Source organism: Bubalus kerabau, chromosome 15 (assembly GCF_029407905.1).
Source record: "Bubalus kerabau isolate K-KA32 ecotype Philippines breed swamp buffalo chromosome 15, PCC_UOA_SB_1v2, whole genome shotgun sequence".
Taxonomy (NCBI): domain Eukaryota; kingdom Metazoa; phylum Chordata; class Mammalia; order Artiodactyla; family Bovidae; genus Bubalus; species Bubalus kerabau.
This window is the reverse complement of record NC_073638.1, coordinates 5,639,819-5,711,907: the sequence shown is the minus strand read 5'-3', so window position 1 is coordinate 5,711,907 and position 72,089 is coordinate 5,639,819. Positions and strand designations below refer to the sequence as shown.

The window sequence follows — 72,089 nt, the reverse complement described above, 5'->3', positions numbered from 1 at the left end:
GTGCTTCTCAAAATGTGATTCCCAGACCAGCAACACCAGCCTCACCTGACAATCTGTTAAAATATTAATTCACCAGTGGCCCTAGATCAAAGGCTTCAGAAACTAGGAGGACAGGGCCAACAATCTGTGTTTCAATAAATTATCCAGGCTCTTCTGATGCAGATTAAAGCTTGAATCCCACTGATGCAAAACATTTCTTCCAGTTTCCTATCCAGTCTCTTTCTTTCTAAATGAAATTTCCTACAGAAAAGAAGCTATAACATCCCTTCCATCTCCTGGGTACTTTTCTCTTTCTCTCTCCCTCCTTCTTACCTTATCAGTTCCTGCTCAGTTCTTTTACTAGAAATGACATGTCAGATCCTCCAGCTTTAGGATCTCTTCAGCTGAAGAATTTCCAAGATAAAGAAAACTTTCTCCTGCTAATTTTGATTTTACCTCAAGAAAGATCTGATATAATACCATACTATAAAACAAACAAAAAATCTGCCTTCTCAAAAGAAGACTGAATAAAAAGGAAATCAGTCCCATTGCCACCGTTTCTAGTTCAGTAGCCCTAAGTCACATGTTTGCTTTTGTAATGTAGAAGTATCAGTCTCAGGTCTTGTTAGAAAAGCAGCAGAAAAGCAATCTGAAGCTTTATTTGTGCAAAATTTGAGTTGAATTAGGCTTTCCAGAACTGACTGAGAAGCCTAACAGTAAGCCTTCTGCTAGGCTTGTGTCAAAGGAAGCAAGAAGAGGACTCCTAGGTTGATTTCAAAACCATACTCCTTAGGAATTACTTAACCTTTACCAGGTAATTTTCAGTCAAGTGTGCATCACTCAGGAGCAATGGCTCAACATTTTTTTTTTTTTTCATAAAACCTCTTAGACTTATGGTGAAGGAAAAGCTTCAGTGATACCTGTAATGTTTTCTTTCTATGTATATATGTGCTCAGTCGCTTAGTCATGTCCGACTCTTTGCAGCCCCGTGATTATAGCCTGCCAGACTCCTCCATCCTTGGAATTTTCTAGACAAGAATACTTCAGTGGGTTGCCACTTCCTATTCTAGGGGATCTTCCTGATCCATGAATCGAACCCATGTCTCTTGCATCTCCTGCATTGACAGATGGGTTCTTTACCATCAATGCCATCTGGGGAATAAATAAAATTATTACAAAAATAGTAAATATGACAACTTATTATTGGAGAAGGAAATGGCAACCCACTCCAGTACTCTTGCTTGGAAAATCCCATGGATGGCGGATCCTGGTAGGCTATGGTCCATGGGGTCGCAAAGAGTCTGATATATTACATGTATATTTGATAGTATATGATATATAAGTATATACAATAAATTATTGCTAATAAAAATAAAATAATAACATCTTGAAGCAAATATAATAAGCCTAGAGATTTAATAACCTAGAATTTGTAGGATATCAGCTGGAACTTGCCTTTTATAATAGTAGATTACAGATGACAGGGGAGGGTGGGAGAGGTCCCATGACTAGGCAGTAATGGAGGTTGTAAGGAGAACTAAGATAAAAAAGTGAAGAGGACAGAGCCAGAGGCTGGAGCCAGGAATGACTTTCAAGATGTTAGAAGCAGAGAAATAAGAGGAAACTACCACCAGACAGTTAGTGTCAGAATTGTGGAGGGAGAAACAAATTGATTAAGAAATGAATAGATGAGATCTCTCCACCAATGTTCTATGTGGTTCTTGTGGACTCAGTTGGCCAAGAACAGAGCTTTGAGACCAAGAAAAGCCATGGCCAAAAATATGTGATTAAAGAATACAAAATTCATTGATGATCGGTTATTTCAGGCACTACTAGGTTCAATCAACCACTAAAAATGAAGATGAATAATGTAATTAGATTTGGGGTGGGGAGAATAAGGTTTCAAAGAAACAGTCTAACTGACAATTTAAGTTTCTTGAAAGTTGATAGAATTGACACAAACTATCAGTTATCAGTCATTTAATATTATTGAGTAGGAAAGAACTGATGAGAAATTTTTTGGGGGGGAACTACAGCTGGACAAGGCAAAGCTGTCATTTGTTAAGCTCTTTCTAAGCTCATTTCACATGCGATACAAGTGTTATTATTATCATGTTTTGCATGTGGCAGTTATGAGCCTCAGACTAAGAAGACCATATATCTGGCAAAGTCAAGATCCAAAAACAGAAACAGGATCTAACTATAAAGCCTAGTTTTTTTTGTTTTTTTTTTTTTTTTAAATCTATGGAGAATAACAATCAGAAGAAAATTTGACCATTATTCTCTTTTGAATTTTTTACCTTAAAAAAAAAAATGTCTTCTTAGTTGGAGGATAATTGCTTTTCAACATTGTGTTGGTTTCTGCCAGGTGATGACATGAATCAGCCATAGGTATACACATGTGCCCTCCCTCCGGAGCCTCCCTCCCACCTCCCACCCCATCACACCTCTCTAGGTTGTCACAGAGCAGTGGACTGAGCTCCCTGCTCATACAGCAAATTCCCACTGGTTATCTATTTTATCCACGGTAAAGGGTGCTGATGAACCAACTCACAGGGCAGAGACACAGACACAGAAGACAGACTTGTGCACACAGTGAGGGGAGGAGAAGGAGAGGCCGGGACCAACTGAGAGGGAAGCGTCAGATGTGTAAGGCCTAGTTTTTGTTTCCAAATTGACCATGAACTTTTATTCATTTATTCAAAATATATTATTGAATGTCTATTCTATATCAGAATTTTTAGGCACTGAGAATTCAGTGAGGTAGGCAGGATGAAACTGCCTTTTTACTTAGAAGCTGTTGTTGTTGTTTAGTTGCTAAGCCATGTCTGACTCTTGGACTGCAGCACACCGGGCTTCCCTGTCCTTCACTAACTCCCAGAGTTTGCTCAAACTCATGTCTGTTGAATCAGTGATGCCATCCAACCATCCCATGTTCTGTCACCTCCTTCTCCTCCTGCCTTCAATCTTTCCCAGCATCAGAGTCAGCTCTTCACATCACGTGACCAAAATATTGGAGCTTCGGCAATCAGTCCTTCCAAAGAATATTTAGGGTGGATTTCCTTTAGGATTGACGGCTTTGATCTCCTTGCTGTCCAAAGGACTCCCAAGAGTCTTCCCCAGCACCACAATTTGACTCATCATTTCTTTGGCACTCAGCCTTCTTTATAGTCCAACTCCCTCATCCATTCAAGACTACTGAAAAAAAAAAAAAACTATAGCTTTGACTATAGGGACCTTCTTCAACAAAGTAATGTCTCTGCTTTTTAATATGCTGTCTAGGTTTGTCATAGCTTTTCTTCTAAGGAGCAAGCTTCTTTTAATTTCACGGCTGCTGTCACCACCTGCAGTGATTTTGGAGCCCAAGAAAATAAAATCTGTTACTGTTTCCACTTTTCCCCATCTATTTGCCATGAAGTGATAGGACCAGATGCCATGACCTTAGATTTTTGAATGTTGAGTTTTAAGCCAGTTTTTTCACTCTCCTTTTTCACTTTCATCAAGAGGCTCTTTAGTTCCTCTTCACTTTCAGCCATTAGAGTGATTTCATCTGCATATCTGAGGTTGTTGATATTTCTCCTAGCAATCTTGATTCCAGCTTGTGTTTCATTCAGCCCAGCATTTCTCATGATGTACTCTGCATATAAGTCAAACAAGCAGGGTGACAACATACAGCCTGGACATACTCCTTTCCCAATTTGGAATCAGTCAATTGTTCCATGTCAGGTTCTAACTGTTGCTTCTTGACTTGCACACAGATTTCTCAGGAGGCAGGTCAGGTGGTCTGGCAGTCCCATCTCTTGAAGAATTTTCCACAGTCTGTTGTGATCCACACAGTTGAAGGCTTTAGCGTAGTCAATAAAGCAGAAGTAGATGTTTTATTTAGAAGTGATGAGCCCTATTTGATGACTTATCCATCTCATTGAAAAATGTAGAAGAGTCAAGGTGAATCAGTCCTGAAAATAGAGACAAAGAAAAGATCAAATAGTAAAAGTAAGAGCAGACTAAATTTCAGAAAAATTTACCCACATAAGCCTATGTTCTAAATGGAATTTAATGGTGTATAAATTGCTGAGTATTGAAGTAAAATATCCAGAAATAGTTTAGGCCATAAACATTTTTAAAATTTATTATATTAATTTTTAAATTAATTTAATTTTAAAGTTATCTTTTTTGAGGGATAACATGTACATAATTATATTAAGGTATAATTTGCATAGCATATGGTGAAATGTATATTTTGGTGAATTTTGGCAAATGCATACAAACTACCCCCCACCCCCAATCAAAATGCAAACTATTCTGAAGAGTGATGTCAGCAAGACGGCAGAATAGGAGACCATAGTGTCTCCCTCCCCCTATGATGGCACCACCTCAACAATAATACGTAAACCAACTCTGTTTTTGAGAAATCCAGAAATCAGTTAGAAGGCTTCTATACCCCAGGTGACTGCAAATAGTCTTACCAAAGTCAGTAGCAAAATTTGTGGCGTTCACTTACCATAGTGCCTCCTTTTGGCTCGGTTGAGTGGATCGGGAGAATATTCCCAGCTCCATGGTTCTGCATAGAGAGGAAAAGGGAAGGCTGGACACTAAATCCAACATTCAGAATTTTCAGGGAACAGCCCAAGTAATGAGTTTCGGTCCTGGCTGAATCTAAGTGCTGACAGCAAAGGCCCTTAGGTTGGGGGCTGCTGAGAACAAGGGCAATGGTTGGGAGCACTCACTCACCTCACACCCTTCCACTGGCTCAGTGCAGAGCCAAGTGGGAGGAACGTTCCAGCTCCTGGCTTCTCTCTGGGAAGGGGAAGTGTTGGAGCATGTGTCCAGTCCTCTGGGCTTTCAGGCATCTGCCTAAAGGACTGGTTTCCACCTCTCTTGTTTTGGAGTGCTGATGGACCAAGCGACACAGAGAGGGAGCTCAGAGAACAAATGAGTGCTTAGCAGGATACTACTATCCCGAAGACCCACAGTAGAGCAGACAGAGACCAATACAGCTTGACAGTCTCTCTTTTGGGGGAAGAAAGAGAAGTGGACCATCAGTCTAACATTCTAATTTTTCAGGCACCTGCCCGACGGACTAGGCTCTGTCTCACCTGACTCACTGTTTGTGGAGTCTGACATGCTCTAGAAGCCTACATACATGGAAAACAAGAGACCTGGTGGATGACGTAGCTCCAGAGAACCTGTATCACTGCAGACATGCCTGAGGAGGCAAGGGGTAAATATTAATAGTTCTTGAAAAGAAGAAGGCAGCAAATCTATCTAATTGGGAATTTGCAAGTCCAAAAAGGCACATGTACAGGGAAGGTTTGAAAGGCTCACAGAATCTCTAACTGGTCTGATTGGTGAAGAATTTTCCCTGTATAAAGGCAGTCCATAAGTATGAGGAGAGATGGCTGTTTTTGTTTTTAATTTTATTTTTTCTGTCTCTCTCTCTCTTTTTTTTTTTAATCTCAAATAGCCTCATAAGGATACAGAACTCAATAGAATTTAGGTATTTATTACCGGAGACAGTGAATTCCAGGTTTCATTATGACAAAGTGACTTTTTTTCATGTAATGTAATTAACCATAATATGAGATACATGGAGAAAAAGAATAATGTGACAGAGTTTATTCTACTGGGACTCACACAGAATCCGAAGCTGCAGAAAGTCGTATTTGCTGTGTTTCTGGTCGTCTACGTTGCCTCTATGGTAGGGAATGTGCTCACCTTGGTCACCATCACCACCAGCTCGTTATTGGGGTCCCCCATGTACTTTCTCCTGGCTCATCTCTCTTTTATTGATGCCTGCTATTCCTTTACTCTTTGTCATTGAGGAAGTATATACATACATTTTAGTTTTCCTTAAAATCTTATTTAAAAAATAATTTAGATACCACAGTATAAATAACAATATGTGCAACAATTCTGTGTAAATCATATGCCAATATCTACTTAAAGAAAATCTGTCACCAATATTCTATTTGTTTTATCAACAGAGACGTGCATACATGCAGACATGATACAAGAAGGAGACTATATTTATCAGAAGTGTTTATTATACCTCATCCCATTTTCTTTTTTTTTTTTAATATGAAAGGCAATTTAAAATCAAAGAAATGCAAATGCGTGTGTTAAATTCTGTTGTTTTCACTTTTTTGTATCATTTTTCTTTGATTGGTCAAGGGATTCATCCCCTGGCACCAGGGCACTGCAGAGATTGGTAATGAGTACTAATATGTGGATTCTAATACAAAGATACAAGACATATGAAGAAACAAGGATATGTGGCTCAATCACAGGAACATGATACATCTTCAGAAACTGACTAAAAGAAACAGAGATATAGGAATTCTTTGACAGAGACTCAATTAACTCAGGAAAACAATTTATGAACAAAACGAGAATATCAACAGACATAGAAATATAGGAATCAAACAAATTTTGGGGATGAAGAATATAATAACTGAATTGAAAATTCCACTAGAGGTGTTCAACATAAGACTTAACTAAGCAGAAGAATCAGTGAGCTTAAATAAAGTCATTTGAAGTTATGCAGTTATTTCCCAGGACCAGGGTCTTTTCCAATGAGTCAGCTCTTCGCATCAGGTGGCCAAAATATTAGAGCTTCAGCTTCAGCATCAGTCCTTCCAATGAATATTCAAGACTGATTTCCTTTAGGATGGACTGGTTTGATCTCCATGCAGTCCATGGGACTCTCAAGAGTCTTCTCTAGCACCACTATTCGAAAACATCAATTCTTCAGTGTTCAACCTTCTTTGGGGCTTTCTGGGTGTTTCAGACAGTGAAGAATCTGCTTGCAATGCAAGAGAACCAGGTTCAATTCCTCATTTGGAAAGATCCCCTGGAGAAGGGAATGGCTACCCACTGCAGTATTCTTGCCTGGTGAATTCGTGGACTGAAGAGCCTGGCAGGCTGCAGTCCATGGGGTTGCACAGAGTTGGACACGACTGAGTGACTAACTTTCGCTTTACATCCTCACCAACTGCTATTTTGTCATTTTCGTTTGTTTGTTTTGTTCTTAATGGTCATCCTAATGGGTGTGATGTGATGTATCATTGTAGCTTTGATTTGCTTCACTAGTTATTGGTAATGCTGATTGCTCATTGATTACTAATGTCTCTTTTCACATATCTGTTGGTCATTTGTACATCTTCTTTGGAGAAATGTCTACTCAAGTCCTTTCCCATTTTTTAATTAGGTTATTACTCGTGTGCTTTCTTCCCACCATAGAATATTTTTGTCTTTGGAGATATTAATTGCCATAGCAATATTTTTTTTCTTTTCCCGTGAAATAGAACCTATCCATTCCACATAGAGTGTTGTACCCCTTATTCCTGGTATGAAATACAATCCAAATCCCAGTTTTGAAGCTACATGTGACAACCAAGCATCACTTCAAAAGTCTGGTTCATATTGTCTTCTAGTAAGCATAAAAAACACATAAACCATCTCTATTACCTCAAAATATTCCTTTTCTCTTTTGCATGAAACCCCTCTCCCACTCTCAGTCCCTGGAAACCATTGATCTGATTTCTATATCTGTGCTTTTGTTTTTTCTCTAGAATATTATAGAAATGAACAAAGTATGTAACCTTTTACCTTCTCTCACTTTTTAAGATTTATCTATTTTGTTACATGTATCAAAAGATGTATTGCTTTTTTAGTTGCTAAATAGTATTCCAACTTGTTTTGACTTTTTCAAGAATTTGGTTGCAATGCCTCATGAAATAATATACCAAGGATACTGACAATGAAGTGCCCAAATCAAATTTAACACCTGAGAGACAGAAGCCACATTGAATCACAAGCAGGTTCAAAGGGAAGTAAACATCCAAGGTCAGACTTTCTTGCTTATGATTTTGGTTAGATGATTTTCTCTTTACTTTAAGGCCCATGGTGAATTGAGGAGGTTACCATTGGAACTCAACTTTTCTCCTCCCAAATCTGGAATAACACCAACATGTGCAGTCTATCATTTGGTGAAATGAAGCTCTTGCTTAATGGTGGAGGAGGAAATAAAAATAAATTGCAACCCTCTCATTCAAATCACTGGTTTCAATCCTGCTTAATCATCAAAATTACTGTTAGAAATGTGTGTGTGTGTATGTTAGTTGCTCAGTCATGTTGCTCTTTGCAACCCCGTAGCCCACCAGGGTCCTCTGTCCATGGAATTCTTCAGGCAAGAATACTGGAGGGGGTTGCCATGCCCTCCTCCAGGGGATGTTCCCAACCCAGGGATCAAACCAGGGTCTTCTGCATTGCAGGCAGATTCTTTACCATCTGAGTCACCAGGGAAGCCCCATATTAGAAACGTGTACATATGCTAATCCCTACTCCTGACTTCAGTATTAGAATCTATAGGTTGGCAGCAGAGTGTGTCTTTTAAACATGGGGATTGGCTCCAGTGAATAAACAAAGTTGAGAATCCATGTTTGAAGCTCTCTTTCCTTCTGAGAACTTGAATTGTCTGGTGTAAGAGACAAGCTTCACCTGTGCTCGTCTATTTTCCTCCTCTTTTCCCAGTATGAGACAAAGACTTTGAGACAGGTCATCTGTGGAGAAGCTGGTGACACCCATATTCACATTTTGTAGGACTGGATGTGGGTGCCAGGAGCTAAACTTTAAAGGGTCCTGTGAGTGAAAGTGACGGTAACAGTCACTCAGTTGTGTCCCACTCTGTGTGACCCCATGGGCTGCAGCCCGCCAGGCTCCTCCGTCCATGGAATTCTCCAGGCAAGAATGCTGGGGTGGGTCACCGTTTCCTTCTCCAGAGAATCTTTCCCACCAGGGATCAAGCCCGGGTCCCCACTGCAGGCAGATCCTTAACCATCTGAGCCACCAGGGAAGCATCAGGAAGGGTCCTGTGGACACCCATCATCCCCCCAGCTCCATTTGTTGAAGACGCAAAGCCCCATTCATTGAAGACATGAAGCTCCATTCATTGAAGACGTGAAGCTCCATTCATTGAGAGGGGGGGCCAGTAAGGAGCCAACGTCAGGCATGCAGAGACCGAGGTCAACTTGTTGGTTTACTTTTAAGTGGAGCACAACATCCAGAGTGGTAGGAGCCACATATTATGAGGTTTGGTTAATTATGTGGCCAGAATACTAGACTGAAAAATGGCCAGCCTAATGTTTGAGCCAGCTTAATGGGTGGGTTATATAAAGTCTGTAAGTAAACACATATAAATTATGCAAAAATAGTCACTAAAATTGTCCAAACTATGGTGAAATGAAAAAGAATTGATTTGTTGTCTAAATAGAGATGAAGCTTCTTTTTTTCCTACAGACTTAATTTTGTGGTGATGATTACTGATCATTGTAGAGGAAATGAAACCATTCCTAGGCTGAAACCAAAGGAAATTTACAGTGAAATATCTGACCACATCTTTCTAAATAATCTGGAAAGCTCTAACTCATGCCTTGAAGTTTCTGAAGAGTTTTTAATTTTCCTTCCTCTTTTGCAGAAGCCAGAATGATTTAATTTAGACTCTCACACATGTTCATAGTTGGCACAGTTTAGGTGGAATGAAAATAAATACATAAGTGGCTTTTAAACATTAATTTAAAGGTAGCATTCAGTGGCCCGGGTAGCAGCACGGGAGATGGGAAAGAGCATGTCCTGGGCTAGGAGCTCTGAGTGTCTCCTCTGCTCACAGCTGCTTCAGAGCCAATGCCCAGATGGCTTCCTCACCCCCATCATCAGGCTTCTGTGGGCCACGTGACCTGTCACTGTGGGCCCAGATGGCTTCCTCACCCCCATCATCAGGCTTCTGTGTGTCACTGTGGGCACAGATTGCTTCCTCACCCCCATCATCAGGCTTCTGTGGGCCATGTGACCTGTCACTGTGGGCCCAGATGGCTTCCTCACCCCCATCATCAGGCTTCTGTGGGCCACGTGACCCGTCTCTGTGGGCCCCGATGGTTTCCTCACCCCCATCATCAGGCTTCTGTGGGCCACGTGACCTGTCACTGTGGGCACAGATGATTACCTCAGAGAGAAATGCTTCACCCAAAACATGCAGGGGCTGGCAGACGGTCTCTGGGACATGGCACTAAAAGGTCTGCTCAATAGAAGGGCTCCATACAAAGCAGTGATTGGCTAACCAATTGGGTCCTCTCTCAGGGAGAACTTGGTTAGTCAGTAGAGATGGAAGGAGGATCAATGCAAGCACACATTAAAAGTCGAGTCACTCCTTGAAGAGAAAGTTAAAGGAAGGAGTAAAGATGCTTGCTTCTAAGGAGTCAGTTAACACAAGGGCCTTCCTCACCCCTGAAGCAAGACTGTGTCACAGCAAGTCTACTCCAAATACTGGTGGGGGCCCAAGCGGGAAGGATATGTATACACATGTGGTATACATATATATGCATATACACACATGTATATATGTACACATATATATGCATATATGTGTGAATAAGCCTTTCATTTCCTGCCATACTCTGGGCTTAAAGTCTTAGTGGAGAATACAGGGGAAAAAAACAATTAATGCTATGATGTAAAAAGGAAGCTCATGCCCTTAACCCAGACCTGGGGTCAGGGGAAGCTTCATGAAATGACACAAAACTAGATCTGAAAGTTGCACGGGAAATAAACACAGACGCTAACGCCAAAGAGGAAAAAGAGTATGGTGTCTTCAGGGGATGGAAAGAATGATGGCTGGATCAGGGAGGGCAATGGAAGGGGGAGGGGCGGGAGGGAATGGAGGTCCCAGAAGGAGATGGGAGGCTGGAGGGTTGGGGGTGTGGGGTCATGTTGGTTGTCATCTGTAAGCCACACTGAGCACCTGGGATTGTCTCCTGAGGGCTAACTGGCACCACTGATGGCTTTTATGCAGGGAGTGACACATTGCTAAGCAAGGAGGAACTGACCGGATGCTTCTCTCTTCCAGGAACAAATGCCAATGACTACTACATGACTTTGGCCTCCAGCATATGTTTACACCAGACTAAGATAGACCTTATTTGAAATTTTGTTTTTCCATTAATTCTTAATAAACATAATGGAAAATAGCAAAAATAATAATAATAATAATATGGGGTCATATACCCCATAAAATAGAAAGGAGCAGTATTCTGACCTTGTCAGATAATATTCTAAGTAAAATTAACTGATTAAAGACACCTCTGAGAAAACAGATTTTAAAACTTCAAATTCTGGGTCTTTTCATTGTGTTTTGAATCATCTGTATAAATTCATACTATCTTATGCACTTCTTTCTTTATTGGTTCTTTCAACCTCGAAGATAATTCTTTCCCAAACTCGGCCCTGACATTCACATGTTAGGTGGGCATAAAGGAACAGTTTCTGTTAACTTTTGGTCGCTCGGCAATGTGTGTGCATATTGTAAACATACGAGGTATATACTTTCAGGAGGACTGGAGAAAGAAAATATGCAGCTCTTAATCTCAAAGATTATGATATAAGTAAGGCATGCACCAAATACAAGGAGGAAGTTCAACTCATTAAAGCAACTTTTAAGCAGGGTTGCAAAACAGTTGGACATAGCAACTGAACAACAACAACAAACAGATGAGAAGTAACACCTCAAGGCAACCAAGAATGGGAATTTGTGTCTTTCTATGTGGTCCATTGACACCTACTGAATCAGAATCTCCAAAGGCATTTTAAATGAAAAGTCCATTTAAGACACATGCTAAAATTTGAAAGCTGCTAATAAATGTTACAGGGAATGAGAAGAAAGGAATGATGTCATTTTCCTGTTGCTCAAAGAAGAACCTCAAGACACCATGGAAGTTTAGTGAGGATATGCACAGGGTGAATCAGAATGTGGAGAAAACCACTGACTGCCGTGGGACCAATGCTCCTCTCTTGGACTGCTACCTTTTCTAGACATGAGGAACCCTGCCATAAGAGATGCTCTCACTTCTCTTGCTTGATGGTTCACAGAAGGAAGTAATACCATGACTCTTTCTTTTAGTGGTCAGTGCACAGAACTTGGCCACTTAGATTCCCAAAAGTATTTGGATTCCATTCATTTCAGACCAGTTTTCCCCGTGATGTCTTCTTTCGGTCCCCACGCTGCATTCTAGGAACCTGAATGACTCATTTGAGATCTCCTTGCAGCAAACTTGTCCCTAAAGTGGATGTGTCCAGCAGTGACTTAAAAAGCCTCAAAGATTGGTTCCAGACCACTGCACTAAAGTGAGCCACACAAATTTTATAGTTTCCCAGTGCAGAGACATTACTTTGCCAACAAAATTCCACCTAGTCAAAGCTATGGTTTTTCCAGAAGTCATGTATGGATGTGAGAGTTGGACTATAAAGAAAGCCGAGTGCCGAAGAACTGATGCTTTTGAACTGTGGTGTTGGAGAAGACTCTTGAAAGTCCCTTGGACAGCAAGAAGATCCAACCAGTCTGTCCTAAAGGAAATCAGTCCTAAATATTCATTGAAAGGACTGATGCTGAAGCTGAAACTCCAATACTTTGGCCACCTGATGCAAAGAGATGACTCATTTGAAAAGACCCTGATGCTAGGAATGATTGAAGGTGAGAGAAGAAGGGGACAACAGAGGATGAGATGGTTGGATGGCATCACCGACTCAATGGACATGAGTTTGAGTAAACTCCAGGAGTTGGTGATGGACAGGGTGGCCTGGCTTGCTGCAGTCCATGGGGTCACAAAGAGCCGGACACAACTGAGCAACTGAACTGAACTGAACTGAAGTGCATATAAAAGTTATACTTACACTGCTGCTGCTGCTGCTAAGTCGCTTCAGTCATGTCCGACTCTGTGTGACCCCATAGACGGCAGCCCACCAGGCTCCCCCGTCCCTGGGATTCTCCAGGCAAGAACACTGGAGTGGGTTGCCATTTCCTTCTCCAATGCATGAAAGTGAAAAGTGAAAGTGAAGTCACTCAGTCGTGTCCGACTCTTCTCGACCCCATGGACTGCAGCCCACCAGGCTACACTAGTCTATTAAGTATGCAATAGCACTATGTCTCAAAAAAACAATGTACATATCTTAAATTAAAATATTTTGCTGTTAAAAAATGCTAACCATCATATGGACCTTCAGTGACTCATAGCAGTGAAACAAAATATCACTGATCGCAAATCACAGTAACAAATATGAAAATGATGAAAAAGATTGAAATATTGCAAGAATTACCCAAAAGAAACAAGAATGAGCAAATGCTGTTTGAAAAATGGTGCTGAAAGACTTGTTTAATGCAGGGCTGCCATAAATCTTCAATTTATGAAAAGCACAATATCTGTGAAGTGCAATAAAAGAAGATGTGCCTGCAGTTTCTCTTTGTAGAGTAGTCACACTGAAAATATGAGGATTGCCAAAGAGAGGCAAGTTGAAGTTCCCTCCAGCCCAGTTAGCAGCATCCAGGCATCCACCAACTTGAGCCTACAAGATGAGGGCAGCCACAGGATGCCTTGGCCTTTGTGTGAACTGTAAATTTATTTAAAACTTGTTGGTTTTACTTTTACATTCCCATATTTTCTATAGGTTAGAATAAAAGTGGAGCTTCCCAGGTGGTACTAGTGGTAAAGAATCTGTCCACCAGTGCAGGAGACATAAGAGACACGTGTTCAATCCCTGGGTCGGGAAGATCCCCTGGTGGAGGGCATGGCAACAGACTCCAGTGTTCTCGCCTGGAGAATCCCATGGACGGAGGAGACTGGCAGGCTCAGTCCACAGGATAGCAAAGAATCAGACACGACTGAAACAATTTAGCACACAGAGAAAAAATAACCAAATCTTCTCTATACACAGAACCTTCCAGTCTACAAAAAGTCCTCATAGAAAGTCTCATTTATTTTTCCCTACTTTGGCTGTTGCTTAGTATATTAAGCACTGGGCTTGGCCTGACAAGGTACTTTGGAGATTTTCACATGAGGATCATAATTTTTCTTAGGCTTTCCTTCACCAGACATTTCTCTGCTATCATTCTGCCTCTTGGTAGGTTTTCTCTAAGTCTCTTCCAGCTCTTTTAAGTCTTAGCTTGAGATGCTATATCAGGACTGCATCAACTGTCAAAAGATATTCTGTATAAGCATGGAAACTATTTTTATGAAGAATATGCATCAATCATGTCATATAATGTAGAGTGTCAAAGTGGTTAGGAGCCCGAGTTTAGGGGTCACACAGACCAAGCTTCAAACCCTGTTCTATTTCTTACTGGCTGTATTTTAGGAAGTGTCTTCGAGTTATGGTTTTCTTGTCTACAAAGTGAGCTTAATAAGACATCTACTGTAAACATCTGCTGAGGAAATCACATGTGATAATGGACATAAGACACTCAACATAGTGTCATTGTGTGTGCTCAATAAATATTAGATATTAATAATATTGTGATTATTGGATCAAGCAAAAGTAATAAAGGAACCCTGCCCTCGAGAGGAAAATGTATTACTTGCATTTAACTAGGAGACAAAGAAAACTCTGCAAATAATTGTGAAATGGAAGAGCGTGTGCTCTGCACATCTGGTTTTGTTTTGTGTGTTTGCCTGCACAACATCCTCTCCTCTTTCTTTTAGTAAAAAGCATCCTCCTTTACTTAGATTCTCTCTTCTTTCCCACATGAGCTGATTGTGCTGTGGAATTGTCTGTCCAGTCCAAGCCCACCGGACTCGCCCCTACCAAGGGGAGCCAGTGTCCCTAAACTGGGAGAAGGCGAATCTCTTCTGCTGGAGACCGGCTCTCTAGCGGACTGACATACAGTGGAAGCAGTTAAGGAGAATTACTTCAGTGACACTGCCTAGGGAAAGCCTGGATTCCTTCTCTTGAGATATCAGGGCTGGGCTAGAAGTTGACCTTTCTGATATCTAGGAGTTTAGCATTTCTTTCAGTTCTGTGAACTACTCAGACCCCTTAGGCAGAGTTGAGTTCTGTATTTCTCACACTCAAAGAGCCCCGAGAGAGACGCAAAGTGCAATAAAGGCCAAGCTAGACGGGCTAAGTGCTGGGTTTAGAAGGAGATGACTTTTGCCTGATGTGACCAGGTGTGCTACGCCCAGCACAGAGGGTGAGAAAGACCTGAAACTGGGGAGCGCGTAATGAAAAGACAGACACACGTAACCTGCCAAGCGGGGAATCAGGGGCCTCCTGCTCTCCGTGGCAGGAGGACAAAGGGCTCCTTTCAGCCCGCACTTTTATCGGCAGAAGTCACAGCAGATCGTTAAGAAACAGCTATCCTGAGGAGTTTGATCAGGGCACCACAAAGAGGGAGTCAAGTTAGGGCTCTGCTGTTGATCAGCACCATCTTGTTTTGTTTCCATAGAGATGGAGGCAGGGGCAGGCAGCAAGCGGAGCCGGTCCCGCTCCAAGAATGTCCTTTGCGCTTGCTTCCCAGGACCGTCAGGAGGGCGCAGTGCGCCGCACCTCTGGCCCTGGAGCAGGTTCTGGTCCCTGCTCCGCCAAGCTGCCGCAGAGGTGGAGGTGGTATATCCAACAGGGGTCCATCAGATCGTTCTATGGATCTGATGGACCCCACGATCTATCGGTCGTGTTCTATCTCCATGTCCTCTTCTACTCTTGCCGTCAAGGCCCTTTGGTCTCTGCCTGACGGTCTCATGACTTTTCCTGCCTCATGGCTTCTGTCCAATGCCTCTTCTCTGTGTTTCTCTTCACTCTTTTCCATCCTAATGTTGGAAATACTGTCAAATCTTGCATTTAAATTTCCAAAGAGAAAGCATCAGATTGGTCCAGTCAGCTGTCATCCAGTTTATAACACCTCTTAGACAAAGCTGTTTTGCCAGGGTGACTTTTTAGAGGTCTGGCCAGGTGCTTCAGCCAGGAGAGGGATCCCAGGTCTCAGAGAACAGAGATCCCTGTGTTGGAGAAGAGGGCTGTGGACAGGCAGACATGAATAGTGCCATGTGCAGGAAAGGCTCCAGGGCACGTCCTTTGGATTCATTTCATGGGCAATAAAAGGCCACTGAAGGTTTTCAAAAGACTAACCACTAGAATTCTATTTAGAAAAATCAGTTAGTAGTCTGTGGGGATAGGACTGTCAGTGCAGAATACAGGGAGAGCAGTGCAGAGGTCCAGGTAAAATGTGCGAGTTCCAAAGTAAGAAGTTATCAGATCCTAAGGCTTAGGCGTGGCCTTCTTCCCTGGGGAATGGAAATTAAAAAGAGAAAGGCATTCAGAATGATTACGCACCAAGTTGAGTAAAGGAGGAGAAGAAGAAGGAACCATCAAAAATAACTCTGAAGCTTTGAATTTGTGTGACAATACCAAATAGAGGAATAGGAAATTCAAACCGGCTTGTAGGAGGACAGGAAGGATGAATTCTACTTTGGACATAGTCATAATTCAAGACAGAAGTTGCCTCACAATGATCAGAGTTCAGTTCAGTTCAGTCGCTCCATCGTGTCTGACTCTTTGTGACCCCATGAATCACAGCACGCCAGGCCTCCCTGCCCTTATTACCAAATTCAAACTTAAATTGAAGAAAGTAGGGAAAACCACTAGACCATTCAGGTATGACCTAAATCAAATCCCTTATGATTATACAGTGGAAGCGAGAAATAGATTTAAGGGACTAGATCTGATAGAGTGCCTATCAGGACTATGGACCGAGGTTTGTGACATTGTACAGGAGATAGGGATCAAGACCATCCCCATGGAAAAGAAATGCAAAAAAGCAAAATGGTTGTCTGGGGAGGCCTTACAAATAGCTGTGAAAAGAAGAGAAGTGAAAAGCAAAGGATAAAAGGAAAGATACAAGCATCTGAATGCAGAGTTCCAAAGAATAGCAAGAAGAGATAAGAAAGCCTTTCTCAGTGATCAATGCAAAGAAATAGAGGAAAATAACAGAATGGGAAAGACTAGAGATCTCTTCAAGAAAATTAGAGATACCAAGGGAACATTTCATGCAAAGATGGGCTTGATAAAGGACATAAATGGTATGGACCTAACAGAAGCAGAAGATATTAAGAAGAGGTGGCAAGAATACACAGAAGAACTGTACAAAAAAGATCTTCACGACCCAGATAATCATGATGGTGTGTACACTGACCTAGAGCCAGACATCCTGGAATGTGAAGTCAAGTGGGCCTTAGGAAGCATCACTACAAACAAAGCTAGTGGAGGTGATGGAATTCCAGGTGAGCTATTTCACATCCTGAAAGATGATGCTGTGAAAGTGCTGTACTCAATATGCCAGCAAATTTGGAACACTCAGCAGTGGCCACAGGACTGGAAAAGGTCAGTTTTCATTCCAATCCCAAAGAAAGGCAATGCCAAAGCATGCTCAAACTACTGCACAATTGCACTCAACTCACATGCTAGTAAAGTAATGCTCAAAATTCTCCAAGCCAGGCTTCAGCAATACGTGAACCGTGAACTTCCTGATGTTCAAGCTGGTTTTAGAAAAGGCAGAGGAATCAGAGATCAAATTGCCAACATCCGCTGGATCATAGAAAAAGCAAGAGAATTCCAGAAAAACATCTATTTCTGCTTTATTGACTATGCCAGAGCCTTTGACTGTGTAAATGATCAGAGTTAGTAATTTTTAAAGTTTATATTTTTAATTTTAATGCATAAAACTTTGTTCGGATGAAATTTTAAGTGGAAGATCAATATGTCAAGCAAAATAAAAGTGAAGCTATTCTTCTTGGTGGGCTTGGGTAGGAGGGTCCCAGAACTTCCCCTACTTGCCCTGCTCTTATTACTTCCCCACTTCTAACACATATCTAAGTGGGCATCTTAATGATGCATGGAGAGATGTTGGGGAAAGTGCTCCATCTTTTATAGATGGAAAAAACTGCTGTCCAAGGAGGAAAATGAACAGCCCAAGGGCCTACAGCTGGTCAATAAAAGGTCTAGGACAAAACCCCAGGTTTCCTAATGCACAGTTTACTAACAGATGTCTAATGTGTGCCTGACCGTGAGCTAAGGCTACAGTGTGACAGAGAGTCTGCCTTCACAGAATCTATATTCTAAACAAACATGTGATACATTCATAATGGTGATCCTCTGGAGAAAACAGAACAGACTGCTGTGGGAGAGGGAAGCAGGCTGGGCTGGTAGGGAATAAGAAGGAGTCAGTTCTATGACGAGCCAGGGGAAGTGGGCTCCAAGAAGGAAGATCAATTGGAAATACCCAGAGGCAGAAATGAGCTGGAAGTATTTGAAGAAAAGAAAGGCATCCGCATATCTGAAAGGCAGTAAATAAATGAGGGGATAAATGGTAAAAGGTGAATGACATCCAAGGAGCAAACTGGGGCCAATAATGCATGCTCTTGCTTGGTGAAGTTTGGTGTGCCAATAAGACTTCTCTTAGTATTTTATTTATTTAATTACTTTTAGTTTTGGTTGCACTGGATCTCGGTTGCTGGCACGGGCTTTCTCTAGTTGCAGAAAGCAGGGGCTGCTCTCTAGCTGTGATGCGCAAGCTTCTCATTGCAGTGCCTCCTCCTGCTGCAGAGCGTGGGCTCTGAGCACACAGGCTTCAGCTGTCGCAGCACATGGGCTCAGCAGTTGCAGCTTGTGGGCTCCAGCGCACAGGCTCAGGAGTTGGGGTGCATGCACTTAGTTGCTCTGCAGCATGTGGGATCATCCCATATCAGGGATTGAACCCAAGTCCCCTGCATGGGCACGTGGACTCTGTACCACCAGGAAAGTCCCCAGCAGGACGTTTGAATGGAGAGGGCCAGCAGGAACTGGGAAGTTGGATGGAGATCAGGGTAGAGATACATATTTACAAGACTGTATCTTTTCAGGGAAGAGTCATTTGAAACTCTAGAAGTGCATCAGGCAGCCGAAGTTTGCAAGACTACTAGGAGAAATGGAAAAGAGCTGATAAAAGAAACTTGAGGAACATTAACAAAAGAAGGGGGAAAGTATCACCGAAAGAAAGGAAAAAAAAATCGCAGAACTAACAGCTAAGAGAAGTGCCAGCTACCTGCACCCTCACAGAAATCCCGGGTCCCATGACCTTCAAAACTGGGGGGGGGGGTGTCAACATTGTCAAGTGCTGCCATCCCCCCAAAGTTCAAAGACCCGAGGGATAAAGTCTCTGAGCCGGGAAACTAGGGAAACAGCTGTCCAGGGGGCCTGAACGCGTGGTCTCCACAGGATGCCCATGCTTTCGGTTGAAATCACATAGCAAGCATTTGAGGTATGAATTACTTCAACCGGAAGTGCAACTCGGTGCAGTCACGACTCCTGTGCTGTGCATTCACACAGGCTGTAGCAGCCTTGGCACTGGAGATAGAGATAAAGGATCATCGATGAAAAGGGGTAAGGAAACACGCCCCCAACCCTCAAGAATTTCCTAGCGGAAGAGGTAAGTAGCCCAGGACAGTGTGACCATATATGGGAATCAAGTGTCTTCACTGTTGGCCCCCCAGAAGTTTGATGTTAAGCATGTCAGTGAAGACACTGCTCAGGACAGGATTTCTGTTACAGCACTCACTCCTTCAGGAACACTGGCACAATCCTTGTGTTATAGGACCTGTGTGTGATGTGAAGGCCCCTAGTACTGTATCAGGGTCAGCCTTCAGTTCAATTTGACCAACATTTAATCAGAACCTTCTGTACAAAAGGCATCGCTTAGCACAACACACAATCCCAAGCCTCAGCACTTGTGCAGGTAGTAAGAGAGAGAAATACTGCAAGGAAAGTAATGTGCTTTGCGAGTTCAGAAGAGGGAGGGTTCAAGTCTAGCTGAACTCTAGCTGAATTCATCGAGCAGTGACATTCCAGCTGCTTTTAAGGGTTGGGTAGGGCTTCGCCAAGCCCTCATGTTCAGTCATTAAAAGCCGATAGAGCATACTTTTCTAATTACTCATGAGCTGCGGGGTCCCATCTGTCTCACTTATTCACCTAGGCTTAAGGATGAAGTGGGGGACACTTAATGAACGCCCACTAAAAACAGGAGCAGCGTCAGAGTTACACTAGACAGGGGATTATATGCCTCGGCATCATCTTCCTCTGAATCCTTAGGACAATGTTAGTTACTGGAACTGAAGCTTGATGACAAAACTTCTTCCAGGGCGGTGAATAATGAAACATGCTACCGCAAGAAATGCTGCAAGCAGAGCAAGGTCTGGGCTGCTAATTAACCATGTGTTTGTTTTAAAGCTCTTCTTTATAATAATATTTATTTATAATATAATTAGTTTCTCTTCTTCCCCAAATCGGTCATATGAAAAACTACAAATGAAATACAAGATCCATTTGTCAAAGGGTTATGTTTCCTCTATGAAGTGTGTACTGGCTTCAGTTCAGTTCAGTTCAGTCGCTCAGTTGTGTCCGACTCTGTGACCCCATGAATTGCAGCATGCCAGGCCTCCCTGTCCATCACCAACTCCCAGAGTTCACTCAGACTCACGTCCATCGAGTCAGTGATGCCATCCAGCCATCTCATCCTCTGTCGTCCCCTTCTCCTCCTGCCCCCAATTCCTCCCAGCATCAGAGTCTTTTCCAATGAGTCAACTCTTTGCATGAGGCGGCCAAAGTAGTGGAGTTTCAGCTTTAGCATCATTCCTTCCAAAGAAATCCCAGGGCTGATCTCCTTTAGAATGGACTGGTTGGATCTCCTTGCAGTCCAAGGAACTCTCAAGAGTCTTCTCCAATGCCACAGTTCAAAAGCATCAATTCTTCGGCACTCAGCTTTCTTCACAGTCCAACTCTCACATCCATACATGACCACTGGAAAAACCATAGCCTTGACTAGACAGACCTTTGTTGGCAAAGTAATGTCTCTGCTTTTCAGTATGCTACTGGCTTAGCTATCATGTAATAACAGAACTCTTCTAAAGTTATCAGTACAGTAAAGTCAACAGGCGGTAAAGAAATAGATTTTAAAGGACTGCTGCTGCTAAGTCGCTTCAGTCATGTCCGACTCTGTGCGACCCCAGAGACGGCAGCCCACCAGGCTCCCCCGTCCCTGGGATTATTGAAAACTAAAGCAAAGGACAAAGTATATCTCAGTATGAAAGATATGAAAAATGCTTTTCTATGCAATAAATCAGCCCCAAATGGCAATATGTGAATGTGCCATGCCTCCACTCTTCCTGTGTGTGTTGTGCTTAGTCGCTCAGTCATGTCTGACTCTTTGTGACCCCATGGACTGTAGCTCACCAGGCTCCTCTGTCCATGGGATTCTCCAGGCAAGAATACTGGAGTGAGTAGCCTATCCCTTCTCCAGGAGATCTTCTCAACCCAAGAATCAAACCGGGGTCTCCTGCACTGCTGGTGGATTCTTTATCAGCTGAGCTACCAGGAACCCCCATTCTTCCTACCGATTTGTTACTTGATGATTCCTTGGGTCATTCAGAGTGAGATAATCTGACCAGTAATCCCCAGTGATGGAAGCTGAACCCCGCTCTGCACAGAGCTTAGCCCTAGAGATAGGAAAAGATTGGAAGGATATTTACAGTCTTCCTGTGGCCCAAGCTGAAGGTGAATAGACTAGATATTCGCAGCACTGCCCCTGCTGGGAACACACACCCCAGACAACATATTACATATCTATACTGTTTAACTTGTGCTCTATTTTGGGCAGATGCATTTCCCAAGCGTCCTTTCTGTGCAGCAATTATGGCAGGGTAACTAGCGATAAAGGACATACGGTTTCTATTTCCAAAAGCCCCTCCTCTCCTCTCATTTCCCCTTCCATTTCTCCTTGCCCTTTGTAACTCCCTGCTCCTACTTGGCAAGCCCTCCTCTAGGCCAGTGAGTAAAATATCATGTACAAAGTTGTTTCTGAGTCAGAATAAGACCATAGCCTGGGGAGTTTGTAATCAACTAAAGCAGAATGCCAAATTCATTCAAGACTGAACAATTGGCCCTGGCTCCAAAGTGATGCCATCCAGCCACCTCCTCACATGGCCAGGGCCATGAGAACCACCCCTTGTGGGGACCATCAGCAATGGGAGGAAACACTGAAGCCCCTGTCCTTTTTTGCAGGTGAAGACAGAAATCACTCAGTGCCGCAAACAGAGGATGAGTGCTTGTCTTTCTCTCCTTAATTCAGTGCATGGGGATTACAGTGGTGTTATACCACCCTAGAGAGGAGCTGTGTAGGGGAAATCATTGGAACTTTTTGTCCTTTCTTTGAGAGTGAGAAGAGAAACCCTATCGATTTCAAAGACATGCTCTTTCCCAACCTACTCTCCCTCTCCCACCAGTTGTGTTCCCAGTGATCAAAAACCTGTTCTGCCATGCGTGCATACTAATTTGCTTCAGTTGTGTCTGACTCTTTGTGACCCCATGGACTAGGACCCACCAGGCTCCTCTGTCTATGGGAGTCCCCAGGCAAGAATCCTGGAGTGGGCTGCCAGGCTGTCCTCCAGGGGAACTCGCTGACCCAGGATCAAACTCCTGTCTCCTGTGTCTACTGCATTGGCAGGCACCACCCTTCTGCCATGGAAGTTGTTTAATTTCCTAATCGTAAAATTATATAGATCAAATCACCTGATGTTTTTTAATTGTAACCTACAGATCAATTTGCATGATTGACTAAATGTGTCTGTTGCCAAGCAAGGGGCCTGTGCCCATAGTGTAGAGAGTCAAATTCTGACAGCAGCTATTTGCAGCAAAGCAAGAGTTCATTTGCAGGGTGCCAGACAAGGAGAATGGGAAGCTTGTGCTCAAAAACCCAAACTCCTTAGATGGCTTTTAGCAAGGGTTTTCAGAGAGTGTTAGAGGAGAGGGTCATAGGATGCTTGATCAGCCTGTGGCGCTTCCTCTGATTGGTTAGTGGTGAAGTAGCAGGGTGATATTTTGGGAATCTCAATCATCAGTCTTCTAGTTCCATCTGGGGTCTTGTGTCCAACATGTAGTCAGCATGTTCCACTGGGTGGGAGCCAGTTTCTGCAGAACAATTCAAAGACATGTATCAGATTGTTACCTGTATCCCTTCCAGGGGACCCAGGAGTCCTGTGACTCTTCTTTTCTAATTATTAACTGCTTGAGTCTGCTCTCTGTAACTCAGGGAAGGCCTAGGAGAGCAAAACCTTTTAATACAAACAAGAAATGTGGAACATGGAGGGGCTTTTGTACCCAAGAAGGCCCTTCAGGGTGCCTCTTGATTTCAATTCCCATTTTCCTTTGATACTCCTCAATCCTGAGGGTAACAGAGGTCAGACAAGAAAGGGAATACTTAAGTTTTAGACAAAGAGATTAATCATAAACTTGCAGGAAAACTTGGTTTTATGTGGGCTCAGTTTCATGTCCTGGCACTTATTAGTGAAACTTCTTGCCTAGGTACCTTGGCATAGTTTTACACCTAAATCTAACTTGATTTCCTTCCCGAGAAATATAACCACAACCTCAGTAAGCAAAATTAGGCTGCAAAATATGTGAAATTACTTTGTTTAATTAAAGAGGAAGTAATGAAATAAATGGAGAAGGAAATGGCAACCCACTCCAGTATTCTTGCCTGGAAAACCCCATGGACAGAGGAACCTGGCGGGCTACAGTCCCTGGGGTTGCAAAGAGTCAGACATGACTGAGCACGCATGCATGCACCCTAAGAGTTAAATCTTAGTCTAAAAAATTGGGAAGACAATCTTATCAGTGGTGAGCTCGCCAATCTTTGAGAGCTTCGGCTGTGAGAATTCTACTGGAAGGCATAATCCAAGAGGCTTTGTCAAGCTTGACTCAACTCTGATTATCATGATTTCATGTTCAGTAACAGCATTCAGCTGGTATGAAACCATGTTTTTACAGGGCGTGTTTTGCCCCCCAGGTCAAAAGTCTTAATTCATCTTCACTAAGTAAAGAACCATCAATGACTATATCAGCAAAAGGAACACCTCCATGCATCTTCTTTCTTTTTTCCAAGGAGGAGGGATTGGGAGTTGATATCCTCACCTGTCAGCTGGGGTTGGAGGGGGCAGAAATAGGTCAGCATATCCTCCAGGGAGTGTGAGCCTCACCTGTAATGCTGCCACCTGAGGGTGTGGCCATGTCCATGTGCTGTCTATGAGATGACTACATCCACTCCATGTGGCTGTAAAACAATGGGTGAAGGCAAGAGGATTTGGCTTGTTCAGCTACAGTGTGAATGCTCAGACTTGACTCAAATACGGATGCAGAAATCAAGTCAGGCACATGCTAGGAAAAATTAGCTGCCTTGTGCCTTGGCAGACCAGGCATATGATGGTTAAGTTGTATAAGCACGGGAAGAAATAGGTTTAGGAAAGGGCTGGGTGTCAACAGTTTCTGCTCAAGCCCACCCTGAGGATCCAGCAGGATTTCATTATCAGATGGGCTGTACCCCAGAGTGCCGTGCCTCTGCCATCCCCGCCAGACCTCCCTTTCCATGGGAGAAATCCTTGATGACTGGCTACTCTTTCGTGCAACTTAGAAGCCTCTGAGTCTTCCCTCCAGGCTTTGTGCATACTAAGGAAATATGGATACATTTTAATATATCTAGTAAAGAAAATGTATTTTCTCCCATAAATCTTATTAAAATGTATTCCATTGACATGTAAATTGATAAAATTGCTATGGAGAAAAGTAAAGAGGTTCCTTAAAAAGCTAAAAGAGTATTACCATGTGACCCAGCAATCCAACTACAAGGCATATACCCAGAGAAAACCATAATTCTATAAGATACATGCCCTTCGATGTTCATTGCAGCCCTATTTACAGCCAGGACGTGGAAGCAACCTAAATGTGCATCAGCAGAGGAATGGATTAATCATAAGAAGAAATAAATTGTGCTATTTGCAGAGATGTGGATGGACCTAGATGCTTCATACAGAGTGCAATATCACAAAGAGAAAAGTATTATATATTTACACATATATGTGAAATTTAGAAAAATGGTATCAGTGATCTTATTTGCAAAGCACAAATAGAGACACAGATGTAGAGAGGAAACACATAGATACCAAGGTAGAAGTGGGAGGTGGGGTGAACTGGGAAATTGGGATTGATATATATATACTGTTGATACTATGTATAAAATAGATAAGTAATAAGAACCACTGTAGCACAGGCAACCATTGTCCATGTCTGTGGTGACCTAAACGGGAAGGAAATCCAGAAAAGAGGGGATATATATAAACAGATAGCTGTTTCACTTTTCTGTACAGCAGAAAGTAACACAACATGGTAAAGCAATGTCCAACTCTTTGCAACCTCATGGACTGTAGCCTGCCAGGCTCCTCTGTCCATGGGATTCTCCAGGCAGGAATACTGGAGTGGGCAGCTGTTCCCTTCTGCAAGGGATCTTCCCAGCCCAGGGACTGAACCCAGGTTTCCTGCATTGCAATCAGATTCTTTCCCCTATGAGCCACCAGGGAAGCCCAAGAATACTGGAGTGGGTAGTTTGTCTCTTCTCCAGGGGACCTTCCCAGCCCAGGGACTGAACCAGGGTCTCCTTCATTGCAGATGAGTTCTCAGTTCTCCCTTGTCTCTCTCATGTGTATATGTGATTAAGCTTTTGTTTTGCTTTCTTTTAATCTGTCTCACATCAACTTAATTCTTACACCAGCCGGAAGAACCTAGAAGGGTAGAGGAAAATGTCTCTGTCCGACAGACAGCTGTGGTTGGTTTTTGTGCTGAGATGTCCAGAGGGCTGATGGAGTGGGAACTCAGATGCTATGAAGGTGCATGTCTTTGTAGCTGAATCTATGTTTTTTCCTGAAGAAGGCCACTGGATAGCTGAGAGTGAGAGGGGGAAGAAAAATATAAAGCATTCAGGATGAATCAAACAAAATTGAGATGGTTGTATGCGTTTTTCCCAATATGTATGTCTTCACTGAAGGAAGAGGGCAGCCCTTCATCAGTAAGTAGTGGGGTCCAGACCCTGGGCTGAGGTAAGGACCGGAACTTGAACCAGCAAGGTCTGGAAAAAGGAAGACAGTATCCACTGGACACGGGGTATTAAGAAGCAGGGATTCTGGCACAGGGACCCAAGGAGGGGACAGTTTGTAACAATGGTAGGGACTCAACCTTGAGACAATCACAGAAACTGAGTTATCAGAACTGGATGCAAAACCAAAGCTGTCCTGGCAAAGAAAATTTTTTAGAGTCTCAGACAATTGAGCCAGAGCCCTAAGGTTAGTCAGGGTCAAGAGACCTGAGCTGTGCGGAGAGGATGACCACCAAAGGCTGAGAACCTGGTGGAGCCTGCCTGTTATCCGAGATGACACAAGCGCGTGGACTCAGCTCCCCTTGCACCATCAGATTAGTGCTACCCTTACAGTAGAGTGAAATGTATTTCATGACCCCTGATAAATACTGAATATCTAAACACACAGTGGACTGTGGAGGGTGGAGAGAAATTAAAGAGCTATAAGGAGGAAAGTGGGATGATTTTTATGGCCCAGGCTCCAACATTACTGTATGGTCTTAGAGGGGTCCTTTCCTTTCTCTTGGCCTCGGTTCTCATTTGCAAAAATAAAAAAGATGAATCAGATGGTCTAATTCCTCTAGTTATTTTCATCTTAAGTAAACACAGGATATACAATGTTGCCACATCTCCCCAGCCCACAGATTTACCACACTGAAATATTTTAGGGAATGTTTTGAACTTATATGTAAGTATTAAGAAGAATCATATTAGTTCTTCACTCATAATCCAGTTGATTCCACGTAATCCCTGGGTAGATCTGTTGCCCAAGTACTCTGCTTCCATCACCACTACCATAAAATACTGCCATTGTTTCACTCTCTCATTACCCTGGTCCCTTGGTCTTTATTTTATCTCTGTTATTCAAACCATAAATCAGTTGATTCATTCCCTGAGAAATTGGGAGGGTCTTCCCTGGTGGCTCAGTGGTAAAGAAGCCACCTGCCAAGGCAAGATTCATGGGTTCCAGTCCTGGGTTGGGAAGATGCCCTGGAGAAGAAAATGGCAGCCTACTCCAGTATTCTTGCCTAGAAAATTCTGTGGACAGAGGAGCCTGGTGGCTACAGTCTATGGGACTGCAAAGAGTCAGGCAAGACTTACAACTAAACAACAACGGCAACAATGAAATTGGGAATACAACTACTTAGTGAAATGGAGCAGGACCCCTGGTCCTGTTCTCACCCTGCCTTATGTCTGTGAAAAAACTTTAGCCAAAGAATAAGTTTAATCGGAGAAGTGAGAACATGCAGAAACAAGGGAAAACAGTATAAGGAAACCAAATAATAATAGTTTAGTCTTTAAGCAAATTCAGGGACCTTTAGTTCCTTCTCAAGGATTAAAGAGAATATTCTGGGCCATATCCTATGAGCTGTCTTACAGATACTGAAAATCCCACCAAGTGTGAGAAGTTAACTATCTCATGGACAGACTGTAGGTGTGACATAAGAGGCCACAATTCTAAGAATTGACCTCAAGGAAATGGAAACAAACCAGCCCTGGGACTGAAGATTAACTATGCTTCAAACATATGACTCAAACAACCACGCTGGTCAGGCCACCAATGACCAATTTCAAGATGACGGTCAGAGCTGACTGTGCTGTTTCTGCATGTAGCCGCCCCCCTCCCCCATCGTTAATAGAACTTTAAGAGCTCTTGTCCCCTGATTGCAGGGAGGAGGAGTTGGCCTTTGGACAGGAGTGTACCGTACCCCCTAACCCCCTCCCCTCCAGTTGCTGGCATCCAAAATAAAGCAAACTTTCCTTTCCACCAGTCTGGCCTTTTTACTGGTTTTTGAGAGGTGAGCAGCTGGACCTGGGTTCTGTAACATTAGGAAGTATATTATTTATCATGGGATAAATTCTAATAAGTGGATTCAGAAAAGTGGGCCTGGCTGGAGGCGCAGCTGCTGTTTCTTAGCCTTCTGCTTAACTCAGAAGGATCCAGACCAGAATCTGCCAGAGACAGAGCCAGCATAAGCATACACACTGTGCCCACATGCTCCAAGTTACTTGGAACTCACAGAGTTCCTTTTCCCTTGTGTTGCTTTGGAAGCAAAGTCACAAGGCACTGGCACTCACTAAGCCAAGGTGTTGTCTGGCTAGAGGACACAGCCCAGAAAGGCCGCTCCTTCACCACAGACAGCAGCGTCCTCCTCGGGTGGACTGGAAGGCTCTGTGAGCTTGCACTCTGCTGCTTTCAATACCTAGCCTGCTAAAGGAAAGGGAAGGTTGTCAAGAAAAGGAAGGCTACTGGTCTATGTAAACCTTAACAAAGAAATAACCCAAAACACGCTTTAAGATACATCTTTTAAGTCTTTTTGCCACAGCAGGTGGGGCCACAGCTAAGGATGCTTGGGTGACGTCCTTTAATCCAACATGAAGCCATGAAGATGAAGCAGCAATACCTTCACTTGTGAGCAACTGCAAAGTCTAACGGGTGGATTTTCATTAATGTGAGTCGAATTCCGTTTCAACCAAGATTTGAGAGGCTCACAGACTCGCTGGATGTGAAGTACTTATGCTCATTTCTTGCTCAGTTGATGTGTAGGGAAATTATTAAATGATTATTTCTGGAGTGGGTAATAACAAACTTTAAATGTATGGGAGAGACATTTTCTTTCTCACATCATCTAAATTTAGGGCATAATTGTGACCATTTAAGGCAAACAAGATACCATGATGAACTCTTCCAGGAAAGGTCATGCTGTTGGTGTGATTGTAGCTCATCTCTGGTTCTCCAGAGGTCATTAACGGACTAGCTGTGGTCCCATTTAAGTGCCTGGTGAGCAGCGAAGGAGAACACAGCCAAGAAGCCCTAAACGAGCATTGGATGAACTCTAGACCATCAGGCAGGTATAAAATCCAAAAAAGTTAGAAAAGCTACACGTGAGACACCTTGGAACCTTAAGCATTCTCCTTCTCTGATCTTGACGTCGTCTCCAGTGAGAGGCCTAGTAACTTGGGGCTTTCTTCCCCCTCGCTGCCGGCTGGTCTAGTTTCTTGTCAGAGTGACTCCGTTCTCTGTGTGCGCGGGTGCATTTGGCGGCTTCCACTGGAGTCTGTCACCCAGAAGCCTGTGGTGACGTGCGAGGCCCGGCCGTGGTGGTTTGGCCTGACACCCCATCCGGCCTCTCCTCTCCGTGAAAAAAGCTTTCACAGTTGAGGAGATGAATGGCAGGGAGATTTCTGTGACTAAGAAAACTAGAGCAAGCTATTCTCGAATTCCCTAGGGAAATGAAATAAGAAAGCTTGTTAAACCCTATTTGAAAGTCAGTGGCATAAAGTCAGCAATTAAGCCATCAGCGATCTGGCCAGAATCCTCATCCCTGCATTAGAGAAGGAAGCGTTGGTTTCGCTCCTTAATTAAATCGTCTGATTCAACATTTTCAAGAGTGTGGCTGATGCCACCTACTGGAACTATTGTGAATCTCACAGCCTCACGATCAACCCTTAAATATCAAGGTGTTTTCTACTGCTGCTGCTGCTGCTAAGTCGCTTCAGTCGTGTCCGACTCTGTGCGACCCCATAGACGGCAGCCCGCCAGGCTCTGCCGTCCCTGGGATTCTCCAGGCAAGAACACTGGAGTGGGTTGCCATTGCCTTCTCCATCGTGTGAAAGTGAAAAGTGAAAAGGAAGTCGCTCAGTCGCGTCCGACTCGTAGCGACCCCATGGACTGCAGCCTACCAGGCTCCTCCATCCATGGGATTTTCTAGGCAAGAGTACTGGAGTGGGGTGCCATTGCCTTCTCCGGTGTTTTCTACAACTGGGACTAAATTTGGTGGCGAGGTATGGTGACTATCTCTCTGTGAGATCTGCTGTATATGTTTTGGTATGTTTATTCTGATATGAGGATACAGAGATGGAAGACACTATTTTTAATTTATTAAAAACATGAACGTTCTCCCAGGATCACTTCAAGGGCAAAATTTGTTACACCAGCACAGAATCTTGTCCGCCGCTGCTTTTTAAAAACCATGTGAACTTTTGGTTCACTTCACTTTTCAAACTTTTCACCCTCATTACGTGTGATGAAGAGGCCATTACTAGCTACAGTTCAACTTGAGTGCAGAGCATTGTTATTGTTGTTAGTTGCTAAGTCATGTCCAACTCTTTTGCGATCCCATGGACTGTAGCCTGCGTGGCATTAGCTCTGGGCAAATGCAAATTTGTGGACGCAGTGTTACCTTTCATAAAACATTCATCTGGTCTCCTCACATCACACACGAATATCTGTGTGAACAGGCTTTTTGTATTTTAACTGTAACATATTTCATAGCACAGCCTATTAGGATGAACTGCTCTACTTGTATTGAGATTTGTTTTGTTTTGTTTTAAATACTACCCTCATTCCCAAGGGGAAACTTTGATGTAATAGACGTTTGGTGTAATTTCAATTTGGTGTTCTGGCCACAGGGGAAAGACACTGATCCAGGTAACATCAGTCAGATTGGGAACTTGAAACCGAGACTGGAGCAGAGATGGGAGTTAGAAAATAATCCTGACCGTATATCTCTATTTATTGATCGATCTAGCCATCCATGAGCAAGGCCACACAAGCAAATAAGAAAGCAAATGAAATTTTTTCTGAAATCAAGTTAAACAGTTTTTAAAAAAATAGAGTAGCCTTTTCAAGAAGAAGGAAACCCCTGCCCTTCCCAAAGCTGAAGCCAAAGCAAAGGCTTCAAGGGCCAGGAAAATAGGGTTGAAAGGCGCCCACAGCCACAAAAACGGAGATCCGGATGTCACCCACCTTCCCGTGGCCCAAAACACTGTGGCTTGGGAGGCAGCCCAAATATCCTCAGAAGAGCGGCCCTAGGAGAAACAAACGAACAACCACTATGCCGTCACCAAATTCCGCCTCCCCGCAGAGTCACCAGGAAGAAAATAGGACACAACAGCTCACTCGTATTCACTGCGGGCGTCAAGGCCAGTAAAGCGCCGGATTAAACAGGCTGTGAAGAGGCTCTACGACAGTGACTGGGCTAAGCTCAGCCCCCTGGCCAGGCCTGATGGAGAGAAGGAGGCCGACATTCAGCTGGCTCCCGACTATGATGCTTTGGATGTTGCCAACAAGATTGATATCATCTAAACTGAGTCCAGCTGGCTAATTCCAAATATAAAAGTTTTCACTATTTAAAAAACAACAGTAAAAGAATGTAAATGAGTTTCATGTTCTGATATATTTGTAAAACCTTGTTCAACAGGCTAAATAGCTTCTTTGACACGGAACTGTTTGTAACCTTTGAAATACTAGCATATGCTATGAATCTTCTGGAAAGGGTTCCCCGAGATCATAGCAGGGAGTTGTGAACCCCAAGAACCCCGATGTCGTCTCTCTTGGGAGCCCTTGCGTGGCCTTTTCTGAGGGACTGTGTGCCGTGAGGGATCAGATTTGTTAACACACAGCTCCGTCATTTCCTGGCTTGGGGTGCCGCAGACTGGGCCTTTTTAGTAGCTCCCAGGTGCCATGATGCTGCTGGCGTTTGGAGCACACTGTGCGTGCTGTTCTAAAGCAGCTGCCCTTTGCAGACAGGAACCGGAATCCCTCCACTGGAGCTTCCCCGAGAGCCAAGCCATCCACCTGAGACGAGGTGGGGATGGTGAGCTGACCACAGCAGCACGAGGCACGATCCGCTGGGCCCCAGGCCAGGGGGGGCCTTACTGCAGAGGGGCTTCCCCCTGCTCTGAGGGAGGCGTGTCCCCACCTTGTTCCAGAATCATGTGGACCCCCATTATGCTCAGAGTTCATGTTTCCATCAGCTGACTCAATGACCAAGAACTACATACTCACATGTCAAACCCTAGAATGACCTAGCCATTTCTTAAAATTTTAACTAATAGGCTTTAAAAATGAAAAAGGTTTTCCTGGTTTATCATAGGGAGATTCTCTGGTCTGTGTTGGGCACCATGAAGGGTGGGAGGAACATGGTTGGATTGGGGGATTCCCTGGTGCAGTTCATCCATCCATACCTGACCAATGTCCTCATAAAACTCTCTGTAGGGGAATTCTCTGTGGGCCTAGTGGTTGGCATCCAGGATTCTGGGTTTCTGGGCCTTCACTGCTGTGGCTCAGGTTTCAGTCCCTGGTCAGGATTGAGATCCTGCAGGTTGCGCAGGGCAGCCAAACCCCCACCCCCTCTGTAATTCTCTGGGTTCCAACAGTTCCATTCTAGTCTGAAAGTGTGGCCTGGGGCCCTCCCCCCCACTCCCTGCACTGCCTGGTAGCCCTTAGTTTTCATGAAAGCTTGGGGAATCTCTCTTCCCTTGTGATGCCCTTCCCCAGTGACCCTCTTGTGCCCCTGCCCTCATATACACAGCAGGTAAAATTCCCCTTAGTAGAGGACCTCGGAGCACCAGGTTCCCTTTCCTTGTAGCATTTATCATCGTTTTAAGCTATACTCATTTGATTGATGTGTGTCTCCCCAACTACACTGTGAGCTCCAAGAAAGCAATGAGGTTTTCCTGTTCACCGCACTCCCAGCATCAACCTGAGTTCCTGACACAGGACAGGAATTAATATTTACTACATTTTATTTATTTATTGGATGGATGAGTAGATGGATGATATTCTACTCCAGTAGCAAAACTTAGAAATAAGGAATCCTATTACATTGTCCAGGAAAATGAAAAGTGCATGAATTGACACTGGGGCTCACTGGGAGGGAAGAAATGCGTCTTCTCTACACTCACAACAGGTGGCCACTGCTCCCTTGAAAAGACACTTAATCTACTCAATTCTAATTGCATTGTTTCCTTAGTAGGATAGAAACTCTTTAGAGATCGAGATCAAGTTTTTCTAGCATCTTAGGTGCCTGACATTGAACAGGTACTTATTAAATGTTTGGGAATGAACAGTGCTCAAGAAAACAGAAAAGACCAGTGTTTAAGCTCAGTGGACTTTCTTAGATGGAAACGAGGAAACAGTGGAGTTTCCTAGATGGTGTCCGTCTTCCTTATTAGAGTTCCCTGCATCCCCATGGTCCCCAAAGCGGCTAAGCCTCTCATCTCCCACATCAGGAAAGTAAAGCCCAAACAGCTCAAAGGAGCTGTCTGAAGTGATGCACAGAGTCAGCACCAGGACCCAGTCTTCCTAATTTAGACCTACTGCTCTCTCCTCCTTGTGACCAAGGCGCACTCTAGGCAAAGAGACTGAGGAACCTGTGGGCTCAGTCTAGGGCAGCTGGCTCAGAAGAGGGGGCTCATCAGCGCCAGGTTGACCAAACTCGACCAGAAATTGAGCTAACAAAATCTGGTACAATTAACACCCTAAATTTGGATTTAGGGTCTTTGTACAAAATAAAGAAACAAAAAACAAAAACAGTAATGAGCTACATTCACCAAGAAACATATGGTTAGAGAAAGGAATAGTTTAAATAGACATTCTTTGAAGAAAAATTATACCAAAAAATACATATTTATATAATTATATATAAAATTATACCAAAAGACAAAAATATACCATATACCAATGTCTGTTGAAAATATCTTTTTATTATAAACAACATGAACACTTCCTAATACACTTTGCATATACAGTACACTTTCTTTTCTTTGCCTGAATTTTTATGAATATGATCTCTCAACACAATGGTTCTTCCCTTCAAGGCCATTTATATATTCAACAAGTACCAAGTGAAAGGCACTGTCAAAAGTTATGAAGGATTAAAGGGGGAAAAAAGGAGAAAAAAGGAATAATTTTATTCTTCAAGAGGACCATGTTTTCTTTATTTTAGATATCTTTGTTTTTTTAACATACACATTTCCAATTTATAAGATGTAATTTAGACTATTTCTTTCAAAAACAGCTTATATATCCAAGGTAAACTGGACAATTAAAACACTTTTAGATAAAATAAAAGTAAAACATTACTTTTAGTTTTAAATAATCAAATGATTTATGAAAAAGTGATGCTATGGCCTTAGATCATTTTGTTAACAATTTTAGTTTACTCTGATGTTTTTGAAAGACCTGAAATATTTTAATACCTGAAATATTTTAATACTTTGTCTTCTATAAATATGAAAAGGAATAACTGTCTTCTTTGAGAGCAGTCTTTGAGTCACTGTCAAAAGTGAAAATTAAGCAGAATCCAACGGCCGAATCTTCTGTCCTCACCGCTAGTCTCTGTCTCCTATCATTAGTGACTGTGTCTGTATGAAGAGGGGCATGTAGATCCAAATATTTTTAGTGCAAAATCCAAATATTTCTTTGGAAAGTTGTCTCAAATGTATTTACTGCAGACATTTCCCTTTGGTTTATTTTTGTGTATGGATGTTAGTAAAGATAAATCATTAATTGGATAAATATATTTGCTTTTATGTCTTTGCAAAGTTTTCTTATAAATAATATGTTAAGTAACTCTCTTTGACACACCATATGCCTCATTTTTGATGGGAATGTTGTCAACTACTGCCTCTACATAGCACACGAGAATTAGGTGATTCATCGAGATAATGAATTTCATGACTTTGAAATACAATGTGGTCCCAGCCACGCATAGTTGTATAGATACTAAATAGTCAAAGATAACTTACTGAAGCTCGTTCACAGAACTAAGCTTTCCCCGATATCTCTCCTTCTCCTATAACCCACCCCCGAAATGTCTGGAAGTGTTGTTTATCTCAAATGCTTTCCAGGATTTAAATAACAATATTTTAAAAACACTTTTAACACCACAATAAGGAATTTGTTGTCATGACTCTAACAATACGGTTACTCCAGATGCTGTATTCAAACTGTATGGGTCCATTGAAAAAATAGATATAACCTATAAGAAAAAGACCAAAAAGATTTCAGAGTTTGAAAATAAAGTTTTACTCTAGCTACCATTAAAATCTCAATCTGTTAGATTCACTTTTTTAAACATTTCAATGCCTACATTATAAACACAACTAATGCTTTAACTTATTGCTTATAATTTAAAGAAGGGGAAATGTATAAAGGTTTCTAGCTCTCCTAAAATGTCACCTCAAATTAATTGCTGTGTTGGCGTGAGTTCCAGTTTTGAGGTTTGAATTTTTTTTTTCCTTTGGCCATGCCCAGCTATGAAAGCACAGTCTAGACCTCCAGGGAATGACCCCAAATGCTTGAGTTATTGATATTGGTTATTTGTTGCAAGTTAGAGATAATGTCCTTTTCCATAATTAAAGCAAAAAACATTTTATATTTATGATGTTATTTGTCTTCACATATAAAATACTCCCCATTCATCCCTGATTTTAATTATGATAATACTTTTTGCATCTTGTGTGCTGTGCTTAGTCACTCAGTTGCGTCCAACTCTTTGTGACCCCATTGACTGTAGCCAGCCAGGCACTTTGGTCCATGGGGATTCTCCAGGCAAGAATGCTGGAGTGGGTTGCCATGCCCTCCTCCAGGGGATCTTCCCAACCCAGGGATTGAACCCAGGTCTCCTGCATTGCAGGCGGATCCTTTACCATCTGGGCCACCAGGGAAGCCCTCAATATCTTTAAATTTAAAGTCGTGTTTAAGATTTGGCATCTTTTATTCATAAAACTAGCAGTCATTAAGTTAAGCTCTTATTTATTGTAAGCATATTAATTTTTGCTTGCTGGCTGTGTAAGTAGTCACAATAAGTATGTAAGCCTTAATTATGTAAGGTTTTCATTAGTGAATCTAAGTTCTAACTGAGGGGCTACAGAAGCTCTCCACTAAGATCAGTGAAATAGTTACCATTTTTCTGGTAGACAGCATCTACTTTATCACCAATTCCTGGGAAGACCTCTTCAATGAGTCTGGGGTAGTCCTTATCCATCACATGGTTGGTGTCATCATAGCTATATAATAAGAAAAAGAAGCTCTTAAGTGGGTTGTAGGTAAATTACTTTAGAAATAATACAGTGGATATAATGGCAACTTTCAAAATTGACAAGTTTCCAATTTTTAAGTCCATTCAAAACATCTGGTAGTTTTTTTTTAAATTAAGAACTATAATACTGAGTATATAGTAGATACCTGGTGACTATTTTGACTTGCCTAAAGGCTGTGTTTATAAAGATGGTTATAAACTCATTTCCACTTCAAAATTTGTACATCTATTATAAAACTATGTTATTAGGAAAGCATTTTTAGAGTCAAATACATATGTTTCTGGATGAACAATTGTCTATTGATCTCTCACTATGTGTAAGACAACTTGTTAAGGGCAGTCTTGGATACTAAACTATTTAAGGCTCAGTTTCTGCACAAGGAAGTTACAGAGGCAAATGGTAGTAATAAAGCAAGGGTGGGGAGCATAGATTTCTCCTCCCATAACTATATATTCCACACTCCTCTTCCCCAGCACAAACTCACACTCTAGCCAACCAAACACATTCTGAAATCAGCCTAGGAGAACAACCTCCCATGATGCACTCTTCCTACTGTTACTGATGAGAGTTTTTTATATTCTTGAGGTACAGTCCAATAAGTAAAAGCTAAGAATCATTGCACCATCAAGAAGGCTAAGACATATACAGATGGCATTGTAACACGAGACAATAGGGGCTAAACATCATGAGAGAATATACATGAGATGTCACAGGAATTACATGAGAAAGGAGATAGCCTTTGAATGCGGTGATCAAGAAAGACTGTGCATAAAACAGTATTTCAAATTAACTTTAAACATAGGATAGAATGTCAAGAGGATAAATGTAGGGAAAGACCTCTGGCAAAGAAAATTGTGTAAGGGAAGGTTATGCAGAGATAAAAGCACAAAGCTTTTGAGATATGGTAAGCAGTCCATCTTGACCAAACCACAGACCTCATATAGGATAAAGGGTCAGAAACACTAGACCAGGTAGAACCTAGATAGTAATATGTAATAGTATTGTATTTAATTGAATTGCATTTAAATTTGTGAGTGTCATTATCAGAAATAAGAAGTCAAACGGTAAAGATGATATATCCAGGAGTGTGTGTGTATACACATGCACGCATGAGTGTACGTGTGTGTGTGTGTATAGAAAAAGTAAAGCTACCATTTAAAAAATTCCAAGTTTTGGACACCTATGAGATAATCATCCCTGAATTGACTTGGGCTCACAAACATTGCCAATGTCAATGCCGCCTTAAGCTCTACACATGTTTCCGATAGTCCAGTCCTACTTGGTTTTCACAAGGGTCTGGCTTTACAGAGTGTAAACCTAGCAGCTTCCTGGCCAACCTCTGCACTGGTCCAACAGACTAGAAATTGTGGCCCTCTCGCACTCAGGCTCTCCCTGTACATATTCTTGTGTTCCCTCTGGCCCCAGAAGATGGAGTTGCATGGAAATTAGAAGAGGATGACAAGAAAGAGAATCCAGGAGAAAGATGAAATGAACATGTCAAAATAAGAGAGACAGCTTTGCCATGGCTTAAGTACAACAAATGATTAAGAAAGAAAAGTGTGGCCCAGAGCAAGTGAGAATTATACGTGAATTTTTCAAGAAGGCTTGAGACTTTCAAAAGCCTGTCTTAGGGGCTACTTGCAGGAGCTGTCACGGAACATAAATGAATGACTGGTTTAACATTTAAAGTAATGCATGAGATAATAATTTTAAGCAACAGGAGATGCTCGAAGCTCACTTTGCCCTCTGACACACGATGGGGGAGTAAACATGGCTGCCATACCTCCAGACTTGGTTTTCTGAGAAGAAGAGCGTCTTCCCTGAATCCTCAAAGTGAAGGGCTGCGCTGATCTTTTTAACGTGTTTTGGAAATCCAAGTTCAGATATTTTTTTTGGATAATCTTCCAGAATATCATAACCACTAAGTGCCCAAAATTTTCTGCCTAGAATAAGTGAAAGAATCTGTTTATTATTCAAGGGAATCCATTAAAACTCACATATGTAGACCTTTGCTTTAGCAAAGAGAAAATCATTTTACACCTTTATAAATAAATTAGTCAATGTTTGTGGTCACCGTGTTTAAGAAACACAAAAGTATGAGCGTTCTTCAAAATTTAAAATCCTAATTTCCTAAATGTAAGCATAGCCAGTGGAATATTATAATTAATTTGACCATTAACTCTGAATATTAAGATTGGAGCTGGGTTAAAAACACATTAAGATTTCTACAGAAATAAGCAACACAGTAGGAAGAGGAAATTAGATTGAAAACTCATGTTTTATACTGGTACAAAAGTTGTCTTCTTCTCTAAAAAGTAACTTTATTATAGCATTAATTATAATAGTCACACAATAGAAACAGCATTAGTAGGATCTATGTAGCTAATACAAATTATGATCATGCAGCTGGAATAGCAATTTGGGAACCTGTGTCAAGGGAACAAGTAAAATATTAAAATGCATACATACTATGAATGGAAATGTTTACTATATGTTTTACATATGATTAGGGACTAGACAATAAAGTGAGAAAATAAATTGACCTTTCAGAAGGAGGAATTATGAATAATTTTCTTGAATTGTTAAAAATGTACATTGTTATAACATTTTCTCAGCAAATAATTTTTAAGAGGAAATAAGAGAAACCAAGAGTGGATATGAGTAATAATGCAGACTTTTTACTTGTCAAATTGAGGACACTTGGTTTCAGAAAGGTTTCGGGTGCTTTCTGGCTTCCATTTTGTTATACTTGATTCTTAATTTAGACATATTTTTGACAATGATCATTTTATTAAATCTCTGGTAGTTAAAGTTCATCGCTGCCTGCTCCAGGCATATGCGAAGTTTCGCTGGTGGAAATCTTACCTCTAAAGATGAAGATAAGGTCATGGGAAGGGTGCTCATAGGCGGCATCAATACGGTTGGGAAGTTCTGGCCAAAACGATTTTGTTAAAAACAGCTCTGCTTCAACCTGCTGAGGATGCAGCCGCCAGAAGAATCTGACACAAAAGTAAAACACAGAGTTTGCATCATTTCTTTGAGTGCAGTGTTTCTATCCTGCTAGCCACTTGTCTCCACATCAGTACAGATAAGCCAGACAAAACCATTCCCTACCACCTGTGGAGGGGCAAGATTTCCACTTCCCTTTAAATACCAGTTAAACAAGCTGTTTCTGTCTTAACTCTAGCCTAAATGCTGAAGTTGAAAAGTCTCACAGAGCCTTTATGAAGGCTCCAGGCCCTTTGTGTGCTGGGATCATTTTTGTCAGTTTTGCGTATCTTGCAAGTGGCAAGCAAATATGCCAGGCACTGTGTCGGGCTCTGGAAAGAAAACATGACTGACACAAACTATGCTCCCAAGATCGCATGGCCTGGGGAATCTGATACAAGAGAAAATACTGGAGCAAAATGATTTGGAACTATAATAGAAGAGGAAGGAATGCTACTGGATCACAAATGAGAGAATAATACAGATAATTAACAGATAATTAAACAATGGATTAATGAGTAAGTGAACAAATAAGGATACTAAAACAGTATCAAAATTAAAAATTAGTATTTTGGTTTTTATCACCTATAAATTTAGGCTGTAACATGCTCATATGTTACCAGAACCAAAGCTTTTCCATACCAAAAGGAATTCATGTGAAATTATGAATAACAACTCATTAATATAGTAATTGATTTCAATTATTGTGTTTTGTTAAATAAATAAATTGTATTCCTATATGTATTTGGTTATTTTTATAAGAAAAACTACAACCAAAGATTTAAAGAAAGCTGTACAATGCCAAGATTATCCATTGAAAGGTAAAATGTTTATCCATCAGTTATTTTACTTCATCTGATATACGTAAATAAACTGTTCAAAGGTCTGTTATTTTTACTAACTTCACCTCCTTTAGAATTCTGACAAGATGTTTTGGCAATCTCAGACATGACTTCAGAAATGTTCGTCGCATGCAGGTTTCATAAAGTAATACCAAGAGTACCTGTCTTTAAAGATCAGTGTTTCTCCGCGGAGACTGGTAATGGCGTCAAGGGATAAGGAAGGGTCACATTTGTCCGGTGTTTTCGGATGTTTAGAGTAGGGGTCTTCATCTCCTGGACCTGCAGTCATGAAAATGAGTTAAGGAAGTGACTGAGGATGAGCTGCTCCTATCATTGGAGAGCAGGAAGAGCTTCATCCAGGGAGGGCAGTGGGTCCTGCCACCTCCTACATAATGCACCAAAGAACCCGTAATCCCTCCTCCTTCCTCCAGGGCTACCACTGTCTTGCCTGTGGGATTTCCCCTTCTGTTTTCAACTTCAAAAGCCCTTGAGAATCATCTCAGCTCCAAATTCAGCTTTCTTGAGGTTGGTGATAGAAACGGGCTGGGGGAGCAAGAGACTTTGGGGAAACTTTCCCCATCCTTTGCACAACCTATTCACAGACTGCTCCTGAGAAACACATTGCTCTCACAGACATTTCTGGAGGCACGTCATCTCTGTGGGAGCCCTCCTTTGGGCTCTTTCTCAAGCCTACTTGACCAGCTGCCAACATCAGCTCACCTTGCTTTAGAGTTTATCACTGCGTGTCTGCATCTCAGTGAAAAGCCGGCCTTCAACCACTCTGGTATGACTTGTAACGTGTTGGTAACTTTCCAACCAGCTCACATGAGTGCAAAAGGGTTGCAGGACATAAAATAATTCTAAACTTCTTTTTCACTACCTATGTCCTATTAGCTCTGTCATGAAGTCCCTCAGCCAAGATATAGTAGAAATAGTAAAAACTGCAAAATTCTTGCCTCTGCCTTCACCAGCTATTGTGGTAGATTTCAATCCAGAAGAGAAAATAGCTTGGGGCTGGCCTGACTGTTGTCTGAGCTCTGTGTTCCAGAAGTGTATACACTGATGCCTGTGTACTATGGCTGTACTTCTATTTATGGTAGGTATTTTTGCTTGTTTGGGTTGAGGTTTAAGTATTTTGTAAATATTATTGAAAATTTGGAAGGAAAATGAAGAAATTCTTACAAATGTTCACTGTAGATATTGGTTAAAAACTACCACGGGCTACTTGAATGGTTTCTACTGTGGTAAACAGGAGTAGTTGAAAGAATACCCACAATTTATAAAACCTGGTTGAAATCTCACTTTCTCACTGTGAAAGCTACCCCAAAAGCTGTGTTCCTATCTAGTGTGTTTCACCCAGCTGTTATAGACATACTATTTAAACTCTACAGCCTTAGTTTCTTCATTCATCAAATGAAGAATAAAATATTGCCATTTCTAATGTCAGAGGTATCGTCAGGATATCAGATGTACCTTGCGATGTATAAAATACAAGGAGTTACATTCTACAAAAACTTTGGGGAATGGAATATTTTCTACTTGAGCAGGTAGATTGATATTTAAAGAAAAAATGAGCATGATTCTCCAGATGTTAATAGCAAAACCAGGACAGTGATATTGGTAATGGTAAATTCATTAATAACTTAGAAAATAAATGTGTATATGTCTTCTGCTGTCAAGCTGATATATCAGTAGTTACCATAGAGAGACTGAATCCCTTGGACATCATCATCAGGAAGCATAAAGTGGCTTTTTCCAGTGTAGGTGTAGATGGGAAACATGAGTGCTCCTGGGTCCTTGGAGTGGTCCAGACCTAAGGAATGGCCAAACTCATGGGCAGCAACAAGAAACAAGTTGTAGCCTGTAATAAAAGAAAGGAACTGAGAAAACAAAGTCCTCCAGTGACCAATTCACAGAATAAACACTCTTTTCTTTGTTTATTTATTATGTCGTCATTTCTCCTTGTCTGTTTGACGCAGTTTTTAAAGTTAATATTCAGTTGCTTAAAGGAAGATTTAAAATGTTGATTTAATCATTGTAAATAATTTGGTAATCCTTTGATTATAGCTGCCTACACAGATTACCAACAGATTGATTAGCAATCAATAAGGTTTTACTGTGAAAACACTAGCAATCCTGATTTGCTCTTTGCTTTCTCATGTCAGTGAGGAAAGTAGAGAGTGATGACCTTAAATGGAAACTTATGGGGGAAAAACTTAGGGTGACACATATCTAGGATCTGCTTAGAAAATCATCTAAATAGGAGCCAGCAATCAAAGGTATGATGACCAAGCATAGAGAATGCATTAAATATGGTCTCCAGGAATCTACCTGAGAACAAATTCCTACCAAATGCTCCTTTCCAGTATATCTCTATACTCTAGAATTTAAAGAAGCAGAAACTCTAGACACGATTGGCCAACCTTCCTCTTAAGAAGGAAGGTTGACGACCACTGTGTCTCCATGTTTACATTATTTCCTTTAGTCATTCTTCCCACAAATTTTTGATGCTTCTGGTATTTTAAATAGGAAAACAATAAAATATTGAAATAAAAAGACACATGAAAGCTGGAGCCGGTGGTTACAGTTTGACCTTAAATACCCTTTGCTATCATAGCCTATACATGAAGAAAGTATGTAATCAACTTAGTGAACTGTGCAGACTGCAGCATGATCATTCATTAAACCCAGAATTTACGCAGGAACCAAAAACTGAGGCTTACTGTGACTACGCCTTAACAATACTAGGTGTTGCTCTTTCTTCCTAAAACCATTCTTATCTGTGATATATTCAGACTTTAAATATGCAAACTCCCACCTTTTCCTCCAAAGACAGATGGTCGCATAGGCATTAAGACATTGATTATTTAATGCCCAGTTTTACTTTTTGGAAAAATAATTCCTTTTTTTAAATGAATAATAAAGACTAGATGTTTTTGAGGACTACCCTCTAACTATCACAATTAAGAGTCCATATAGCTCCAAAATTAAGCCCTAGTTGGGATAATTTGGCTTTTCTACCTAAATTAGCATTCTCAATTCTTTTGAGCCTTTAAGATTCAACTACTGACTGAATTCTCTCAACAGTTTCATTTTGCTTTTGTAAATACATTTTAATCTGGCTTGTCTCAGACTTTCTGAAGTAAGAAACTATATTGATTTACTAGAGTGGTATTTGTAAAAATCAGTGGAATAGACAAGTCTAAAGAAGTAATCATATAACAGAGAATAGAAATACGACTGGCTTTGTGCCATTAATATTTCTACAAAGGAAAAAAACTATTTCAACTCACATCCAACTTATTTATAATCTACATATTTAGCACTAATAGTTTTTAGATTTATATTTATATAAACCGTACTTCTTCACATGTCAGAAGTAATCCACAATAATAACACCTTTGTTAACAGAAAGCATTTTGATCCTATTTCAGAGTTAGCTAGAATCCCTCAAGCCACTAGACTAAGTAGATTTTGCTCATTTTTAATGTTGCATATTGGCTTGTAGAAATGCCATTTGTAGAAACTAAGATTATTATACTTATTAAACTTTTTTGAAAAATATAATCAACAAATATAATTTACAGTATGCTTCTTAACTTCTTTTTAATGGGATCTGATAATCATGAATTATATCTTTATAAGAAATATTACCTTTGGAACTACTTGTCCAGGTTTCATCATCATCAAAGTGAGCATCTCCACCATAATTTGGTCCAGGAGGGAAAGCGTGAGCCAACAGACCAGAGGGTCCATCAAATGGGTAGAAGTCGCCATGCTCTACACACAAAAACAAGAGTTAAGAATTTAATTATACCCTGTAGTGCCTAGCCCAGGTGCTTGGTGAATTTTTGTTGGATTCTGTAAAAACTAATGAGTACCTGAAAGAAGGAATAAAAGAATGGAGCCAATAGTAGAATAGAAAAATGTTCAAAAATTATTCTGCATCATTACCTTTAGTTCCAAAAGAGATCATGATATCAGCAGTGCCATTGTGAATTCTGGTAAAATCCAGAGGTGTCACATCAGACCACACCTTAAAGGCTTTTCTGAAGGCCTTTTCCACTTCAGAATGAGTCAGATCAGGTGTATAATTCACAATTCTATTTAACAGAAAAAGCTTGAATCAAATTTTTGGAAAGTGAAAACTCTTTTAGAATATATTTTCTTGGAGTACTGCTTTTCAACTCAAAACGCAATGGCTTCTCTAAAAGTTCTACTAGAGGTCCACTGTTTCAAATAACTTCTTAATTATGATGTCATCAGTTCAGTTCAGTTCAGTTCATGTCCGACTCTGCGATCCCATGAATCGCAGCACGCCAGGCCTCCCTGTCCATCACCAACTCCCAGAGTTCAGTCAGACTCACGTCCATCGAGTCAGTGATGCCATCCAGCCATCTCATCAAAGAATATAATGCCATGAAGAATTTTATTAGATACTTGAGTATCTCCAAATATTTGACATCTTAAGTTTAAAGTGTTTAGATGTTTACTAAAACTTATATGGCTGCCATGCTAAAAGTTTTGTATCACTGTGGTTTAAACAAATGAAATAGCTCTGTAAAGTTCATAAGAGAGTGAAACTCTCCATTTTTAGCACTCATAATAAATATGATTGTTACATTTTCAAATTTTCTTGAAACTACTCTCTTATTTTGATTTTATATCTGAAAGAAATATATTTAGTTTTGCAAAAAAAATAATGCTGGCTTAATGCAACAGTAATATATAATAGATATTATAAGATATTCTCATCAACAGTATTAAAGTGTGTGCTCTGTGCTTAATTGCTAAGTTGGGTCTGACTCTTTGCAACCCCAAGACAGTAGCCTGCTAGGCACTTCTGTCCATGGAGATTCTTCAAGCAGGAATACTAGAGTGGGCTGCCATGCCCTCCTCCAGACGATCTTCCCAACCCAAGGATCTAACCCAGGTCCTCTGCATTGCAGGCAGATCCTTTACCATCTGAGCCACCAAGGAAGCCCAAAGTCACTCCTAGACCTACTTAATTTCCAGTTTAAAATCTAAGGCCTACTTAAAACAATGGGACCACACATGTTCTGTAATCTGTAGCTTGTGCTGAAAATTAGACAGTTGATATTACAGAAAGCAACAAATATTAAAGAAAGAATAGTCTATGATTTACCTGTAGGTTAAGTTCATTTTGGACCACTTGAGAGTTCTAGGAAAAACATTGTATTCACCCACATCAGGGACCCCACATCTTGGTTTTTTCATGATGTCTAAGGTGTTATCATCAAGTCTGCCAGTCACCTCTAAGCCAAAAAATGACTGCATTTCTCTAAGCCTGTCAATCACAGAGCTTGCTGCAGTTTTCTTCAGGATTCCAGCAGGATTCTGAGGATAGTAGTATGATTTCAGGTAGCTCTAAAAAAAGGAGAGCAAAATGACCCTCTTTTAAAGATAAGGGCATTTTGAGACTTATCACATCACTGGAATTGTTAAAATACTCTACCTCTGCAAACTGGAAGTCTTCCTCGGACAAGTCTTCAGAATCTCCATCACTGGGAAGGGGCAGGGACCAACAAGCCGTCCAGCTGAAGAAGAGCAAGCCAGCCAGGACCCTTGGGTGCATCTTGGATGATCGCGCCTGGAGGCAGCTGTCTTTTCCCAGACAAGTACCTTTACTTTTATAGGCCTACTGTGGTGAGTCATCAATTATGGACAAGTTTCAATTTCCTAGTTGGTTAAAGGTAAACATGCTTACATAGCGCCTTTTTTTTTTTTCCTCCCGAGAAGTGTGGTTTGTGGTAGAATTTGAGGGAAATATAATATGAGGGCTTCTCTCCTTTCAGCAGGGTCTCAAAAACCATCTTGCAAAATAACAGCCTCAGCATATTTATGGCTACTGTGGGAAAAACCAGAGAGTAAAATTTTCACTTCACTTGGCAAAAAAACTTTCCCCTTTGCAGGAGAGTAACTACTTTTTCTTTTTCTGATAAGACTATCAAGACAGTACACTTACTTCCATAAAGAGAAACCTAGTCTTGTTTCCAGAATGTTTATAACCTGGTGAGTTTTAAACTTCATTTTTTCCAGAGCACCTAAGAGGTAAATATTATGTATACCCAAAGGCCACAGAATTGGACCAGAACCAAGCTTAGAGACTCACCACCGGATTGAGTGCTGTGGTTGGAATTTAAAAGCACTGATGTGACCTCTCAACCAACATGGAGCCTTGCACAAATTCCCCTATAGGTCTAGGCAGAAATAGAAGGATGTGTTAGAATACAATATAATGGAATACAATATAATGGCTAACATATTGAGGGATTACTGCAGGCTAGACTTAAAAGGTGTTATCTCATCTAATCTTTATGACAGCCTTATGAAGTAGGTACTGTTGGAAGACTTGTTTTTCACTTTACGAATGAATAATCTGAGACACAGAGAAGTCAAATACTCATTTAAGGTGATATGGTTAATAAAACGCTTCTACTTGGCATTTGAATCCCGGCCAGTAGGTTGAAGACAGCATGTATTTAACTGCCATGGAATATGACCTCTACTCTCTCCATTCTCAGATATTTTCTCAAAGCTGCTTGGTTCCCAAAGCTCTGGGAGGGCTCAGGAAAACTAGGACTCTAAAGTGTCTTGATTTTCATTTTCAAGTTTGAACAATAGAAGTACCTTTGGTCCAATGACTCGAGAAAGCAGTCCTTTAGGGGCCTCTAGTCTATTATTCGGAGAAGGCAATGGCACTCCAGTACTCTTGCCTGGAAAAATCCCATGGACAGAGGAGCCTGGTGGGCTGCAGTCCATGGGGTCGCTAAGAGTCTGACACGACTGAGCAACTTCAGCTTCACTTTTCCCTTTCATGCATTGGAAAAGGAAATGGCAACCCACTCCAGTGTTCTTGCCTGGAGAATCCCAGGGACGGGGGAGCCTGGTGAGCTGCCGTCTATGGGGTCGCACAGAGTTGGACACGACTGAAGCGACTTAGCAGCAGCAGTCTATTATTCCCTTTAGAACTTCACACATTTAATACTATGAAATCAGAATGCTGTCTTTGATTCCTTGTAGATGTAAATGGATAGAGCAATATGGGCCATGATTTTCAGATTGATCAAATTGTTGAAAACGCAAGTTAATTTAAGTGACTAAGAGTCAGAGAGAAACTTAAGTCAGAAAACACACTAAGACAAACAGAAGGAGCATGAATACAGATTAGGGTGAGAAGGGAAGGGATATCCTTAAAATAAAATGCTATAATCTATATTAGCCAGTACCTCAGAGAAAACCAGAAAAACCTATCAAATGTAGCCAATCACTCAAGGGAAGTTTATTACGCTTTTATCCAAAACAGAGCCAAATAGATCCTCACAATAGATTATTTCCTGAGTTCAAGATTTGATTTAGGCTCAATCAGCAATGCAAAATAATAATTTGTTCTAAGCCTCTTCCCTGTACAACATTTTATTTTTAGAGTAAGTGAAAATCATCCAAAATTTTGATTCATCTATTAAACTTACAGGAAATCAGCTCAGTAGAAAGCATTTGTTTTTACCAATACATTTTTATAAAGTCACATTAGATAATAAAAAAGAAGTCCATGAACAAGAAGTTTAAAAACAAGTGATATTTTATTTAATGTTTGAAAGTGGGTGAAAAGAATAAAGTAGGCTAACTGTACTTATAGATCTTCACATTTATCTAGAAATGGCACCATTTTAAACTAGAATTTTTTAGTTATTAAATCAGTGAACACTGACTGAGCATCAACAATGCAGCATACGTCACTAGTCACTATGAAGATGAAGGGAAGGATAAGATAACAGCCTCTTTCTTGGGGTGATTACAACATTTTCTCCTCCACAAAGAAACATTTTTAATGAACAATAAAAATCAATGTCACCATTTTTCAACTTTAAAAATTATGCTTACTATCAAACACCTTCAATAGTTTATTAACTTCTTATTTCATTTCATTTATTTGCATTTTTCAGTGCAAAAGATAAAACACAGAAAGAACATGAGAACATGCTGATGCACATTTCATAATTTTCTCAGGGGAATAAATATAAGTTCCTCAGATTAAAGTAGAAATCAACTCCTTAGGAAAATCATCAAATCTCTTGCCTATAGGCATCATTCAGAGAGGGGTGGTTTCACACAGTGATCAGCATGTGTCACCACATGGAAATGTGCTGGCAAGCTTCTTGTCAACACAAGTCCTTATCTCAGGTTAATTGTTAAAATTCATTTTAACAGGCCTTCTGGTGAAGTCGTTTGTGGTTTCAAATGACACCTTTAACACAATGAGGCTGAACTAGTATGTGCAAATGGTTCTAACAAGCTGACGAATCACTGGGAAATCTGAAAACTTGTGGAATGAGCAAACACAACTGCAGAGGAAATTAGATATGTGTAGGTATATGTGTCTACTGCTGACTCAGACATAGGCAATATGGGACTTTTTAAAACATATGTCATCATCAGTTTCTAAGTTCAAAACATCACCCAGGAAAGACCCAAAAACATCGATGAATAACTCTTAAGTAAAGCAGAGGGGTGTTACCCAGCTTAGAAATAATAGAAACAATGAGCCATTTGAGTTAAAATTATAAAAATTCATAAAGCAAAGAACCTTCAAGTTAAAAGAATAGAAACAATGAGCCATTTGGGTTAAAATTATAAAAATTCATAAAGCAAAGAACCCTCAAGTTAAAATAATAGAAACAATGAGCCATTTGGGTTAAAATTATAAAAATTCATAAAGCAAAGAACCTTCAAGTCAAAATATTTTGCTTCAGTTTAGCATGATGTAAATTATTAGTGTTGACATGACACTTAGTAGTATCTTTATTTTTCTAAAAGGTAAATGATTTGATTCTAACTACATGAAGTAATGAGCTGACTCATTAGAAAAGAAACTGATGCTGGTAAAGATTGAAGGCAGGAGAAGGAGACGACAGAGGATGAGATAGTTGGATGGCTTCACCAACGCAGTGGAGCAGGCTCCAGGAGATGGTGAAGGACAGGGAAGCCTGGCACGCTGCAGTCCATGGGGGTCGCAAAAAGCTGGACATGCCTGAGTGACTGAACAACGACACCAACACAAAAATAATCATTTTTATAAACACTCACTGATGGTTGCTTTGCTCTAGTCTCTGATTTTCTTTCCTTCTGTCTTTTTGTTTGTTCGTTTGGTTGGCCCACAATCCCATGAAATGTGCTCACAAGTGCTCTATAAAAAAAAGAGAGAACTAAACTAGAATTTACATGCTGGGCTGGATGAAGCACAAGCTGGAATCAAGATGGCAGGGAGAAATATCAATAACCTCAGATATGCAGATGACACCACCCTTATGGCAGAAAGTGAAGAAGAACTAAAGAGCTTCTTGATGAAAGTAAAAGAGGAGAGTGAAAAAGTTGGCTTAAAGCTCAACATTCAGAAAACCAAGATCATGGCATCCGGTCCCATCACTCCATGGGAAATAGATGGGGAAACAGTGGAAACAGTGTCAGACTTTATTTTTGGGGGCTCCAAAATCACTGCAGATGGTGACTGCAGCCATGAAATTAAAAGATGCTTACTCCTTGGAAGGAAAGTTATGACCAACCTAGATAGCATATTCAAAAGCAGAGACATTACTTTGCCAACAAAGGTCCGGCTAGTCAAGGCTATGGTTTTTCCAGTGGTCATGTATGGATGTGAGAGTTGGACTGTGAAGAAAGCTGAGCGCCAAAGAATTGATGCTTTTGAACTGTGGTGTTGGAGAAGACTCTTGAGAGTCCCTTGGACTGCAAGGAGATCCAACCAGTCCATCCTAAAGGAGATCAGTCCTGAATATTCATCGGAAGGACTGATGTTTGCTGGGAGCCGGCACATTGCATATTGAGTGAGGATCTGGAATAGCTCAACTGGAATTCTATCACTTCCGGGAGCCAGCGTGAGGCACTCCGCCCATGACAAAGGTCATGAGGAAGGAGGCTCGGCATACGCAAAGGCGGGATCGAGCCTCAGGAGTCCCCCTGGAAATTCTCGAGCATCTACCCCCAAAACCAGAGTCTGCCTACTTTCTGCTTTGTGCTTTCACCTACACCTCTGACTTTACGGGGGGCTGTCCCCCACTACCTCTCTCTGAAAAAAGAGTTAGCTCACAGCTCCAGTTAATAATTCCTGGGTGTGACAGTGTTTAACCTACAAACTCCTTTGGAAATCCTCTAGCCTGCCTGAATGGGTTTTTCCGGCCACATGTGATTGTTCAGAGCCTCCCAACTGTGAGAGGCAGGAGATGTTCTAAACTGCCTAAACACAGATTCCTTTGAGTAGTTAAAAGATTGATTAGAAAATGTATTGGTGAAGGGTTTTTCACTTGTTGGGCCAATGTTTGCTGCTAAGTCTCCATACTCCTACTGTGTCCTTGGCAATGTATTGATTGATATAATGGGTGTATAGAAATGTAAAATGCAGCTTTGTTCAATGCTTTTTGGAAGGCTGGCGCCTGACTTTGGAATAATCACCTTTAGAGAAAGATAAGTTTCTTAAAATGTTAACAGGCCTCCGGGCCAGAAGATGATGTCTATCACCTGAACTTTTGCATATGATAAGTTTACAGGAAAAAAGCCTGGCTTGCTGCATGACTCTACCCCTTCCCCCATTATCCTCTATGCATAACTTAAGGTATAAAAACTACTTTGGAAAATAAAGTGCGGGCCTTGTTCACTGAAACTTGGTCTCCCCATGTCACTATCTCTCCCAAATTCCAGCTGAGCGTCCATCTGGAGCGCGGATGTCCTCTGCGACCATTTATTTGCCTGGGCTTCTAAGACCCACTCGAGAAGGTGTCTAAGGTGGGGCACCTTCCGCTATTCTAGAGGGCGCCTGCGGCCTCCGTGGTCAGAGCTAACCTGGTGTCACGGGTTATATTGATTTTCCGCGTAAACCAAGCCACTCAGCTTCTTTTCTCCACTGAATTTTCCTACTGAGCTATCCTTATTTCAGCCGCTTTTCTCCACTGAATTTCTTCACTGAGCTATCCTCATTCTATTACTCTTTGAATCTTTGATGAATAAATAAATATAAATAGGTCGCCGACGCCGTCCCCGCTTCGAATACCCTGGATCAGCCGGGGCTGGACCCCGGCAGATGTTGAAGCTGAAACTCCAATACTTTGGCCACCTGATGTGAAGAGCTGACTCATTTGAAAAGACCCTGATGCTGGGAAAGCTTGAAGGCGGGAGGAGAAGGGGACGACAGAGGATGAGATAGTTGGATGGCATCACTGACTCCACGGACGTGAGTTTGAATAAACTTTGGGAGTTGGTGATGGACAGGGAGGCCTGGCGTGCTGCAGTCCATGGGGTTGCAAAGAGTCGGACATGACTGAGAGACCGAAATGAACTGAACTGAAGCTAGAATTTAAATACTTAATCATACTTACACTTTAGATTAAGATGTAAGAGTGCCCCATCCAAATTACTTATGCACAATCATGACATAATCCACTATTGTAGATACTGAAGCTTCAAAATAGAAGGTCAGCAATTCAGGAGGTCATTTCCTTTTAACATCTGAACTGCATGATCTTCAGAGATCTTGCATTCATACTGGGTTGGCCCATGAAAGAAATAATTAGAATCTGTAAGAAAAAGTGAAATTCTTTTCAATTCTTACTTGAGTATGACATCTGAAATTCAAAACACAATTTCCTGGGCTTGTTCCTAATAAATTTTAATTTTTATTGTGTTTTTGTTAAAAAGAGTGGTTTCTGAATGTCCACCTCTGGCAGCTTTAACCAAATACTGCAGGAGAAAACAACCAGGAACAGAACACACATTCTAGCCTCCTCTTGCTCAACTGAAAAGTTTGTTTGGCAATAAATAATAGAGATGGAAACAAGCTAGAGAAATGGGACCTGAGTGGGTTTAACAACAAGCACTTTTAGTGTATTTTAAAATCCCTAATATTTAAACAATGAGGCAGAAACTCTATTTTTAAAACACCTTGTTACCTCGATTTCCTAATGGAGAAGTTGTTGCATAACTTTACCTTTTTTTCTCCTTCTGGCTGCACCACAGGACATGTGGGATTTCAGTTCCCCGAACAAGGATCAAAACTGTGCCCCTTGCCTTGGAGCATGAACTCTTAACCCCGGGACAGCCAGGGAAGTCCCAGGAAGTTGTTACATATTGTAAAAGACAAATTTTTTCATTCAAAAATTAATATACAAAAAAAACACATTGCATAATGACTGGAAAAAAGGGAGAAAATGAAAAGAAAAAAATTACTGTAATACCCCAAGATTTTTTAGATAGTCCCATATACATATAGTAGAAGGCAGTGGCACCCCACTCCAGTACTCTTGCCTGGAAAATCCCATGGACAGAGGAGCCTGGTAGGCTGCAGTCCATGGGGTCGCAGAGTCGGACACACCTGAGCGACTTCACTTTCACTTTTCACTTTCACGCATTGGAGAAGGAAATGGCAACCCACTCCAGTGTTCTTGCCTGGAGAATCCCAGGGACGGGGGAGCCTGGTGGGCTGTCATCTATGGGGTCGAAAAGAGTCGGACACGACTGAAGCGACTTAGCAGCAGCAGCAGCATATACATATAAATTTTAAGAATATCCTTTAAATTGATTTATTTAGATGACAGTCAATTTTGAAGGTTTTTAAAAACAGTACTTTCTATAATAGAAAACCTGCCAGGTTAGTCATATGTTGCATCTATTTTATTTTCAATTCTAGGAAAGTTACCTTTAATAAATTTGGAGTAGCCCTCTTCCATAGTTTGCTTTTCTTCTTTGAATGTATCATAAAATTGAGAATGAACTCAAAATTGTACAAAATATATCTTAATAACACTATACATGAAAGAGGTTAATATTTAAATTTTTCTGTATGTTCTAGTTAGTTAATTTCAGAAGATTAAAGACAGGAATTCACTACAACCATGAATGACCAACAAAGGCTTCCACCTCAGCCTGCCTGCTAGATGATTTCATCCCTTCAGTACCCGTCTGCAGTGAAAAAGGTGGTCATCTCAGTGTTAGGTTCCTGGGCAGTGGCATCAGCCTCTTGGGTTTCTCCTGGGAATCCAAGCTCACTAATTTCCTTGGAATTATTCATATAGCATGACGTGAAAGCCCTAAGGCTTTTTCCTGTTAATAATGAATCAAAGACCTTATTTTTGGTTGGAAAGTTATGACCAAGCTAGGGACACATCTAAGGCAAAGTACATAATTAATTGGCTAAATATAAGCTAAATTACAAAGAAATCCTCCAAAGTTATGGACTACAAAATATGTGTTTCTTTTACCTCTCCAGTGATCCGGTCCTGTACCAAGTCTGTGGGGCTCATGCAGAGATAGATAGCACAGAGTTTGGAATCAGCTCACTGCTGTTGTTTAGTCCCATCCAGCTCATTTGCAACCCCATGGACTGTGGTCCACCAGAGTCCTCTGTGCATGGGATTTCCCAGGCAAGAATACTGGAGTGGTTTGCCATTTCTTCTCTGGGGAATCTTCCCAACCCGGGGATCAAACCTGCATCTCCTGCACTTCAGGTGGGTTCTTTTACCACTGAGCCACTTGGGAAGCCTCTTGGAATCAGCTACACCAGCCGAAATCACATCTCTGTCATTTATTAGCTCCATAATCTTAGTGATACAACAGTGAACAAAACACATCAAAATCCTGGTCCTTGAGAGAAAAGGCGAAAAATAGAGCACGATAGGGAGTAGAGGGCTCGGGGAGGACTGCTGTAATTTATACACACAGCAGGGAAGGGCTTAGTGAGAAAGTGACATTTGAGTGAGGACCGGAGGGAGGGGAAGGCATGAGCTATGAAACCGTCTGGAGGAAGAACACTGTTGGCTGAGAGAACAGCAAAGGAGGCACCCCGAGGTACCAGTGTGCTGGTGGATTTGAGGAAAGCTGCAAGGAGGCCAGCGCTCTGCAGGGAGCAGAGTGAGGAGAAAAGTTACTTAATTTTAATTATGCAAATAGGATTATCACAGTACTTGTGTTATAGGTTATATGGGGACTATATGTGCCTGGCACATAGGAAGTGCCTGATACATATCATTGATTCACAGTAACCAATCTACGGTTCAGGAAGATCCCCTGGAATAGGAAATGACAATCCACACCAGTACTCTTGCCTGGAAAATTCCATGGACAGGGGAGCCTGGTGGGCTACCGTCCATGGGGTCGCAAAAAGTCAGATGCCACTGTGCAACTGAGCACAGCACAACTAACCTACACAGCACTCAGCAAAACCATTGTGCCAGGCACTCTTGTAGGCACACGGGATAGTGCATAACAATATGGACATGAACCCTTAGATATTAGAAGGAGGAGAAAGTAGGCATTGCAAGAAAAAAGAGGCAATTCTGACCAGAATGACCAGAGACAGGGCTCAGGTGGTAGACAATTTCTCTTGAATGTCAAGGAAGATCTATCAAAGGAGATACATTTAAAACTGAGACCAGAGGGATACATGTGAGTGAGGTGAGTCAGAAAGAGAAAGATGAATACCATATTCTAACACATACAAATGGAATCTAGAAAAATGGTACTGAAGAATTTATTTAGAAATAAATAATAGAGAAATAGAGAATAGACTTATGGACATGGGGAGAGGGGAGGAGAGGGTGAGGTGCGTGGAAAGAGTAACATGGAAACTTACATTCCTATATGTAAAATAGATAGTCAACAGGAATTTGCTGTATGGCTCAGGAAACTCAAACAGGGGCTCTGTATCAACCTAGAGGGGTGGGATGGGAGGGAGATGGGAGAGAGTTTCTAACGGGAGGGGATATGTGTATACCTATGGCTGATTCATGTTGAGGTTTGACAGAAAACAACAAAATTCTGTAAAGCAACTATCCTTCAATAAAAAATAAATTAATAATAATAATAATAAAAACCTGAGACCAGATGACAAGAGAGGTTTAGCCATGCAAACATCTAGGAGCAGAGGGTTAGTCTAGTCAAAAAGAACCACAACACAGAGGCACTAGGGGTGCAAGCAGGCTTCTATCCAGGGAGCAGGAAGAATTCTGTGCCAGAATACCACAAGCGAGCAGAGTGGTGGGGAAAGCTGAACTAGGGGATTTGCAGACTGCCAGCTTGGAGGGTTTCCCAGGCTATTCCACGGGTACTAGGCACAAATTTGAATATTTCCGTCCTTAGAGGTAAATTTTTCTCCTTGAACTGTGTCAGGGCATCAAATATGAAGTCTAGATCACATTTCTCTGGGGTTTGCCCATTGAATGATCTCTTTCTTGGACCTAAAAGTTAGAAAATAATGACCCAACATGAGCCATGGATTTGCTTCACACTGTCTCCAGATTCTTTTCAAAAGCAAAATAGCCATTAACATTCTAGTTTTGTGTCTGGGTTAAAATGATATAGGAAGACATCTTCAGATTGTATGTTTTGGCTTATTCCTAATTCTTACTCTCAAATACTGACCTATGGTTCCCTGTGTAAGGGGGCCACTTGTTAGCTTTAAGGTGAAATTAATGTTCTTAACTTCCTGTCCTCAACCCTTCTTCTGCTATTAATAACTATCAATAGCTTTTCCTGGGCCTTCTTGCCAAATGATTTCCAGGTAGGTTCAGCCAAAGGGAGGCACTGGAGAGCAGGAGAAAAGCCAGGATTTCTTACCCTGTTCTCTCTTCCTCAGGAGGTGTGGTGGCTCTCTCCAGTTATCTGCAGACGGTCCCTCCCTCTGTGGTCTAACTCCCCCCAGGCATCTCACCATGGATTCTAATTCCCCATCACTCAGGCTTCTGGACTGCTTATTTCATCTGTTTCCTGTGTTCCTCTAGTCCCAGGGGCTGGTAGGGGTTTTCAGTGTTGCTAATTTGTGGGTTAGCAACCCACATCCAAGGTAAGGAGCAGCGGCTGCACTTTGCTGGAATAGCCGTGAACAGACACCCCATGTCCAAGGTAGGAGAAACCCAAGTAAGATAGTAGGCGCTTGAGAGAGGGCAGAGACTGAAACCACAATAACAGAAAACTAGCCAATCTGATCACATGGAGCACAGCCTTGTCTCACTCAATGAAACTATTAGCCATGCCGTGTGGGGCCACCCAAGATGGACAGGTCATGGTGGAGAGGTCTGACAGAATGTGGTCCACTGTAGAAGGGAATGGCAAACCACTTCAGTATTCTTGCCTTGAGAACCCCATGAGCAGTATGAAAAGGCAAAGTGATAGGATACTGAAAGAGGAACTCCCCAGGTCAGTAGGGGCCCAATATCCTACTGGAGATCAGTGGGGAAATAACTCCAGAAACAATGAAGGGATGGAGCCAAAGCAAAAACAACATCCACTTGTGGTTGGGACTGGTGATAGAAGCAAGGTCCGATGCTGTAAAGAGCAATATTGCACAGGAACCTGGAATGTCAGGTCCATGAATCAAGGCAAATTGGTAGTGGTCAAACAGGAAATGGCAAGAGTGAACGTCGACATTTTAGGAATCAGTGAACTAAGATGGACTGGAATTGGTGAATTTAACTTAGATGACCATTGTATCTACTACTGTGGGCAGGAATCCCTTACAAGAAATGGAGTACCCACCATAGTCAACAAAAGATCCTGAAATGAAGTAGTTGGATGCAATCTCAAAAATGACAGAATGATCTCTGTTCGTTTCCAAGGCAAACCATTCAATATCATGGTGATCCAAGCCTATGCCCCAACCAGTAACACTGAAGAAGCTGAAGTTGAACAGTTCTATGACGATCTACAAGACCTTCTAGAACTCACACCCCAAAAAGATGTCCTTTTCATTACAGGGGACTGGAATGCAAAAGTAGGAAGTCAAGAAACACCTGGAGTAACAGGCAAATTTGGCCTTGGAATACGGAATGAAGCAGGGAAAAGTTAATAGAATTTTGCCAAGAGAACACACTGGTCATAGCAAACACCCTCTTCCAACAACACAAGAGAAGACTTTATACATGGACATCACAAGATGGCCAACATCAAAATCAGATTGATTATATTCTTTGCAGCCAAAGATGGAAAAGCTCTATACGGTCAGCAAAAAAAAGACCAGGAGCTGACTGTGGCTCAGATCATGAACTCCTTATTGCCAAATTCAGACTTAAATTGAGGAAAGTAGGGATAACCACTACACCATTCAGGTATGACCTAAATAAAATCCCTTATGACTATACAGTGGAAGTGAGAAATAGATTTAAGGGACTAGATCTGATAGAGTGCCTGATGAACTATGGACGGAGGTTCATGACATTGTACAAGAGACAGGGATCAAGACCATCCCCAAGAAAAAGAAATGCAAAAAAGTAAAATGGCTGTCCGAGGAGCCCTTACAAATAGCTGTGAAAAGAAGAGAAGCGAAAAGCAAAGGAGAAAAGGAAAGATATGCCAATTTGAGTGCAGAGTTCCAAAGAATAGCAAGGAGAGATAAGAAAGTCTTCCTCAGTGATCAGTGCAAAGACATACAGGAAAACAAAAGAATGGGAAAGACTAGAGATCTCTTCAAGAAAATTAGAGATACCAAGGGAAACATTTCATGCAAAGATGGGCACAATAAAGGACAGAAATGGCATGGACCGAACAGAAGCAGAAGATATTAAGAAGAGGTGGCAAGAATGCGCAGAAGAACTGTGCAAAAAATATCTTCACAACCCAGATAATCACGATGGTGTGATCACTGACCTAGAGCCAGACATCCTGGAATGTGAAGTCAAGTGGGCCTCAGAAAGCATCACTATGAACAAAGCTAGTGGAGGTGATGGAATCCCAGATGAGCTCTTTCAAATCCTAAAAGACGATGCTGTGAAAGTGCTGCACTCAATATGCCAGCAAACTTGGAAAACTCAGCAGTGGCCACAGGACTGGAAAAGGTCAGTTTTCATTCCAATCCCAAAGAAAGACAATGCCAAAGAATGCTCAAACTACTTCACAATTGCACTCATCTAAAATCAGAGACATTACTTTGCCAACAAAGGTCTATCTAGTCAAGGCTATGGTTTTTCCAGTGGTCATGTATGTTTGTGAGAGTTGGACTGTGAAGAAGGCTGAGCGCTGAAGAATTGATGCTTTTGAACTGTGGTATTGGAGAAGACTCTTGAGAGTCCCTTGGACTACAAGGAGATCCAACTAGTCCATTATAAAGGAGATCTGTCTTGGGAGTTCTTTGGAAGGAATGATGCTAAAGCTGAAACTCGAGTACTTTGGCCACCTCATGCGAAGAGTTGACTCATTGGAAAAGACTCTGATGCTGGGAGGGATTGAGGGGACAACAGAGCATGAGATGGCTGGATGGCATCACCAACTCGATGAACGTGAATTTGAGTGAACTCCGGGAGTTGGTGATGGACAGGGAGGCCTGGCGTGCTGCAGTCCATGGGGTCGGAAAGAGTTGGACACGACTGAGAGACTGAACTGAACTGAACTGAACATGCTAGTAAAGTAATGCTCAAAATTCTCCAAGCCAGGCTTCAGCAATACATGAACCATGAACTTCCAGATGTTTAAGCTGGATTTAGAAAAGGCAGAGGAACCAGAGATCAAATTGCCAACATCCAGTGAATTATCAAAAAAGCAAGAGAGTCCCAGAAAAACATCTATTTCTGCTTTATTGACTATGCCAAAGCCTTTGACCGTGTGAATCACAATAAACTGTGGAAAATTCAAGAGATGGGAATACCAAATCACCTGACCTGCCTCTTGAGAAACCTGTATGCAGGTTAGGAAGCAACAGTTAGAGCTGGACATGGAACAATAGACTGATTCCAAATAGGAAAAGGAGTACTTCAAGGCTGTATATTGTCACCCTGCTTACTTAACTTCTGTGCAGAGTACATCATGAGAAACGCTGGGCTGGAAGAAGCACAAACTGGAATCAAGATTGCTGGGAGGAATATCAATAACCTCAGATATGCAGATGATATCACCCTTATGGCAGAAAGTGAGGAAGAACTAAAGAGCCTCTTGATGAAAGTGAAAGAGGAGAGTGAAAATGTCAGCTTAAAGCTCAACATTCAGAAAACTAAGATCATGGCATCTGGTCCCATCACTTCATGTCAATTAGATGGGTTAACAGTGGAAACAGTGGCAGACTTTATTTTTTGGAGTTCCAAGATCACTGCAGATGGTGATTGCAGCCATGAAATTAAAAGACACTTATTCCTTGGAAGGAAAGTTATGATCAACCTAGACAGCATATTAAAAAGCAGAGACATTACTTTGCCAACAAAATTCCATTCAGTAAAGGCTATGGTTTTTCCAGTAGTCATGTATGGATGTGAGAGTTGCACTATAAGAAAGCTGAGCCCTGAAGAATTGATGCTTTTGAACTGTGGTGTTGGAGAAGACTCTTGCGAGTCCGTTGGACTGCAAGAAGATCCAACCAGTCCATCCTAAAGGACATCAGTCCTTGGTGTTCATTGGAAGGACTGATGTTGAATCTGAAACTCCAATACTTTGGCCACCTGACGTGAAGAGCTGACTCATTTGAAAAGACCCTGATGCTGGGAAAGATTGAAGGCAGGAGGAGCAGGGGATGTCAGAGGATGAGATGGTTGGATTGCACCACCGATTCAATGGACATGAGTTTGGGTGGACTCCAGGAGTTGGTGATGGACAGGGAGGCCTGGCATGCTGCAGTTCATGGGGTCACAAAGAGTTGGAGACAACTGAGCAACTGAACTGAACTGAACTGAACTTCTGGGTTGTTCTATGCTTCTGTGGAGAAGGTAATTGCACCTTACTCCAGTACTCTTGCCTGGAAAATCCCATGGATGGAGGAGACTGGTAGGTTGAAGTCCATGGGGTTGCTAAGAGTCAGACATGGGTGAGAGACTTCACTTTCACTTTTCACTTTCATGCATTGGAGAAGGAAATGGAAACCCATTCCAGTGTTCTTGCTGGAGAATCCCAGGGACGGGGGAGCCTGGTGGGCTGCTGTCTATGGGGTCACACAGAGTCGGACACGGCTTAGCGACTTAGCAGCAGCAGCAGCAGCAGCTATGCTTCTGTTTATCTTCTAATCCTGTTTTAATACCCAAAGGTATTAAATACGCAAATACCCAATCTGGTTCCTGATTGAATCCTAACTGATACAATTGACAGCATAAGGATTAAAATGAGAAAACTATAATACATTTTCAGCCCTGGATTACTGTTCCTTCTTGTGTAGTTTAATGTATATCTTCATGTATTAATTACATATTTATTTTCAGATACAATGATGATAGCTCTCTGTTTTCACATTTCACAGAGTGAGAAAATGAAATGAAATAAAAGTTTTATTTTGACAACAAATGTAATAATTATCTTACCCTGTCCCCAAGACCTATAGGTAAGGAACATTTACTCCTAGATCTGGCCAAAGACTGATGCCATGTTCTTCATTAATTACATTATATGTTACAAAAAGCTCATGCAGCTCAACGTAACAAAAAACAAATAACCCAATCAACAAATGGGTGAAAGATCTAAATGGATATTTCTCCAAAGAAGACATACAGATGGCCAAAAAGCACATGAAAAGATATTCAACATCACTAATAATTAGAGAATGCAAATCAAAACTACAGTGAAATATCACCTCACACCACTCAGAATGGCCATTATCAAAAAGTCTACAAACAACAAATACTGGAGACAGTGTAGAGGGGATCCTCTTGTACTGTTGGTGGGAATGTAAATAGATACTGCCACTATGGAGAACAATATGGAGGTTCCTTAAAAAACTAAAAATAGAACTGCCATATGACTCAGCAATCCCATTACTGGGCATAAATCTTAAGAAAACCATAATTCAGAGAGACACATATACCCCAATATTGCAGCACTATTTACATCAGCCAGAGCATGGAAGCACCCTAAATGTCCATCAACCGAAGAATGGATAAAGAAGATGTGGTATGTATATACAATGGAATACAAATTGGAATAAAAAAAGAACAAAATGATGTTATTTTCAGTAACAGAGATTGTCATACTGAGTGAAGTTAAGTTAGACATAGAAAAACAAATATCATATGATATTGCTTATATGCTGAATCTAAATATTTAAAAAAAAAGAGTACAAATGAACTTACAAAACAAGAGTAGAGTCAGGGATGTAGAAAACAAATTTATGATTACAAGGGGATTGCTGCTGCTGCTGCTAAGTCGCTTCAGTCGTGTCCGACTCTGTGCAACCCCATAGACAGCAGCCCAACAGGCTCACCTGTCCCTGGGATTCTTCAGGCAAGAACACTGGAGTGGGTTTCCATTTCCTTCTCCAATGCATGAAAGTGAAAAGTGAAAGTGAAGTCGTTCAGTCATGTCCGACTCTTAGCAACCCCATAGACTGCAGCCTACCAGGCTCTTCCATCGATGGGATTTTCCAGGCAAGAGTACTGGAGTGGGGTACCATTGCCTTCTACGACAAGGGGATTGGGTGAGGATAAATTGAGAGATTGGGACTGACCTATACACACTACTATATTTAAAATAGATTAACTAATAATAACTTGCTGTACCGCACAGGGAACTCAACTCAAACTCGGTAGTGGTCTATATGGAAAATAATCTTTAAAAAAAGAGTGGATATATGTATATGGATAACTGATTCATTTTGCTGTGCACTTGAAACTAACACAGTATTGCAAATCAGCTATACTCCAATATTATTCTTTAAATTAGATTATATGCTTGCTCCTGGGAAGAAAAGCTATGACAAACCTAGACAGCATATTAAAAAGCAGAGACATTACTTTGCCAATAAGATCTGTCTAGTCAAAGCTATGGTTTTTCCAGTGGTTATCCATGGATGTGAGAGTTGGACCATAAAGAAAGCTGAGCACCAAAGAATTGATGCTTTTGAACCGTGGTGTTGGAGAAGACTCTTGAAGTCCCCTGGACAGCAAGGAGATCCAACCAGTCTATCCTAAAGGATATTAGCCCTGAGTATTGGAAGGACTGATGCTGAAGCTGAAGCTCCAATACTTTGGCCACCTGATGTGAAGAACTGACTCCTTGGAAAAGACCCTGATGCTGGGAAGGATTGAAGACAGGAGGAGAAGAGGACGACAGAGGATGAGATGGTTTGATGTCACCACTGATTCAATGGACATGAGTTTGAGCAAGCTCCAGGAATTGGAGATGAACAGGGAAGCATGGTGTGCTGCAGTCCATGGGACTGCAAGGAGTCGGACATGAATGGGTAACTGAACTGAACCGATATGTTATTTTATATTAATTAGATTATATATTTCAATTAATAAAAATTTGCATGCATATGTGCATGCTAAGGTTCTCAGTCATGTCTAACTCTTCATGACCCCATGGACTGTAGCTCACCAGGCTCCTCTCTCTGTCCATAGAATTTTCCAGGCAAGAATACTGGTGTGGGGTTGCCATTTTCTACTCCAGGGGACCTTCCCAATACAGGGATCAAACCCACATCTCTTGCATCTTCTGCACTGGCAGGTGGGTTCTTTACCACTGTGTCACCCGAGAGGCCCAATTAATAAAGAGCCCACCATTAATACAAATTACCTTTTTGGGCCATGCCACTCGGCTTGCAGGATCTGAGTTCCCCAACCAAGGTTTGAACTTAGGCCATGGCAGTAAGAGCCTGGAATCATAACCACTATGCCATCAAGGAACTCTCAGAAATTTCTTTTCTCACACAAAATTTGAAATGAAGTTAATATAAATTATGTGACTTTTAACAGGATGGGTTTCATAAAATGGTATTCTGTAGTCTGTACTAGCCATGCATTTGCTACAGTGTAACATAAAATTATGAACTTCTCTTCTGAGATGGGAACAAGATCTGGAGAATCTTAAACCAGAGGTACACTGGTAAATTATTATAAAATATGCCTTTTGAAATATGATTAAAAGTTTGGATGAAAAATAAATGGAGACCAACCTGATAATCTTGATTCTCTCAGATCTAGACTTCCACAAACTCTCGGAGAAAAACACTCCTCACTATTGTGTCTTAGGACTGCATTTTTCAAAGGAGGTGCTATGAAACCCCACTACACAAGGTATCAGAGGTGTTCCACTAATATTAATGGTAAGAAGGAAGAAAGCTATTAAAGGAAGGAATGAGAAAAAGAGAGAAATGTCCATGGTCAAATAAACTAGGGAGATAGTGGGTTAAACAACTGTGAACTGGTTTCATGCCTGAACAACTTCTCAGAGCTTCATAACATCTTGAAAATTTAAGAAAAGGGCTAGAGGTTGGAGTGATTCCCTCAGGTATTTGAGCTTGGAACATTCTTTTCAGTTGCTTCTTACAGCATTACAGTTCCAGAGTAAACAGTTTGGGAAAGCTATTTTAGGAGATTAGCAAGGTGAATGAATACTTCTCAAATGTGAAGAAAACCAAACTTCAGCAAATAACAGAGCCTTGATACCTTTGCCAACATCCTTGGAGAAGTTCTTTCTCTGGCTAAAGTGGGTGTATATCAGACCCTTGGCATTACTGGAGCGATGGGGGCCCAAGGTGTGGCCAAATTCATGTGCAAAAACAGGAAAGAGGTTAATAAAGACACAGAATTGATGACCTAGGTAGAGGCACACAAAATCAGTTCTTTTAAAGGATTTGTGAGATGAATTTTTTGAGCTTTGTTAATTATGTCCCTTCCTTGTTGCATATTTAGTAAAGAAGAACAAAATCCAAAATCTGCCAAGATACCTCTATCAGTTGTTTGGGGCCAATGACCCTGACACAGCCGGTTCCCAGAGGGACGGGTTGGAGCTGCTGAGGTTCTATAATTGATTTCATTGTGCCCCTTGACCCCTTGGTTGTCAGGCATTAATAAATAAGAGAAAATCTATGGTCAATTTACTTTCAGTGAAAAAGAGTATGTGGGCACTAGGCGGCTGTACAATTATATCAAAAACAATTAGTTTGGAATAAATAAAAGAAATAGCAAATCCTGTACTGGTAGTGGATATGGACCCTGAAATCAGACAGACCAAAGTCCATTTCCTTATCCATGAAGCTAGGATAATGAAATCATTCTTCCAGGATTAGTGAGAGAATTTCATTGTAAAGCACACAGCACATTATAGGAATTCAATCACTGTATTAGAGATTAGATTTGTTGTTTATATTATTAATATTCAAAGCGAAGAAAGTGAAAGTGTTAGTCACTCAGTCGTGTCCGACTCTTTGTGACCACATGGACTGTAGCCCACCAGGCTCCTCTGTCGATGGGATTCTCTAGGCAAGAATACTGGAGTGGGTTGCCATTCCCTTCTCCAGGAAATGTTCCTGACCCAGGGTTTGAACCCAGGTCTGCTGCATTGCAGGCAAATTCTTTACCATCTGAGCCACCAGGTAAGCCCACCCAACAAATAAGTGCTTAATGTACAAAGATTAAAATCTGAATTAATGATAATGGAGTTTATCTGGAGTTTATTTTGTTACTATGAAAACAGTTGCTGAGCTGCAAGCAATAATGGACACAGGAGGGAAATTCAAATTTGAGGCCTTAGGTTGTTTTAAAGCAGTTAGCAACATTTGCATAAAAACAAGATGCATGTCAATTACACTAATTCTTGTTGATTCAGGCAAGCCTTCTGGCAGAAAGTACTTGGCAAACATGATTATTGGTATGTAGTTGATATAAACACACATTCTCCTAATTCCATATTTGCCCAAGTTAGGGAAGGTTTTATAGCAAGCTTTTCTAATGTTCATTAGTTTACTATGAAGGATATATTTTCCATGCCAGTTCGAGGACAGAGTGACATGTTTTTCTAATAGGAAAGAAGAGATATTGTAGATCAATATTTAATGCCTGTATTGAAATTGAAAGTGTTAGTCACTCAGTCTTGTCCAACTCTTTGCTACCTCATGAACTGTAGCCTGCCAGGCTCTCTATCCATGGAATTCTCCAGGAAAGAATACTGGAGTGGGTTGTCATCCCTTTTCCAGGGGATCTTCTCAACCCAGGGATCAAAGCCATGTCTCATGCATTACAGACAGATTCTTTGCCATCTGAGCCACTTACGGAAGCCCTTAAAACCTGTGTTGTCTACCTCTTAATATGATATTTAGTCAAAATGTTAGTGAAGAATAGGAATAAAATATAAATCAGGAAAACATGAAACAAATATCATTATTTTATATTTAAATATATTATGTTTTATTGTTTCATTTGCAAATCACTGTAAACTAATTTCATCACCTAAAAAGTTGGCTTAAAACTCAACATTAAGAAAACTAAGATCATGGCATCTGGTCCCATCACTTCATGGCAAATAGATGGGGAAATAGTGGAAACAGTGAGAGACTTTATTTTGGGGTCTCCAAAATCATTGCAGATGATGACTGAAGCCATGAAATTAAAAGACACTTATTCCTTGGAAGGAAAGTTATGACCAACATAGACAGCATATTAAAAAACAGAGACATTACTTTGCCAACAAGGGTCTGTCTAGTAAAAGCTATGGTTTTTCCAGTAGTCATGTATGGATGTGAGAGTTGGACCATAAAGAAAACTGAGGGCCGAAGAATTGATACTTTTGAACTGTGGTGTTGGAGAAGACTCTTGAGAGTCCCTTGGACTGCAAGGAGATCAAACCAGTCCATCCTAAAGGAAATCAGTCCTGAATGTTCATTGGAAAGACTGATGTTGAAGCTGAAGCGCCAATACTTTGTCCATCTGATGCGAAGAACTGACTCATTTGAGAAGACTGTGATGCTAGAAAAGATTGAAGGTAGGAGGAGAAGGGGACAACAAAGGATCAGGTGGTTGGATGGCATCATTGACTCAATGGACATGAATTTGAGTAAACTCCGGGAGTTGCCGATGGACAGGGAGGCCTGGCGTGCTACACTCCATGGGGTCACAAAGAGTCAGACACGACTGAGCAACTGAACTGACAAGTTTAATGAGCAGCAATTAGTAAATTATGTTACACTTTCTTCAAACATAAGGGATAAAATCCTGGGTTAAAGTCAAACTTTGTAGAGTTACCACATAATCCCTGTAGTCAGCTTAACCCTCCAAGACCTCAAAAAGCATTTTGGTTGATTCTGTTTTATTGCCTTAATTGCTGTTGGGGATAGGAGATGGAAAACTCAATGTTTTGACATCTTATTTACATTAAATGGACAAAGCAATTTTCTCTGAAATGGGAGCTTTCTGTAATTTCACCACTCTCTGAGGTCAATGATTACACAAGTTTAATGAACAGTTACATGAATTGTAACTGAAGGATTTTCGCCCTTACCTTTGGAATCATTTGTCCAGAGTTCATCATCATCAAAGTGAACACTGATTCCCAGACCCTTACTAAGAGAAAAAGAATAAGCCAGTTGCCCAAAGCGCCCATCAAATGGGGGAAGAAATCTCCATACTCCAAATGGGAAAAAACTCAGAAAATAATTGTGGGGAAATTGTCAAGACAAGAACAAAACCTATGACTTCTGGTGAAAGTGAAAGTTGCTCAGTCATGTCCAACTCTTTGTTACCCCATGGACTATACAGTCCATGGAATTCTCCAGGCCAGAATACTGCAGTGGGTAGCCTTTCCCTTCTCCAGGGGATCTTCCAAACCCAGTGATTGAATCCAGGTCTCCCGCATTGCAGGCAAATTCTTTACTAGCTGAGCCACCAGGGAAGCCCTGACTTCTGGTAAAGTGCTTTAAAAAACAAGACCTCCTCAATATTTCCATCACCATTGCCTCTGCTTTTGAAGAAGATCATGTGTCAAGAGTGTCCCAGAAAACTCTAGTGAAATTGAGTTGGGTCTTATCACTCCAAACCTTGAATGCTGCTTGGAGAGCATGGTCTTGGACAGCATGGTCCACAGTTTCAGGGAAAAGAGTGGGAATATAATTTGCTATCCTGATTAACACACAGAGGCATTGAAATGTGACCTTTTAAAAATTGTTGTACTTTTTGAATCTAGCCTTTTCATGACTCTTATATCCTTATAGAAATAGAGGTCTATAAGGTACACTATGGTATATTAAAATTTGTTTAGAGATAGCCTCAACTTGGATGTGTTTACAAGTATCCTTAGTTTTAAAAAAACTCAACTGCACTATAATCATCTATTATTTTAAAATTCCTATAAGGCATTAGTAATTTTGAATAAGAGTGCAAAATTCTACATAATATAAAGTATCTGATTTTAAAAATTTCAATTGAAGTACAAAGCAAGAGGTAATTCAATGCAACTAATAAATTAACATTCAGCCTATGCTACATATCTGGAGAAGGCAATGGCAACCCACTCTAGTACTCTTACCTGGAAAATACCATGGGCGGAGGAGCCTGGTGGGCTGCCATCTATGGGGTCACACAAAGTCGGACACAACTGAAGCAACTTAGCAGCAACAGCAGCAGCATGCTATGTATCAATAAGTTATATACTAAATGATTGAATTGGTGGTCGCAAAGTTTGGAGACAAAATTTTTTTTTTTTGTCTATGAGAAAACCACTTTATTTTTTAATATAAATTTATTTATTTTAATTGGAGGCTAATTACTTTACAATATTGTATTGGTTTTGCCATACATCAACATGAATCCTCCATGGGTACACACGTGTTCCCCATCCTGAACCCCCCTTCCACCTCCCTCTGCATCCCATCCCTCTGGGTCATCCCAGTGCACCAGCCCAGAGCACCCTGTCTCATGCATCGAACCTGGACTGGCTATTCATTTCACATATGATATTATACATGTTTCAATGCCATTCTCCCAAATCATCCCACCCTCGCCCTCTCCCACAGAGTCCAAAAGACTGTTTCTCTTTTGCTGTCTCGCATACAGGGTTATTGTTACCATCTTTCTAAATTCCATATATATGCATTAGTATAATGTATTGGTGTTTTTCTTTCTGGCTTACTTCACTCTGTATAATAGGCTCCAGTTTCATCCACCTCATTAGAACTGATTCAAGTGTATTCTTTTTAATGGCTGAATAATATTCCATTGTGTATATGTACCATAGCTTTCTTATCCATTCATCTGCTGATGGACATCTAGATTGCTTCCATGTCCTGGGTATTATAAACATTGGGGTACATGATGAACATTGGAGTACCCATGTCTCTTTCACTTCTGGTTTCCTCAGTGTGTATGCCCTGCAGTGGGATTGCTGGGTCATATGGCAGTTCTATTTCCAGTTTTGTAAGGAATCTCCACACTGTTCTCCATATTGGCTGTACTAGTTTGCATTCCCACCAACAGTGTAAGAGGGTTCCCTTTTCTCCACACCCTCTCCAGCATTTATTGCTTGTAGACTTTTGGGTCGTAAGCCATTCTGACTGGCGTGAGATGGTGCCTCATTGTGGTTTTGATTTCCATTTCTCTGATAATGAATGATATTGAGCATCTTTTCATGTGTTTGTTAGCCATCTGTATGTCTTCTTTGGAGAAGTGTCTGTTTAGTTCTTTGGCCCATTTTTTGATTGGGTCGTTTATTTTTCTGGAATTAAGCTGCAGGAGTTGCTTGTATATTTTTGAGATTAATTCTTTGTCAGTTGCTTCATTTGCTATTATTTTCTCCCATTCTGAAGCCTGTCTTTTCACCTTGCTTATATCTGCAAATCAATCAATGTAATACACCACATTAACAAATTGAAAAATAAAAGCCATATGATTATCTCAATAGATGCAGAGAAAGCCTTTGACAAAATTCAACATCCATTTATGATAAAAACTCTCCAGAAAGCAGGAATAGAAGGAACATACCTCAACATAATAAAAGCTATATATAACAAACCCATAGCAAACAATATCCTCAATGGTGAAAAATTGAAAACATTTCCCCTAAAGTCAGAAACAAGACAAGGGTGCCCACTCTCACCACTACTATTCAACATAGTTTTGAAACTTTTGGCCACAGCAATCAGAGCAGAAAAAGAAATAAAAGGAATCCAAATTGGAAAAGAAGAAGTAAAACTCTCACTGTTTGCAGATGACATGATCCTCTACATAGAAAACCCTAAAGACTCCACCAGAAAATTACTAGGGCTAAACAATGAATATAGTAAAGTTGCAGGATATAAAATCAACGCATAGAAATCCCTTGCATTCCTATACACTAATAATGAGAAAATAGAAAGAGAAATTAAGGAAACAATTCCATTCACCATTGCAACGAAAAGAATAAAATACTTAGGAATATATCTACCTAAAGAAACTAAAGACCTATATATAGAAAACTATAAAACACTGGTGAAAGAAATCAAAGAGGACACTAACAGATGGAGAAATATACCATGTTCATGGATTGGAAGAATCAATATAGTGAAAATGAGTATACTACCCAAAGCAATCTATAGATTCAATGCAATCCCTATCAAGTGCCAATGGTATTTTTCACAGAGCTAGAACAAATAATTTCACAATTTGTATGGAAATACAAAAAACCTCGAATAGCCAAAGCAATCTTGAGAAAAAAGAATGGAACTAGAGGAATCAACCTGCCTGACTTCAGGCTCTACTACAAAGCCACAGTCATCAAGACAGTATGGTACTGGCACAAAGACAGAAATATAGATCAATGGAACAAAATAGAAAGTCCAGAGATAAACCCACGCACTTATAGACACCTTATCTTTGACAAAGGAGGCAAGAATATACAATGGAGAAAAGACAATCTCTTTAACAAGTGGTGCTGGGAAAACTGGTCAACCACTTGTAAAAGAATGAAACTAGAACACTTTATAACACCATACACAAAAATAAACTCAAAATGAATTAAAGATCTAAATGTAAGACCAGAAACTATAAAACTCTTAGAGGAGAACATAGGCAAAACACTCTCCGACATAAATCAGAGTAGGATCCTCTATGACCCACCCCCCAGAATATTGGAAATAAAAGCAAAAATAAAAAAATGGGACCTAATTAAAATTAAAAACTTTTTTTAAAGTATTAAAGAACCATTAAATTCATAGATTCTTGGGAAAAAAATAGCTGCTGCACTCTAACTTGATTTGCCTTCCAAGTAAAACTAAACATTAGCCCAGAAAATGTTAAAGTGTTTTTTTTTCCTCCAACATATTAGTAAATGAGATTTATGTATACTAAATAAAATATTTAACTATATCAGCAGCCTTTAAATCAATGAAATTTTACTTTAAAAGACATTCAGTAGTGGAGAAATATCTTTCTGATGTCCTAGAGATTGAGTGCAAAAATGCTTCTTACTCATTTTTATAACACTAGAGATTCAACCCACACTTGTTACTCAATTAAAATGTGTTGTATGGATAAACAAATGAAGGGGTGCAAATAAAGACAAGCTCAAGGTGTATGCTACAGATTTCATGTCGGAATTATGTCTTAATTCTTTTCTTTACTTGAGTTGTAATTTGCAATCTCACTTGAGAAAAAAATCAGTTCTGCCCAATAATATAGTTTCAACATTTGTTACTTTTGATCTCTCTAAATTTGCAGAAAAATGATTTGATGCATAAGGCAGGGTGCTCAGGGCTGGTGCACTTGGATGACCCAGAGGGATGGGATGGAGAGAGAGGTGGGAGGGGGGTTTAGGATGGAGAATACATGTACACCCATGGCTGATTCATACAATGTATGGCAAAAACCACCACAATATTGTAAAGTAATTAGCTTCCTCCCCAAAAAATACATAAATAATGATTTGTTGTTCTGCACTACCATTGATCTTTTATAAGATCAAAATCTTGGCGTACAATTCATTTATCACTGTTTTTCGCACTGCCATATGTTCAGTGACAGAGCAAGTATAGCACATTCTTTGGTCCAAAGTAAAAGTTTATGGATCCTGAAAGTGCTGCACTCAATATGCCAGCAAATTTGGAAAACTCAACAGGGGCCACAGGACTGGAAAAGGTCAGTTTTCATTCCAATCCCAAAGAAAGCCAATGCCAAGGAATGCTCAACTACCGCACAATTGCACTCATCTCACACACTAGTAAAGTAATGCTCAAAATTCTCCAAGCCAGGCTTCAGCAATACATGAACCGTGAACTTTCTGATGTTCAAGCTGGTTTTAGAAAAGGCAGAGGAACCAGAGATCAAATTGCCAACATCCGCTGGATCATCGAAAAAGCAAGAGAGTTCCAGAAAAACATCTATTTCTGCTTTATTGACTATGCCAAAGCCTTTGACTGTGTGGATCACAATAAACTGTGGAAAATTCTTCAAGAGATGGGAATACCAGACCACCTGAACTGCCTCTTGAGAAACCTATATGCAGGTCAGGAAGCAACAGTTAGAACTGGACATGGAACAATGACTGGTTCCAAATAGGAAAAGGAGTATGTCAAGGCTGTATATTGTCACCCTGCTTATTTAACTTCTATGCAGAGTACATCATGAGAAACGCTGGACTGGAAGAAGCAGAAGCTGGAATCAAGATTGCTGGGAGAAATATCAATAACCTCAGATATGCAGATGACATCATCCTTATGGCAGAAAGTGAAGAGGAACTAAAGAGCCTCTTGATGAAAGTGAAGGAGGAGAGTGAAAATATTGGCTTAAAGCTCAACATTCAGAAAACAACGATCATGGCATCTGGACCCATCACTTCATGGGAAATAGATGGGGAAAAAGTGGAAACAGTGTCAGACTTTATTTTTGGGGGGCTCCAAAATCACTGCAGATGGTGACTGCAGCCATGAAATTAAAAGACGCTTACTCCTTGGAAGAAAAGTTATGACCAACCTAGATAGCATATTGAAAAGCAGAGACATTACTTTGCCAACAAAGGTTCGTCTAGTCAAGGCTATGGTTTTTCCTGTGATCATGTATGATGTGAGAGTTGGACTGTGAAGAAAGTTGAGGGCCGAAGAATTGATGCTTTTGAACTGTGGTGTTGGAGAAGACTCTTGAGAGTTCCTTGGACTGCAAGGAGATCCAACCAGTCCATTCTGAAGGAGATCAGCCCTGGGATTTCTTTGGAAGGAATGATGCTAAAGCTGAAACTCCACTACTTTGGCCACCTCATGCGAAGAGTTGACTCATTGGAAAAGATTCTGATGCTGGGAGGGATTGGGGGCAGGAGGAGAAGGGGGAAACAGAGGATGAGATGGCTGGATGGCATCACTGACTCGACGGATGTGAGTCTGAGTGAACTCCAGGAGTTGGTGATGGACAGGGAGGCCTGGCGTGCTGCGATTCATGGGGTTGCAAAGAGTCGGACACGACGGAACGACTGAACTGAAAGGCTTCATTTTTTGCTTAATGATCTTAAATGTAGAATGTACATTTTTCTTTTTCTTTTTTTTTTTTTTTTGAGGATTTTATCTGTAAAACTGGCTGAACAAGAGGGATCTTGTCATTTGCCTTCTGACATAGGAGGAAGGTGAGGAGGGAGGGAGAGAAGAAGGGGGGAGAGAAGGAAGGAGTGAGAAAAGGAGGGCTGAAAGGAAGGGAGGGAGGGCAGGAGGGGGAAAGATGCAAGAAAATAGAAAAAGAAGGACGGAGAAAAGGTGGGGAGGATGGGAAGTGGGTTAGAAAGAAAATGAAACTTATTCTGAAACAAGGCAGAGCCAAGCACTGTCCTTTTGCTTTGACTCTTATTCACTAGAGATTGGCCAAGAATCTGAGAGAGTCTGTTCCAGACACCTAGATCCAATGATCCTAACACTAGACAGGACTATAGGGATGGGAAGAATTTTCCCTACAGATCATAACCCAAGGACCCTAAAGGCTAGTTTGCCTCATTTG

General features: G+C 41.1%; 1 protein-coding gene and 1 pseudogene across 1 annotated transcript; one reads left to right on the top strand and one right to left on the bottom strand.

The window, feature by feature from the left end:
• The first annotated feature begins 27,359 nt into the window (after positions 1–27,359).
• On the top strand, positions 27,360–30,872 carry LOC129628695 (60S ribosomal protein L23a-like; annotated as a pseudogene).
• Positions 30,873–34,450: 3,578 nt separating this feature from the next.
• Positions 34,451–45,040, bottom strand: MMP13 (matrix metallopeptidase 13). Its single transcript, XM_055547471.1, has 10 exons — positions 44,921–45,040; positions 44,591–44,832; positions 43,399–43,547; positions 43,099–43,224; positions 41,144–41,305; positions 39,606–39,723; positions 38,480–38,613; positions 37,398–37,557; positions 35,478–35,581; positions 34,451–34,551 (listed from the first exon to the last, which is right to left on the bottom strand). Exons 1-10 carry the CDS (start codon positions 45,038–45,040, stop codon positions 34,451–34,453), a joined length of 1,416 nt encoding a protein of 471 aa, XP_055403446.1.
• Between the last annotated feature and the right edge of the window lie 27,049 nt (positions 45,041–72,089).

Coding starts and splice junctions, on each gene's coding strand:
- MMP13 (XM_055547471.1), bottom strand. CDS start 45,040: ATGCACCCAAGGGTCCTGGCTGGCTTGCTCTTCTTCAGCTGGACGGCT. Junction 41,306..43,098: donor CTGGACAAGTAGTTCCAAAG/GTAATATTTCTT, acceptor CTTTTATTACAG/GCTACAACTTGTTTCTTGTT. Junction 39,724..41,143: donor AGGGATTCAGTCTCTCTATG/GTAACTACTGAT, acceptor TCATGACTGCAG/GTCCAGGAGATGAAGACCCC.